This window comes from Oncorhynchus mykiss, chromosome 26 (assembly GCF_057628025.1).
Source record: "Oncorhynchus mykiss isolate SJ-2025 chromosome 26, ASM5762802v1, whole genome shotgun sequence".
NCBI lineage: Eukaryota > Metazoa > Chordata > Actinopteri > Salmoniformes > Salmonidae > Oncorhynchus > Oncorhynchus mykiss.
Window position 1 is genome coordinate 17,118,818 of NC_143047.1, and position 65,077 is coordinate 17,183,894.

Below are 65,077 nucleotides of genomic sequence, written 5' to 3' on the forward strand. Positions count from 1 at the left end.
AAAAGTCAAGGTGTGTGAATACTTTCTGAACACACTGCATAATAGCTTGCTGCAAGATAAATTCACCTGATGCTGTGAATACCAAGAGTAAACGCAAGTGGATGCTATGCTCTTTCACCCTCACATTGCTACCTTTACAGGAAGTGTGTAGAGAGTGACGGAACTCTCTTCACTGGTCCAAAGTCTAAGTCAAGTCTGAAGTCAGAGTACAATTTAGACGTCACAGCCTGGGCACATCTCTCTAAACACATTTCGCTTTTTAATGTGTTGAAATACCAACGACTGTCTCCAAAGAAATGTTCTCCTCGCCAAAGTTACCAAGAAACAGTCTGTGGATGGGTTCCATTGAGCATTTGCTTTTGTGGTGGTCCAACAGCACCTTTTCACTTCAAGGCCTCATATACCCTTTACATGCTTGAAATAAATAAACAGCCTTGTTTCTATATTTAGATGACAGCCAGAGACAGTAACTCTGGGTAATCTGAGGATAGCAAAGCTCTGTTACGTACAGCAAAAAAAATAAAGACATCAATATCAAAAACTTTCATGACATCCCAAGTTTCTGCAGTTTGGTAGATGAATAGATAGAGGTTTAATTGAAGTAGTCCCTCTTGTTCAGTGTCATGGACAACCATGGAATAGGTTCAAAAGCAGTGTGACCAGTAGGGCTCTTGGCAGAGGTGCTGAAAGCTGAATTAGTGGTGAGTGTTGGTGGAGGTGTCGTCATGCAGATGCCTGCACTGAACGGGTGACATCAACATCAATAATGAAAGTGGCTCATCAATGACCAGGGGAGGGCTACTGTATAAAAAGGAGGGAGAGTTACTCTAAGCACTTATAAAAGACTGATCAACCAGCTAGACTGGCCCCTCCAAAGCATTATAGAAAAACATATCTAAACTTTGTGGAATTAACTCAGGCAGAAACTGGTAAGTAAAAGTTTGCAATTTGACAATCTAAAATACATTTAATAACTGTCTTAACGTTATGTTAAATGTGAAGCATTGTTTTACCACAGAGTTAAAGAGATAGACATGTTACTGACCTTTATTGAAAACAGATTACTTATAATAATGAGTTAAATAAGTTCATAGAAGATTGCTGAGACGTGTTCTTAATTTTTCAGGCAATCAATATGCTTTCCATCCGATCTTTGGACAAAATTGTTTTGATAATTGTCCTCTGCAGTTTACACACAGAGGCGAGACCAATGAGGTAAGTTGACCAACTTAACTGTCGAAATGCAATTTTGTGTGTTGCATTTCATACCATGGTTTATTCCTCAATGGCATTTCATTTCTTTGTTGTGTCCTGTATTCTAAGTCACCTCAATTAAAACGGGTTGCAATGGTTATTCTCTGACCAACAGAAAGAGGTCCATCAGTGAGGTCCAGCTCATGCACAACGTGGGAGTACACAAGCAGGTGGGGGAGAGACAAGACTGGCTTCAGCTGAAGTTAAAGGATATAATTGCAGCCTCACACGCCAAAGCACAACAACATGGACAATCAGGGAAGATCCGGAGTCTGCTTCCTGATGATCTCACAGGACTGAGCCTGTATACAAGTTAAGCCTGAGTACTCAGGGTTTGTCTTCTTTTCAGTCTTACACAAGTAATACCTCGTAAAAAAACAGTTGAAATTTCACAAGTTTCATTGTGAAACTCATTTTAGTTTTAGATATTTTCTAAATTATTATTCTAATTATGTTTTTATTAATGTATTTACTATTTATTTATTTATATTTTTTATTTATTTCCTGTTTTTTCTGCATTTGAATTAACAAGACATTTTGTTAATGACCACTACCTGGACTAAAGCACACAGAACAGTATATATTTTTTTATACCACTTTACCACCTTCACCTCTTACTACACCGGCCCTGACACTCGTTGGATGTGGCAGGGCTTGAAAACTATTACGGTCAACAAAGGGAAACCTAGACTCGAGCTGCCCAGTGACGCAGGCCTACCAGATGAGCTAAATGCCTATTATGCTTGCTTCGAGGCAAGCAACACTGAAGCACGCACGAGAGCACCAGCTGTTCTGGATGACTGTGTGATAATGTTCTCGGTAGCCGATGTGAGCAAGACTTTTAAACAGGTAAACATTTACAAAGCCGCGGGGCCAGATGGATTACCAGGACATGAACTCAAAGCATGCATGGACCAACTGGCAAGTGTCTTCCATGACATTTTCAACCTCTCCCTAACTGAGTCTGTAATACCTACATGTTTCAAGCAGAGCACCATAGTCCCTTAGCCCAAGGAGGAGAAGGTAACCTGCCTAAATGATTACTGCCCCGTAGCGCTCACGTGGGTAGCCATGAAGTGCTTTGAAAGGCTGGTCATGACTCACATCAACAGCATCCTCCCGGATACACTAGACCCACTACAATTCGCATACCACCCCAACAGATCCACAGATGAGGTAATCTCAATCGCACTCCACACTGCCCTTTCCCACCTGGACAAAAGGAACACCTATGCGATAATGCTGTTCATTGAAGACAGCTCAGCGTTCAACACCCTAGTGCCCACAAAGCTCATCACTAAGCTAAGGATCCTAGGACTAAACACCTCCCTCTGCAATTGGATCCTGGACTTCCTGACGGGCCGCCCCAGGTGGTAAGGGTAGGCAACAACACGTCTGCCATGCTGATCCTCAACACTGGGGCGTCTCAGGGGTGTGTACTTAGTCCCCTCCTGTACTCCCTGTTCACACACGAGTCGTGTTTGCGTAGCCAAACACGACTCCAACACCATCATTAAGTTTGCTGATTACACAACAGTGGTAGGCCTGATCACCGACAACGATGAAACAGCCTATAGGGAGGAGGTCAGAGAACTTCCAGTGTGGTGCTAGGACAACAACCTCTTCCTCAATGTGAGCAAGACAAAGGAGCTGATTGTGGACTACAGGAAAAGGCGGGCCGAACAAGCCCCCATTAACATCAACGGGGCTGTAGTGGAGCGGGTTGAGAGTTTCAAGTTCCTTGGTGTCCACATCACCAACGAACTATCATGGTCCAAACACACCAAGACAGTCGTGAATAGGGCACAACAAAATATTTTCCCCCTCAGGAGACTGAAAAGATTTGGCATTGGTCCCCAGATCCTCAAAAAGTTCTACAGCTGCACCATCGAGAGCATCCTGGTTGCATCCCCACCTGATATGGCAACTGCTCGGCATCTGACTGTAAGGTAGTACATACGGCCCAGTGCATCACTGGGGCCAAGCTTCCTGCCATACAAATATTAGGTGGTGTTAGAGGAAAGCCCATAAAATTGTCACAGACTCCAGTCACCCACTCATATACTATTTTCTTTGCTACCGCATGGCAAGTGGTATCGCAGCACCAATTCTAGGACCAAAAGGCTCCTTAACAGCTTCTACCCCCAAGCCAAAAGACTGCTGAACAACTAATAAAATGGCCATCGGACTATTACATTGCCCCCCCCCCCCCCCCCCCCTCCATTTGTTTTGTACACTGCTGCTACTCGCTGTTTATTATCTATGCATAGTCACTTCACCCCTACCTACATGTACAAATTACCTCTAACTTGTACCCCCGCACACTGACTCGGTACCGGTACCCCCTGTATATAGCCTCGTTATTGTTATGTCATTGTGTTACTTTTTATTATTTTTTACTTTAGTTTATTTGGTACATATTTTCTTCACTCTTCTTGCACTGTTGGTTAAGGGCCTGTAAGTAAGCATTTCACGGTAAAGTCTATACTTGTTGTGTTCGGCGCATGTGACAACGTTTGATTTGATTTGTATGTGTCAAATTACCGTTAGCAGTATCAAAAAAGGTTTGTTATTGTCTTTGATATGTCCATCTCCTTGACATTGCTTTATTTCAGTGTAAAGCACTGTTTGCTTTAAATAATGTTCACAATGAGGACCAACTTAGTTACTGTTTATACCGTTATAATCATGATGACATCACTGTTTACTACTCTCACAGAGGCTTTGTAATTTCAAAATAAGAATTCATGAAAAGCACAAAATGTAAAAAAAGATTGATTTCAATGTGAATATCATGTGAGATTATTTTTATTTGCATTAATAAATTGAATATTTGCAAAAAAAAATGGCAGGTCTACATTTGTGGGGTGGAGTTACGGGGGACTCAGTGACCCCCTGAATGAGACATGAGTCCCCCTAAATGCAACAAAGTCAAACTTTGGGGGGGCTCCAAATAATGCTAATTTAATCATTTTACTAGTTTTATATGCAATTTGTACTGCTATAGTGATACTGTAACTATTAAAATAAAAGCTTATTCCAAATGAAATGTACATCCCCAGCTCTGTGTCATGGTTGAAACAAATGTCTTCCATGTATCTACTTGTCATCCTGGGACAGTCCCGTGTCTCAGACCCTTTTCAGGTATCCCAACTTGTCTTTCTACAAAAAATGACACATCAATTAATTACGGCTACAATGGCATTCACCGAATGTGTTCATTTCAAATTAAAAAGTTATAAAAAAACGTATGTCTTTACTATTAAGCCCGTGCACATGAAGCGCCTGTACACAAAGGAGGACCGAATGTTAAGGTATAATTCACACTCTGAGTGGAAGTAAGACAAGGAGTTGAGACACTGAAGGAAGAAGAAGAATCTCTCCCTTCTCATGTAACTTAGGCTTTGTGAGATACCCTGTAAGAACCTATGTACACAAACCCCTTCAGTGTCATGAATGCAAAAGATTTGGTCATGTATCCAGTGTATGCCGAAGGGAAGAATGCAGTATGCCAGCTGAGGTTATATGCTCAAATCCAATCAAATGTGTATAGAATAACAGTGAAATGCTTACTTATGGACCCTTCCCAACATTGCATAAAGCAAAATAGAAAAATAATAGAAAGATAATAACATCTGGAATAAATACAGCTCTTCAAGGTGCAACGGGTTCTACTGGAGGTGATGGGGCGAGGCCTGTCTCTGGGGAAGGAGCTGTGCGACTGCAATACCTGCACCCCTAAGAGAACCTGTGCATGTGACTGTGGCCATGACTGGGAAGCCTGCCTTGGTGGTAAGGCCTGGTGTTATCACTGCGACAAGCACGGGCACATACTGGAAACCTGCGTGTTCCACCAGCCATGGAGGTCCGAGGCGTCGGCTGATTCGCCACCTGTTGTAGAGGCCCCACAGTCAAGCACTGTTACCGATGAGGAACTGTCCACTCTGTTCTGCGGTGTGCTCTTGGAGGAGAGGATGAGCTTTCTCTGTCTGCTGGTGAGGTCCCTGATCTACCTGTCCCTGATCTTCTGCTTCCTGCTGGAGGTGAGTCCGAGCTGCAGGCTGGGGTGCCTGAGACTCCAGTGGAGCTGCAGGTTTCTGATGCTGTTGATGAGCTGGTGGCTAGCCAGCTGCCCATGGCCAATACTGCTGAGCTGATGGATGGCGGTGGGGCGGAGTCTCTGCCGGTTGCTGATAAGAGTGAAGAGCCCCTCACACGCTATCTCCTGAGACTGATAATACTGAGTTGTACCCTAGGCCTGAAGCTGGGGAGGGGTCTGACCCTGCCCTTGGTTCTGCTGGGTTAGTGGCAGTCAAAACTGAACATTGCTTTCCTGATTCACCTGACTCCCCTTCTCTGCAAAAGGTGACTGTGTCAAGAAGGGTGGACACGCCCTCAACAACCAAGCAGGTCAGTGAAGACCCGGGAGTGAAGCTGTTGTTCAAGATGAACAATCATACAGAGTGCATGTTCTCATTGTTTCAGGTGATGTTGCTCATTCATGTTTACCTGTGTAGGCCTACTGCAATGCAATGTCAGGACCCTGGTGAAATGTCAGCCAGCTCCTATTATGGTTCCTGTTCCTGTACATTCAGCTTGGTTATGTAAACCCCTTGTTTTTGTGTTTAAATGCTTTTGACAGCCTTCATTTCAAGGGAAGTGGTAAACCTATAACTGTTTAGAGCTTTTTCTCCACACTTCGTGCGTCAAGGAGAATAGGGAGTAAACGTGACGATTGTCATTATGTTATACGTCACATAATCTAAAGTCTTGCCTGATTATGTATGTCCAGACATGGATTAATCCCCGTTTATTAGGAGAATCACATTTATTGACTGTTAGTGATGTGGGGATATTTATCATGTGAATGTATTACCTGAATGTGTTTATATATCATTGGCATACCTTTTATTGAAGTTGATGATCAATTATGTAATTGGTAGGATTTGTGATGCGTTCTGGGTCATGGGTGTTGCTACAAGAAACATGTCTTTGCTTTGTTTGGGAGACTAGACAGACAGGTAACAGGTCGGCATGGATTGAAGCCTGGATTTTCATTTGATAGGGCTCTCCTTGATTCCGATAAGTTTATTACGTCTACTGGCTATATCCACTTGCAAATAAAAATCCTCACATAGGCAATAAAAAGCACATCTTCCTCGTATGCCTCCTCAATGTTAAAATCCTACCGCATGGTACGCTTTAGTAGAGCCTGCACCAGTGAATGAGTTTGTTTGGCATTCCATCCGACAGTGCAACCTTGGATCATAAATAACTACTCTTTATTATTTGTTGATCAGTCGGTCACAATTTAACCATGGCACATGGCCTTTTTCTTTCTCTCAAACACGGCCAATGTTTCTCGGCAACTGAAGGATCATAATAAATTGAATATGAAAAAGGTGGACTTTGTATCATTTATTGAAATGTTCATAAACTGCACACCACAAATGGAAGGAATCTGAGAAAAATGTCATCATTGTGAGTGCAGCTGAACACTTTTTGGGACTCAGTGATTTTACAGCAGAGGCCTGCAGGGAATCCTGTCGAAGAATGTTCCACCATCACAGGCCCCCGAGCCTGTAGGGATGTGACTTGAATTAGATTGTGACTGGAGAAGTGGGATGGGGTTTTAATGTGTCTATTTGTTGTATTATGTCCGGGGTTTATTCTTCAATGTTTTTTCATTCTATTGTTCACTACCCTGTACAGTAGGGGGCGGCAATACACTTTATAGGATGTAGTCCGTCTCAAACCTCAGATAAACAGTGTGTTGGAGGGAGATTCCTAGATTTGAGAAGTGTGCAGGAGGACATGAGACAAAGGAATGTGTAGTATCAGTGGAAAAAGTTGGGTGTGTAAACCTTAGGGGTACCCGTGGTACTGGAGATCAGAACTGTGTCTGGTGAGAGAAGGGCAGGTTGAGGTTGCCATGATCAGAGTAGTGCAGAAGGTGACCTTATGATAAGGCAGTGAAGAGAGTAGGAAAGGAAGATGGGTCCAGGGTGAGGGATCCTAAGAGAATCCCTGTGAGTAGGCCGAGGCCAATGGAGTGATAGGAATAACATACTTCAGTAAGGTTGGGTTTTTTTGGCATTCAAGTCCATGGTTGTCAATTGTACTGCAGGGATGGAACGTAAATCACAGAGGATAGATAGGTGGCAGCTGCAGAGAAGTACTTGGGTGTACGAGATTTTACTGCCGAAGCGTTAGATGTTTTTGAATTATAGTGTCCCATCCTCACAGACTGCTGGCCTGGAGTAGGATCAGATGGGCCAAAGTAGTGGAATAGTGGTGAGGTTTTAATGGGTGTAGGGTTAGTTGGAAGGGCAACAACAAAAAAATCTCAAAGTGTAATGAATTCATTCTCCAGAATAGTAGGTTGATGCACAGCAAATACAGTAGGTGGCGGCATGCACCTATGATATTTGTTTGCGGACTGCCAAGAAGAAGAAGAAGAAACTGGGCTATATATTTATTTTTAAAATTACAGCCAAATCTCGCGAGAGCGTCTGAGCAGCAGGGACAACCCAAACCAAAATCAATTATTTTAACGGATTGGATTGAGCCTTTGAATTCCATGTATATGTTTTGTACAGGGTATATGATATTAATGCGAGAATATTTATCATTTAAAAGGTAAGACTTGTTTTGGTGAATGTAAGTGTTCACATGTTTGAGCTAGCTAGTGATGCAAACGGAAACAAATAGTGGTAATACAATTATTTGTTCATTTGATAACAAAAAAAAAGTTGAAATAGCACTGTGGATGTGTTACAGTTCAGAATAGCATTGGGGGCATACTAACATGCACGGTACAGCCTTACCCCATTTCATGGAACCAAGATCCATAGGTAAGGATGTACATTGCTATATGAATGTTCAATACATAATAGATTGACTGGTGAGCTTAATGTGGCTCATTTCACAGTGGTTTCAGAGTCCTGCAATAAGAGAAAACAGAGTTTTCTGTGTAAACTCTTCAGAATTGTAATCTGTGGATGTCACTGAGTAGGCTGATACCCCATTTCATGGACCCAAAATCCATTGGTATCAGCCTACTCTGTGACACCCACAGATTACAATTCTGAAGAGTTTATACAAATATTAGTGTAGTAGCTCATATTAGAGAACTTTAACTGTGGGAAGTCACCTCACTAGCTTATTGTGCGTATTGACATTCATATTGCAATGTATCAGCCTAATCAACTCATTTTTATTTATCACATGCTTTTTAAACAGGTGTAGACTAACAGTGAAATGCTTACTTACAGCATAGAACAATTATAGAAACATTGTAACATGAGGAATAAACACACGAGTAACGATAACTTGGCTATATACACAGGGTACTAGTACAGAGTCGTTGTTTAGGTGTACTAGGTAATTGAAGTAGATATGTACATATAGGTAGGGATAAAAGGGTCAATGCAGATAGCTAATCTGGGTAGCTATGTGGTTAACTATTTAGCAGTTTTATGGCTTTGGGGGTAGAAGCCGTTCAGGGACCTGTTGGTTCCAGACTTGATGCATCGATACCGTTTGCCGTGTGGTAACAGAGAGAACAGTCTAACTTGGGTGGCAGTCGTTGACAGTTAAAAGAAATTAGGGCCTTCCTCTGACACCGCCTGGTATAGAGGTCCTGGATGGCAGGGAGCTTGGCCCCAGTGATGTACTGGGTAGTATGTACTACACTCTGTAGCGGTGATGTAGCCGGTTAAGATGCTCTTAATGATGCAGCTATATACGTTTTGTAGTATCTGAAGGCCCATGCCGAATCTTTGCAGCCTCCAGAGGGGGAAGAGTCGTTGTTGTGCCTTTTCGGACTTTTGGTGTGTGCGGACCATGATAATTCCTTAGTGAGCTGAGCTGTAGTCAATAAACATCTTTCTTACACGGGTGTTCCTCTTGTCCAGATGGGAGAGGGCAGTGTGGAATGCAATAGAGGTTGCGTCATCAGTGGATCTGTTGGGGCGGTATGCGAATTGGAGTGAGACCAGGGTGTCTGGCATGATGTTGACGTGAACCATCACCTGCCTTTCAAAGCATTTCACAGCCATAGACATTTAGACAGGTTACCATGGCGTTCTTGGGTACAGGGATTACGGTGGTGTGTTGAAACATTACATATTACAGACTGTGTCAGGGAGAGGTTGAAGATGTCAGTGAAGACACTTGCTAGCTGGTCAGCGTGTGCTCTGAGTACGCGTCCTGGTAATCTGTCGGGCCTCACAATTCTGAAGAGTTTACACAAGTATTAGCGTTGTAGCTCATATTCTGGAACTTTAACTGTGGGAAATCACCTCACTATTCAGCCTGTTGCTGAATCTTTGCAGCCTTCTTTGCAATATGAATGTTCAATAATGCAATGTATTTTATTTAACTAGACAAGTCCGTTAAGAACAAATTCTTATTTACAATGATGGCCTATGAGGGCCAGAACGACAGATTTGTACCTTGTCAGCTTGGGAATTCCATCTAGCAACCTTTCAGTTACTTGCCCAACGCTCTAACCACGGGGCTACCTGCCGCCCCTATGGATGTCCGGTACTTATTGATACAGCAGGAAATTGAAATGCTAACAGTTGCTGTAGTTATTTTTTTGTTTATTTGGCAAAAGACTCAAAACAAAAGTCCAGCTTCTGTGACAGCATCCACAATGTTCCTGCATTGTCTGTTGTGACAGAGATTTATTTTGGGCCTCTCAAGTAGTCTACACTTTGGACCCGTTCCAAAATGGACCTGGGGCATTCCCACTCTATGCATAAATACAATTTTCAATATAGACTGAACAAACCCGAAGGCAACTAGACCAGGGAACGTATGGACCTGGTTGGATCTAGACCCGATCCGACTGAGGGAAGCGGCAGAAAAGTCCATTTGTAAACTACTTTGTTAATCAGAGTTGATAAAGCGTGAGGGAGAAAGAGGTGCCGCTGTAGCAGATGGAGGAGTCTTGTGTGTGTACTGTGAGCGAGTGACTGGCGGAGGGAGAGACTTAAACCAAGCCGTAAATGTAATTAACTATGAAGTTGTGGCACCAAGGAAAGATATTCAGATTACTAAGTTATCATTTCCTAAAATAACTTTTCAGATATTTTCATATCTGATCCATAGTCTTCTGATTAATGAATTATTTACTTTACCTCACATTAATCTCATTCCAAACGTCGTAAATTGTTGGTTATTGTTGGTTATCTGCACGAACCCAGTCTTCACTATGAGTCATCCATACGGGGCGGTAGTGGTTAGAGCGTTGGACTAGTAACCGGAAGGTTGCAAGTTCAAACCCCCGAGCTGACAAGGTACAAATCTGTCGTTCTGCTCCTGAACAGGCAGTTAACCCACTGTTCCTAGGCTGTCATTGAAAATAAGAATTTGTTCTTAACTGACTTGCCTAGTTAAATAAAGGTTAAAAAAAAAAGTGTCTTAAATCATGTGTTTATTACTAAGTAATTCACAGAAATGCATATACAAACAAACAAGGTAAATGTGGTTACAAGAAATGATAGGAGAATGTGCCCTAGTGGGCTAAACCGGCATGGCGGCTTGTTAGACAAAGGGGAAGTGGGGGTCGACTAAGAAGTCACTATAAGTGATAATTATAACAATTGAAATGCTAATCCTTTGCACATGAACGCTCACTCATTCGGGAACAATTGCAATCAATCAGTGTGTCTTCTTGATCGCCGGTTGCGGTTAGAGTGGATTGTTCAGAGTGACCTTCATTCGTTTCGTTATAGAATGGATGTTTCGGCGGTTATCGTTCTTTGTGTTCAATGATACCGAATTCCTAGCTGCAGACTGGTAATTAATATCAAAGACTTGTTCTTATTCTGTCGGTATCGATAGTCAACCACGTGGTATGGTTAAATGATTCAGCAATGGTCTACAACCTTTGTCCCCTCGTAATGGAGAAAAACATGGTCTCGTGATAATTTCTCAAAGTTGGGTTTTATTCGGAATTGCAGAAAAAAGGGGCTGTCCCAGGATGTCTGACCCTAACTGGGCTCAGGGGCGGTCCTCTGATTTAGTTAACTCCAATTCCCTTTTTGAGTTTTCCTTCAATAAACAGTCCAAAATCACATTGTAAAATTGTGTAAACAGTATCATACTCACTCATTCATTTTTACACAACAATTAGATTTAAACCTCATATCTGAGGCTATTATATAAACAGCGTTATGGTAATGTGGCCACACCATCTCCCATGAGCTTCCCCAAGTTGAAAACAAACGGACCAGTTCGTAGCTGGATTCTTCACCGATCTTTTATACTTTCTCCCGAACATGAAATTTGTTCGTACCTCAAGTTCTGTGAGGTGGGATAAATTCCTTTGTTCTCTATGAAAATGTACTCTCTATACTGTGTCCATGAGGAATTTACGACGTCTCTCTGACCACAGCAGCCTAGTTAAAGGGGGAGGCAGGGGGATGGGCCTCGCCACACCCAAAGAGGCAACATCATGACGCCAGTTAAGATTTTGATTACAATGTGCGCATATGGTCTAGTTGTCAGTGGAATAGCCTACAATGTTTTCAGATCAGTTTTACTTGAGGCAGGGGCATACAACGCAGCATAGACATAGCTTTTAGTAGTTTAACATTTTATTTTGTATGTATTTATTCAGGTTCACAGTGTGGACCAAACCAAGGGCCCCGTACCGAACAGTTCAGTACGAATAGGAGAGCCATAGGTATCAGCCTACTCTGACACACACAGATTACAATTCTGAAGTGTTTACACAACTCATATGCGCTATGACGCTAATATTTATCTTTAACTGTCGGAAATCACCTCACTATACAGTTTTTAGTCTCGCAGTAAGAGCTACGACGCTCATATTTGTGTGAACTCTTCAGAATTGTAATCTGTGGATGTCAGTCAGTTGCTACCCCATTTCAATGACCCAAGATTCATAGGTAAGGCTATACAGGGCATTCAAAAAGTATTCAGATCCCTTGACTTTCTCCACATTTTGTTACGTTACAGCCTTATTCAAATATATATCTCATTAATCTACACACAACACACCATAATGACAAATCAAAAACCGGTTTAGACATTTATGCAAATGTCAAGAAAAAAGGTCACATTTACATAAGTATTAAGACCCTTTACTTTGTTGAATAACTTTTGGTAGCGATTACACCCAAGAAGACTTGAGGCTATGACGCTACAAGCTTGGCACACCTGTATTTGGGGAGTTTCTCCCATTCTTCTCTGCAAATCCTCTCCGGTCCTGTCAGGTTGGATGGGGAGCGTTGCTGTACAGCTATTTTCAGGTCTCTCGAGACGTTCGATCGGGTTCAGGTCCAGGCACTGGCAGGGCCACTCAAGGATATTCAGAGACATGTCCTGAAGCCACCCCTGTGTTGTGTGCATTGTCCTGTTGGAGGTGAACCTTCTCTGAGGACCTGAGCACTGTGGAGCAGGTTTTCATCAAGGATCTCTCTGTACTTTGCTCTGTTAATCTTTCCCTCGATCCTAACTAGTCTCCCAATCCCTGCCACTGAAAAAAATCCCAACAGCAAGATGCTGCCACCATCAGGCCAAAGCACTCAATCTTGATTTCATCAGACCAGTGAATCTTGTTTCTCATGGTCTGAGTCCTTTAATAAGGGGCCGTTTGGCAAATTTTACTGAGGAGTGGCTTCCGTTTGGCCGCTCTAAATAAATAATAGAGGTTGACATTATTATTTTTTATGACTACCCCCTTCCTCTGTCCCACATACATACAGTACAAGTCAAAAGTTTGGACACCTACTCATTCCACGGTTTTTCTTTTTTGTACCATTTTCTACATTGTAGAATAATAGAGAAGACATCAAAACTATAAAATAGCACATATGGAATCATGTAGTAACAAAAAAAGTGTTTAACAAATCAAAATATATTTGAGATTCTTCAAATAGCCACCCTTTGCCTTGATGACAGCTTTGCACACTCTTGGCAAACTTTTGACTGGTACTGTGTATCTGTAAGGTCCCTCAGTCAAATATTGCATTTAAAGACCAGGGAGCTTTTTAAAAGCCTCATAAGGAAGGGCAGTGATTGGTAGATGGGTAATAATAACAGATCAGACATTGAATATATATTTAAGCATGGTTAAGTTAATAATTATGCTGTGGATGATATATTAAACCAGACTAAATCGTAATTCTGAACTGAGCTGCATGACAGGAAGGAAACTGTTTCAGGATGTGATTTTAAAACAGCTACAGAGTTCAATGGCTGTGATCTGAGGATGGATCAACAACATTGTAGTGACTCTACAATGACTTAAATGACCGAGTGAAAATAACAATTTAAATATACAGAATCAAAAAATATTCCTAAACATGTATATGCATTAAGGCACTAAAGTAATACTAAAAAAAAAACACAGCAAAGGAATAGATCACTGAGTTAACTGCCTCCTGATTTTCAAGCATGGTGCTGGCTCCAGCATGTTATGGGTATGAGTTTTTCAGGATGAAATCCTACAGGAAAATCTGTTTGTCTGCTTTACACCAGACACTGGGAGGGGAATTCACCTTTCAGCAGGACAATAAGCCAAATCTGCACTGGAGTTGCTTGCCAAGAAGAACTGTATGTTCCTGAGTGGTCAAGTTAGTTTTGACCTAAATCTGCTTAAATCTATGGCAAGACTTGAAAATGGCTGTCTAGCTATGATCCCCAGCACCTTGACAGAGCTTGAAGAATTTTGAAAAAAATAATGGGCAAATATTGTCCAATACAGGTGTGCACTTTGACATTGGAGTATTTTGTGTAGATCGTTGACCATAAAGGACATCCATTTCAATCCCACTTTGTCACACATGTGAAGAAATCCAAGGGGGGTGTAGACTTTATAAGTATGCCCCAATTACAAATGAAGTCTATTACAGCCACAATACGATTTCAACAGATTTTTGCTTTATTTTGTCAAATTAACTAATTGTCTTTTACGATTATATAACAACATTTGGAACTTGTTTAACATGATCTAGTCCAAATATGGCCTGAGTCCGCAATTTGTATCCGTTTGCATCGCTTTCAATGGGGGACTTTTATTTTGAAGGCTGCCCGCAAATTCCACTATTGTGGCTAATCCTTGTTGTGGCCAGCTTCACATAGGTAGCCACTGCCTGGCTAGCTATACAAATATGTTTCTATTTTTACAAACATTCTAAATCATCTCTGCTATTTACTAGCTGGGACTGGTAACTAACTTAGTGCTGGCTATGTTGTGATCACAATAGTTAGCTGAGGTGCTACTGTCATCATTGTTAGTTAGTTAGCTAGCTACTTAGTCACAATTAGCTAGCTAGTAAACCACAATTAGTTTAGCTCGTATTATTCGGGATCATCGTGACATTAGCTGGCGAGCAGCTGTGAAGAGTTAGAATGCGAAGGGGAACTGCTTTTTAGTTTCGTATTCACTGAATGTATAACTAGCATCTATGTGAATATTTACAGCTTGTTTGGCTCTCCTGAATTAACCCAGTGAATTAATATCTAACTCGACTCCCTTCGTCATGTCAGATTATGAATGGTGAGTAATCTGGGCTGGATGTCTCTGCATTGGTGATGGCAGCACGTCCAGTCATATGATAGCAACTCAAGTGACACTGAGAATTGGGAACGAAAAACAACCGACCTCGCAAACTCTGCAAGCACTCGAGGTGAGGCAATTACTTTATATTTGATAGTGTGTACGGTCAGATAAAACTGACACTAACCAAGATGGTTGTCATTTCTGTGGAGGCATTTCACATCCATTTTCATGTGTATAGTGCTATAGGCGTAGTCCATCCTATTATAGGCTAGACAGATGTTTTTCAGCATAGTCACACACTCATTGTGCACTTCTTTACTTTTCTATATATTGTTTTGCAAGTATTTTCTTATAAAAAGCTCTGCGCTGTTGGTTAAGGACTTGTTGGTAAAGTCTACACCTGTTGTATTCGGCACATGTAACAAATACATTTTGAATTCATAATGTTGACATTGACCATTGTGATTTCCAATGAAGGCCTGGTTACTCTTGAGCCCAACATCATAAAAGGCTACTGTTTTTATCATGGCTGTAAAGTCAGATGGGCTGTCATAACTCTCCCAGTAGTCATTATTTTAAAAGTCCACTGTCATGACAGCATGACAGCGCTATGTACACTTTATAACTACAAGTTTAAAGTGTTTGTTAATGGTCTATGCCCTTTACTGGCTGTTGTTTTGGCAGAAAGAAAGTCTTTGGCATTTCTTGGGTCATTGTAGTTCAGTTATTCTATACAGAATATATACAGAGTTCAGTCCCTAGAGAGACTAGTTACCTAACTTCCAAAGCAAACTCGTTAAAAAAACAGTCCTTATTTTTCATAACTTCTAAGAACTGGTGCAGAACATGACCATGCAAGTGTGTTTTTTGGCTTCTCTCTAAACAGGAACGTTGGCCTGCTTTTTATACTTCCATGGCTCACTGATGTGATGTGCCCTCATAATAAGGGAACAGACATTATCCTATACAACACTGTGCTTTTACTGAATCTCTGGGACAATATGTTCAATATTTCAATACTAAATGGGAAGCTATTACTCATGATTGTAGGCCTATATAGGGACGCAATCATTTTGATACTGCTTTAATGTCTTTTCCCTTTATACGATGTACCAATAGACAAGTGGTCTACCTACACTAAAAGGGATTCTGCTTTTGTGCGTGTACATTTGTGTCCTTCCATTCTCTCCAGTTAGTCTTCTTGGGTTAGATGGGCTGCTTCTATGCTGTCTGTCTTTAAAAAAATGGTTTTATTATTATTATTGAATATTTAAAACATACAATATACTTGCAGTGAAGCCGCTCAACAACTACATCACATTAGTAGTCATCTTACAGACTCCCATCCAGAGCGACATACAGAAGCAACCAGGGTCAACGCCCTGCTCAAGGGCACGTCGACAGATCTCCCACAAGGTCACAAAATCGTGACTGTGACAGTATGGCCCAGGCTGGTGTTATAATTACCTCTAGAGGTAAATACTGGTTCTAGTAAAGCCCTGGACCATACTGTCACTGCTGACAGAGGTCCTGAGTGTCTTTATGGTTACAGCAGACACAAGATTTGTGACCTTCAATCTGTAATAATACATTAGGGGAAGAAGTGTGTGAGAAGTTTAACTGCAATTAGTATTTATTGTGCTTTCTGCTCTGGACAACGCTCAGTCGCGTGCATCTCGACTAGAGGCAGACCTGGTGAAGATGAGCCTGCATGGTGCTAGTGGGGGCAGTGACCGCTCACGCGACCGCCGCCGCTCCAGCGACCGCTCCCGGGACTCGTCGCACGAGAGGGGAGAGGGCCAGCTCACCCCCTGCATCAGAAATGTCACCTCGCCCACCCGCCAGCACAACAGCGGTGAGTAGAATGTAGTGCGAACACTTTCACACAGTCTCCTAAAATAATATTTCTAAGAGAACATGGATGGATTCTAATGTTGGCATGTAATAGGAGTAGTCTGTGAGAAAGGTCAGTCGTCATGCCAGTGAGTTAGTGCCTCTCTCCCTCCACCTCCAGACCGTGAGCGAGACGGTGGCTCCAGGCCCAGCAGCCCCCGTCCTCAGAGGATTTCCCCCAGCAGCTCCAGTAGTAGCGGGGTGGTCAGCAGCCGTAATAGCAGCCTGTCCAGCACTGAGGGCTGCTTTAAGAGCCTGGGAGTGGGAGATATGGTGTTTGTCTATGAGAATAGCAAGGAGGGACTGGGCACGGGCCTGGGTACCCGCAGCATCCGGACCTCAGGCTCCGAGAGGGTCACTCTTATAGTAGATAACACACGGTTCGTGGTGGACCCTTCAATCTTCACAGCACAGCCCAACACCATGCTGGGCAGGTAGGGCTGACCTCATTGTTGTACTTTGTTATGGTGAAATCATCAATCCGTATCAAGTTTTGTTTTACCAGTATGGTTATGAGGAGGAAGTCACCTACATGGGTTTTTTCCTTTAGCTTTTTTATTGTACGAAAGCTGAACAACACTGAAGTGTGACCCCTGTGAAATGTGACCTGTTTTGTGGTTTCTTGCAGAATGTTTGGATCTGGAAGGGAACACAATTTCACACGGCCCAATGAAAAAGGAGAGTATGAAGTCGCCGAGGGCATCAGCTCTACGGTGTTCCGAGCCATCCTGGTCAGTCAATAGCACTTTATTACCAAGTACAACACTCCCTTTTACTAACTTGGTCAATTATTGACTGTTTTTACTTGAAAACAATTCCTTGATCTAGCGTAGCCATTGCTAACCTTTGCTCTTCTGAGCCACAATGGGAGGGGCAGCCTGCTACTCATAGTAATCCTGAATTGATTAACTTATTTGTTGATTGTCTGAAACTTTGTAGCTTAATTATATAGACAACATAAACATTTACTTAAGGCTATAGAGTCAACCTCAGACTGTTATTATAGAGTATATGCCATGAGTTGTCCACTGAGGCTATGAATGTCCTGAGAACAAGTACAACAATCAATACCACTGGCTGTAGGTTGCTGATGTGAAAATGGAGGATGGGATTGATACATGTGGGCTGTTGTTGACAAACATGGATCAATCTGGCCACAGAGGCACCGCACTTGTTTAGAAAGATGCACCATTTTATTTTTGCATTTGCAAAGCTATATCCATGCCCAGCTCAACTGGCAATAAACTGATATCTGTACGTAGGGGGAAGGGCATTGGCCATTTTGAACATTTTAGGAAGGGGGAGCTGATAGGGGGCAGTCTCTGTAATGCCTGTCTTTTGTGTTTTCTCTGTTCACTCTCTAACTGGCAGGATTACTACAAATCTGGGATAATACGTTGCCCTGATGGAATCTCCATCCCTGAGCTGAGAGAGGCATGTGACTATCTGTGCATCACCTTTGACTACAGCACCATCAAGTGCAGAGACCTCAGTGAGTACACCCCCTTTTTACCCTTCTTGACCTGGTTGGCTCAGTGAACATAAATAATAAGCCCTTGGTTTTAATATCCCTTATTAGTGATTTAATTAGGTTTCCATTAAACTGATGAAAATGTTATGGAAAGTTAGTGTGTTGGTTTGCGTCTCTGAACTGCTGTCTCCTGACTGACCATGTCCCACTGTCCCTAGGTGCCCTCATGCATGAGCTGTCTAACGACGGTGCCCGGCATCAGTTTGAGTTCTACCTGGAGGAAATGGTTGTGTCTCTGATGGTGGCCAGCGCCCAGAGCGGAGAGAGAGAATGCCACATCGTGGTGCTCACTGATGACGACGTAGTGGACTGGGACGAAGAGTACCCACCGCAGATGGGAGAAGAGTACTCACAGAGTGAGTTAATACACACACACTCTCCACCCACCCCTATTTGACCTAGATATTTTGTGTGCATATTGATATGTAGACTGTCATTTTTAAATGTAAGTAGTTTTGTCCTGGAGCTGTTCTGGTCTATTTATGTTCTGTATTATGTCATGTTTCATGTTCTGTGTGGACCCCAGGTAGAGTAGTTTCGGCTTTCGCAACAGCTAATAGGGATCCTAATAAGATACTAAATACCAAAAATGTGTTCTTCCTAATTAGTAATCCCTGCTGTGGATTAAACTGTTGTTCACTTACCTAAAGGGACCAACTTAATTGACACTGCTTAAAAAAGTTGTTGATAATGAGTTGCTGTGTGTTTCACAACATTTAATTTTCTCTCTGCAGTAATATACAGTACAAAACTATACCGGTTCTTCAAGTATATAGAAAATCGAGATGTTGCCAAATCAGTTTTAAAGGAGAGAGGACTGAAGAAAATAAGATTAGGCATTGAAGGTAAGATGCTGATTTTTATCATGTATTTGCTGGGGTTCAGAGCAAAAATGTAAGATTTCGCTTCAGCATTGTGAACTCACTGGCTCTGTTGTCTGCGCCATGTATTGGTAGGTTACCCCACATATAAAGAGAAGGTGAAGAAGCGTCCTGGTGGCCGTCCTGAGGTCATCTACAACTACGTCCAGAGGCCCTTCATCCGCATGTCCTGGGAGAAGGAGGAGGGCAAGAGCCGCCATGTTGACTTCCAGTGTGTCAAAAGCAAGTCCATCACTAACCTGGCTGCAGCTGCTGCAGATATCCCCCAGGACCAGCTGGTCAACATGCACCCTGGCCCTCAGGTGGACGAGCTGGACAACCTCCCCAACCAGCCCCCCAGCGGACCCCAGTACAGCAACAACTACAACAACGACCCCGGTGACCCAGACGCCCCCTCGCCCGCAGTCTGAGGACTGCCCCCTCCCTGACACCTCCCTCCCCAGCGTACCGCAGCATGGAGCTAGAGGGGCATCATAACCATATTGCCTTGGCACCTCCTCCGCAGCCTTAGAGCCTCAAGGATCTGGTCGACTGTAAAAACCCGATAAGGGACTAGACTGGCAAAAGGGCATATTTCTCTTATTTCTTCAAATAAAATACTTGACCAAAGGAATTTATTTTTCTGTTAATTGTTTGAAATAAATTTAGCAAACCCAATTATTTTGTTATTATTATATATTGTTATTGTACAATGGTTATTGGGCTGTGCACTGGTGTTACTGTGTTTTCTTCCTGAGTTTTATTTCACGTGCAGTTCTGGGCATACTTCCTGGATGGCAAGACTAGTGAATACTGTAACTGTTCGGGGAATAGGTGCAGAGCGGGATGCCTGGCCATGGAGAAAAGCCTCTGATTTCATCACCATTCAGTGGAAATTACTGTTGAATTCCCCTCAGATATACTTTGAATCATGTAAGGGTTGGTTGACATCATAGAATTGGTAATGTAATGTGATTCTGTGCTCCCTAAATATTCAGCATGATATATAAAGATGTTCAAATCACATTGTATTGTGTTTTATTCTTATCATTATGCTTATTATCCATTAATAGCACTTGAGTTGAAAGAGTTTACTTTCACCTTATCCCTTTATGTAGAGCTGATGGTTTTATTTGCCCCCCCCCCACATTTTCTGAGCAAAAATCATTTTGCAGGAAACACCAGTTATTTTAATTTTGGAAATCTGTTCCCAAGTATTCCCACACATGAGAGACACGTGATCGTATACAATTTTAAGCCAGGTTTGAAATGGTCATGTTCTTGTCAAGTAATTATATCTGTTTGGGATTCTTGCAGTCTACAAATTATTTGTAATTATGTTCTGGCCCCCCGACCATCCACTCACAAAAACATCTGCCCGAGGCTGAGTCTAGTTGATGATCCCTGACGTAGAGTGTGTAATAGGATATTTTTAAACCATTTGTTAATCATTTCTGTGACTTGACTTCCCAACCTAGGGCTCTATTCAATCTGTATTGTGAAAGTTCAGCTTTACAGCATGATTGAAATTTAGAGGCAATGTTGCTGCATTAGTGGAGACTGTATTCATGGTAAACGCTGCATCAATTAGAAATCTCCTTTACATTTCTATTGCACAATCTGTAACGCTTCAGCGATACAGATTTGAATAGAGCCCCTACACTTTCAAACTGAAAGTTCAAAAAGTAGCCTAATACATGTGCAATACCTAGCCTGCAATTGTGGTTTGAGTTGACCTGATTTCAGATCAGGAGGAAAGTTTTCCTTTTATGGGTCATTTGGATAGTCTGCCTGTTGCTAGGGAACAACAATATTTCCCAGGGGTCAGTAGTAAAGCACATCCTGTGTGTCTGTGATTTTGTCATTTCATCTATTGTTGGCAAGCAAACGGATTACTCACTGTGTTTCCACATTCAACATATTGTAGCAAAGTACCTTGGATTTCCACATTGTAGCAACAATGTAAAATCCCTACAGTTGATTTAGCAGTGTTATGCCACTGGATGGTAACTTAATACAGACCGCCCTGTTTCGTATTTTAGAAAATGGAAATAAGCAATAGAGGAAGTTTTATTTAAAAAATAATTCACTGCTGACAATACACTTTCATATATATATTTAGAGAATTAGAATAAACATACAATTTTCTTTAGAAATATTAAACATGTTTTTTGAAGTGTAAAAACACACAAAAACGAATGCCATTATAAAAGAGCTGGGTTCAATGCCTGTGAGGATGAATGGACATAGAAAAACCCGGATAACTGGTACAATAATACTACATGAGTAATGAGGCAGTTTCACTTTTCCCCAACCGCACTGAGGTGGACTGTACATCATGGCTGATCCCAGGCCTAGTATTCCTTCCTTTTCAGGGCCCGCCTGCATTCAGCCTTACTGTGAGGATACAGTCACATTAGCCCTGTTGATATGGCTCTCTGGTACTGGTCACAAACTGACACAATGTGAATACTTTAACACCCAGCCCTTACTCCACCATGTTCAGCTCATTTAGGAGGCCTTGCCTTAGCCTGACAGTCCTCACAGTGGCCAGGGCAGGTCACTGAAGTCCACTGGGCCTCCCAACCCTGCGTCTGCCTCCAGAAGGCTCATGATCACAGCCATGGCTGCCTCGTCATTACTCGGGCTACTGGAGCCTGGCTCATCCATGATGTCAATGCCAATGTGAGAGTTATCACCTAAATAGGGTAGGGACAAGGGTTAAATATCGAAGATTTTATGTGGATAGTTTCATTAACTGTAATCGAGATTAGATTTCAGAGCGGGGAAAAATACATACTTAGATTGGAGTTGTTGGAGTATGGATAGCCTACGGAGTCTGGTCCCGGTATCAGCCCTGCTGAGGGATGTTCTGGGGTTCCACTGTTCTGTATCTGTGAGAGAATCAAGACAGAATTGACATTCAGGAATCACCATTGCATCCTGAAGTATGAGCCACCAACAGACACTAAAAACATCCACCAGATGTGCTCATTACTGACTTTACATGGATGAGCAGTGGAGTGAATAGCAGACTTCCTCCCAGTTGGGAGGGGTTGAAGTGGATGAGAATGGGAAGGACAGGTGGGAGCTCTTACCTTCTTTCCCCCTGGGGACGACATGTCTGGGGGTGGAGTGCTGGTGAAGTTGTGAGGACTGGAGCCACAGCTGGAGGGCGAGGAGCCTCTTATCCTGGAAGAGTAAAGAAAACCCAGGGTAAAAACAGCAGGACACAGCCCCATACAGTCGCAGTCACACACAGACATTTCCATTATGCACTGGGGGTCAATGACCATGGTATAGTTATGACCATACAGACATGCCAATTTATGTTTGACAAGACAATCATAACACAATCCACATGGTTCCTCTCACCTCTGGATCTCCATCACCTCCTCTGCGATTATCCGGCCGATCTTTCCCGCCCCTGCCCTTGTGCCACCGGGGATGCCAGGCACAGTCTGAAGGGCCCGCTTCCCGTTTCCTGGAAGCAACAAACGCAAAAGCTCAGTCACATTTCGGAAAACAAAACCATTACTTAGTCACAGTCATGCCAGGCACACAAAAAGTGTATGTCAACTCATCAAAGTACAGTCACACTTCATCCAAGCAGGTGAACTGCTGTGTGAGAGCACAGCAGGAGGGCAGGCTTACCGTCTGTGAGTACACTATCCATGCTCTGGGGGGAGGCAGCGAGCTGAGGATAGATGCCATCAGATCCTTCAGGCACGCTGCCGCTGTGAGACAGAGAAGAGAGAGTGAGCATCATCACTGAGCATGCTCATCACTTCACACCTCATTTGGGCAGCTTATTAACGCTAGCCCAACAGCTCTAGAAAGACACAGTAATAAATATGCAAGAGTTCCAATAATACATGTTTTGTTTTCTGAGGCAAGCCAGACAGCTATATGAGTTGGGCATTGATTTCATGTTGAAACAATAGTGGTGGTGATAAAACAATTTTGACACAGTAGGCATTGTAATCAGCTGTTTAAAATTGTACATTTATTATCCGACTTTATTAGGATATGACCCTAATACAATGAATACAGTGTAATATTATGCATTGACTAGTTAAATGGGGGCTATGGAAGAAAGTCCTAGCAGAAACAGATGTGTGTAGCTACTTACCAGACAACAGTGTTGGTGGAGACAATGTACTCCACCTCTTTGGTCCAAGGGTTCATAAAACTGAACCAGTGACTCCTCAGCGTGATAAAGGAGCCGTCTTTTATTTTGAACTTGTAGCAGTTTGTATTGATCTTCTCCCTCATCTGGAGCACTGAGAACAGAGGTGGCAGCCAGGGGGTGAGCTCAATAAGGCATGATATCTGCACACTGCCAAATGGTAGCCTGCCACGTTCTAGATTAATTCATATCGCAGTCTACTCGCTATGTGACAGGCTTAGCACAATACATTTTTTATGACTAAATTACCAGACATTATCATCTTACTCATGTATGGCCTGAGATTCATGGATGTATCACAGAGTCTAAAATGTTGATCTTTGGTGTTATATTGGTGTCCTTGTTCAATCTGATACATACCTTGTCTATGACATTCCGCAAGGTGCCCTATGTCATCTTGATGAAAGTACTCATAAAACGATGTACCCAGCAACTCTTGGGGTAGATAAGCCAAAATGGCAGTGGCCCTACAAAAGAGAACAGTATTAAACACAAGTCCTGACTATCAAAGCAGGCCAGTGGTATTTAGGACATTTTTAAGATAAGTCTAGCCCACATCTTTTTTTATTGTATGCAAATAAAATAATATTCTCGCCCCTGCTTTGCTTGCTTGATCATAATCAATGCCATGACAATCTAGGGCTGGGCAGTGTACCAAATTTGACTATATACCGGTATTGATGCACGGACCGGTTTCAGTTTTTACTTTAACTTCTATAACGGTATTTCAATGTTTGTTTTGTTTTAAATGAAATACGCAACTCTGGCGGGTGTAATGCCTGTTTTTATGGTTTAGTCCGTTTGCTTCTTGAGTCATGCTGCATGCCACTAACCACACCAAGCCCTGCCCCGTCACTCAAGAAGAGAGCACTTTCTTTCCGTTCACTCCGCAAGGTCAGATGGATGCAACAATGTTGGTGACATGCTACTTTCCACAAGCGTCCTATAATTTCTCTATTCGTTTGTGCATCTTACTGTCTGCAAACTACTGTTTGCTAGTTGGTCTTTTCTTAGTAAGGTGTTGCTAAAATAACTTGTTAGCCGTTAATGCTTATCGCTAGTTACCTGGCTAGTGGCTAGCTAGCTAAATGTACTAAGAGTCAGAGCAAACTTATTTAGTTAGCTAACACTGCCTGGTACCAGTGCCGGTGTAAACCAAGAAAAGCATGTTGTGCAATGGAATCTTATCAGAGAGGAATAGGCAAAGTATGCATATGTTGGCTTCTTCTTCTATGATATAATGGCGGGTCCGCAAACAAACGTTAAAGGTGCATGCCGCCACCTACTATGCTGGAGTGTTTGGTCAATCACGGTTTACATTAGCTCTACATTTCTAAATCCTCCTACCTAACTCAGTACTTCTGAGAAAATCAAAAAGAGCCTTACTAACTTCTAAAAGACCCTCCTCCATCCCCAAAATCCCTTCCAAACCATCCAACCTCAATAACCTTACACTTCAATCTTTCCCTCCCTTCAACATATTTACAACAATATAAAAACACATACGCCATCATTTCATCGACCATACACTTGAGACACAAACCATTCACATGCTTGCCAACCAGATGTAATGCTGAGTTCAATGCACATTGTCCTAGGCACAATCAAGCCAACACCACCTCTTCCTTCCTAATTAGACCTTTGAATCTTGGTCCACCGACCTTTCTTTGGAGGGCATATAAATGCCGGGCCCTTGGGCTCAGAGTCCCATCTCTTCTGCCACACATCTATCAAAATGGCTCTGATCTTACATTTGGCCTCAACTCTACCCAATGGAACATTAATATCAATGATATCTAGTTTTGAAGCTCTTTTGGCCAACTGGTCTACAATTTCATTCCCTTCCACACCCGAATGGGCTGGGTCCCAGCAGAATCTAACTACTACAACCAGTCTCTCAATTCTCCATAATAGCAATAATACATCCAATAGTAGGTCACTACCATTATATTTGCCAGACGATAAACTATTCAATACAAACAGGGAATCTGAGCATACTATCATTCTGACAGGTTGTACGTCCTCCACCCACTAGAGGGAAACTACTATTGCCAACAGTTCAACTGAGTATGCTGACAGTTTAGTCTTCTACATACCTGCACATCAAATTCAGGAACGTAAACGCCTGCTCCTGTGCGCCCACTATCTGGGTCCTTGGATCTATCTGTGAAAAGTGGTAAGAATGCATAACAACTTCTACCAATGTAATTGTGAACCAGTTTCCCTATATCACTGACTTTTGACCAATCATTATTTTTTTCTACCAAGGTTAGATCAACAACAGGATCTGGGAGTAACCATAAAGGACCATCCCCTATCAACACAGAAGGGCCAACCTCGAACTCCCTCCAACTACTCTCATCAGCAAGCTTTCCAACTGTCCAACCAAAACCACTGCCTTGTCTACTAGTATATTCCCAACAGTCATCTAGAACAGTAGCAGTGGGATGGTAAAGAATATGTTGGCTAGCTAGGATATGTTGGCTAGCTAGATATATATTTTTTGCCAATATCATGCTGAGTGGCACCTTGTGGAAATGTTAATAAAAGTGCAGGATAAGCAGAAATAGATGGAAATGCTGAAAATCATTTTTGTTTGGATTGAATAGTATAAAGGGAGAAAGCCCCATTGAACTCGCTAATAATTTATGTGTTGCCACCCTAGGGTTATGAATTACTCCGAAAAAATAGTTTAAACTTTTATTATTCAAAAACATAAAATACCATCAAATACCATCCTTTTTTTTATATTGTGATATGATATTTTGTCCATATCGCCCAGCGCTATGACATTATCTAGAAATTCCCAGTGTACCCAACAGTATTAGTGACGCGGCGAGGTTATGGGATTGTTTTGTCAGGGGGCAGTGGAGTATTTTTTGTCAACATATCTACTCTGAATTCTGTCTGCCCTCTGGGCCTGCATTACACCTCCATCTGGAGGTTGCTGAAGCTATATTTGGACATTGACAAAAACCTCACTCACACATAAGCTGTCACTCCACAATAAATCCAGCTCTGGACTGCCCACGAGGTCCAGCCAGGTGTCAGAACATCACTGTCTAGGGGCCAACTGGCACGTCCTTTGATACATGTTTGTATGTCTGCCTGCGTGCCATAAAACATCTCTCACCTCTGATCAACAAAGACAAACTTCCCGTCGATGGCATGGCGCGAGACATACTCAGTGGGCTTGACACGGATCTCATTGTTCATTGGCTGATGGACAATGTGGGGATGCAGCCGTCCAATGGCCACCAGACAACTGAGGTTGCAGCCCTCGTTGTCTGGTTCATTGTCGTCATCCAGACCCATCTTGGTAGGCGGCCAGCTCTTCAGGTAGCCAGTACTGTGTATTGTGCAGAAGCTCTTACGGTCAGCTGTGGACACAGGGAATGTATCATCATCCTCATCTAGTTCTACTCTGGAGCTATCACTGACATCAATGAGTAAGTATTCTATTGGTACGAAACCAAATGAACTGTTAACTAAAATGAATCACAGGAGATGAAAAAACACCCTTGAGCAAGTTATGTAAGGAAAAGACAGGAGGCTAAAGTACCTTTCTTCTTGGAGCAGGTGGATGGGAAGTCCTTGTCCTCCATTTTGATGAGGGGCCGATTACACTTCATCCTGCAGAAGAAGGATCGCCTGGCTCCAGAGCAAAGTCTGGAAGGGCCGGGGGTGATGTCTGTCTTTACTGGAAGGCCAGCTGAGGACCAGACACAACATAGCATTTCATTTATGCTGCAACAACAGGAACAGTATCACCCATGATACTTTATAAATATATACTGTATCAAGTCTTACTCTGGCAAATAAAGCTACAATACATCATTTGCTATTACAATTTTTTTTGCTGAATTTACAGAAATTCTTTGACTGTTTATTTTTACCCTGAACCCAGCATGGCTTAATGTAAAAATAGCACTACCCTACATTTAGCTTCTGACATTTAAATAATGAGGAACACACGGTACAGGGGAATACATTGAGGGGTGTGTCACTTTGCTAGCTGTGTAGGGGACAGCAGGCTGATGACACTCTGATTACAGTCTGCTCTTCTACTCTATCAGATACACTGTGTCCCTGCTTTCCTTGTTCTCCACCCCCCGGGCACTATAAGAAAGGCTGGTAACTAGAGGCCAGGATGCATTACTTTTGGAATCAATGAGGCGCTCCCGCGGCGCCGTGTCCGATGAGGACAGCTGCTCCTTGACTTTGGCAATGTCTTTAGGATGCAGGTAATCAAATAGGCTCTGGCCAATCAGGTCATTCTGCACAGGGAGGGAGAGAGTTCCGTAAAATAAGACCACGTTACATAAATGAGGCCCATAAAAAAAATGAAAATAACTAACACACTTGCCTTTCGTGAACTAACACTTGTACTTGACTTTTTCCAACTAGCACCGACTTTGCTGATAGCTACTTTATTGTGGAAAAATGTACTGACTGAGATGTAGTTGTCTTAGCTACTTATCTTAAGATGAATGCACTAACTGGATTAGAGTGGATTAGAGTGTCTGCTAAACAACTGAAATGTAAATGTCTGTAAAGTAATACCAGGTTAATAATAATAAATAAATGTTATTTGCATGTCATCAGGATAGCTCATGAGGGTAAAAATGACTACAGTACCACCATTTAATGAAAAAAAACAGCAACATATTGGAGAGGACGTACTTGGCTGAAGTTTAGGATTTTGTAGACCGTCTCCGAAACAAACAGTATCTTCCCTCGATCGCAGCCAACAACAAACAGAAAGCCATCAGATGCCTGTGGAGAGGAGAGGGGGAGATAAGAGAGAAATACTGAGTCACATGCATACTCATAATGAAACGCACTCTGAGGACACCATACAGTCTACGGAGGTAAGGACACACACCCTCAGTATTAAGTGCTTCAGTTCGTCGTCTGACAGGAAGGCTGGTTTGTAGATAGCTTCAGTGTAGGGGTTAGCAGCACCTGTGATTCAGAAAAAAGCTTGTATGTAAGACAACTAAATCAATATGTAATTTGTATTATTCTGATGTACTTTATTGATCAGCTGCATGGTGGTGGTTGTCATCATTGTACTGTTCTGGCAGCAGTCCTATTAAAATCCTTCTCGCCTCACCTCTTAAGGTCTTCATGTGCTGGACAGCCATGCGCAGGACTGTTAGTTTGTCCAGTTTACGGGACATAGCATTGCATGTAGGCACTAGTGCGGCCAGCTCGTCTATGAAGCTGTTCATCTTGTCCCTGCGTCTCTTCTCAATCTGACTGTGGGCCTCCCTGCCATCCAAACAATACAAAGAGCATTTAATGCAGACAAACAAATCAACACATCCATAGTCAGCCTGTATTTACAGAAACATGACTAACCTCTAATATAAATACAAATATTTTTATTCCATAGATTTTTATGTCATCCTATGGAAGATAGAAACATTTGGTTACCTGGCATTTTTTATCCGGCCTTGATGATCACCAAGTCTATCATTGTCTGTGTCCATGCTATCCCTTTGAGGAGAAGCAATAACATTAGTACAAAGAAATATAGTAAAACAATAATTTTTACAGCAAATATTAAATAATGATGTTACAGTATGCAATGTAAGTATGAATAAAGCAAAACACTAAAGTGAGAAGTCGTTTGAAATGTTTATAGTAAAAAAAACATGGAGAGCCTTTGGTTCACATGGAACATCAACATTATTAATGCAAGCCATTCAAATATTTTCTTACCATCTTTGGTAGAAGCAAAATTAATAGTTATTAGAAATGTCCCTACAGAATTAGGAACCTGGTTCTTTGAGACCTTTCTTGTGCCTCTGATATTGTTCACAGCTGAACTCCTACTCTGTCATCCCACTCAGCCCTACTGTCCTTTCACAAACCACAAAAGAGAAATTAAGCCATGACCCATTACATATCCCGTGCCACTTCAAGACTCGCCGACTCCATACTATAATAGCATTCAACAGCCTCAAATGAAGATTATTTCAAATATGACTGGCTCTACAAAAGTGACCCAAAGTGACCCACACAGAGTTGTTGACTTAAGTCTCACTAAGGCAGGTAAAACCAAATCTGTGCCTTTAGTGAATGAGCTACAGACAATAATATAATGTATCATCCATCATCCATTATACATCACACATCAAATCAAATTAATATCTCGAATAAATGAAGGCCTGATCAAACTAAATACCAGCAAATACATTTTTAGAAGACAACTGTAATACAGTCTTGGTGCTTCAAGATTGTTACTGCAGCACCCCTTCGTGCTTTGATGTGTATCCTAATTCTAGCTATTCCAATCTACACTACAGCATGAATGGCTCTCCCATATTCACAGCGATCCATAGTGTACATAGTAACTGACCAGTCACTCTCAGGGTACTGATCACCATAGCGCATTCATTTTGATTGACCTAAATTAGGGATGAGGAATACATTAGTGTCTAACCTCTATTTCTAGGGGTAAATGCTAGAACAGTTTGTAGAGTTTGATCAAAGAAGAGGCCAATCCCGACCAAACAAGGATCACAGAGGGCCAACAAATCTGACACGGGATCGGCTCCTTTACTACAAATATACTTCAACATTCATAATTTGATTTGATACTTACTCAAAAGAAAAGTCATCAATTCTGTGAAAGCAAGGAAGTTCGTATATTACAATTCAAATGAAGTATACAGATTATTCTGATCTGATCTAAATCAAGGTTATGCTACCATTTGTTCCTAATTGGGTGTTCATATCTAGGTAGGTAGTTATCTTGTCAACTTTAAGTGGAAACCTTTGACACACAGTAAGAAAATATTTCCATATAGTTTATCAAAAAGCTGCCATGCAAACATACACATCTGTCAGAAAATGGCATGAATGACAAACAATGTGATCTCACTAAACCAGACCTAGCATGACATTAATATAATAAAGATGATTGGCACATGTACTATCTTCAGGTGGCAAGTAGGACAAAGTCTATAAGCAGTTTTGAAGTCAGGCTTACTGGTAGTCTGTGGTGCTGCTTTTTCTCTTGCGTGTGTAGTCCATGCCGGGTGTGCCGATCGAGCTGATTAGATCAGTGGAGCCGGGAGACAAGAACTCGTTCATCGTGGAGGAAATGTCCATTCTTTGGTCTGCCATTAGATCACCTTTAGAGTGAAAACACACTGATTTCAACACTTATTATGCTCCATAACACACAAAAAAAGGTCAGTTGACGTGAATGCGACTATGAAAGAACGCTATAGATATAAAAATCTAAATTCCTAGACAAAGACAATTGATCAAAAAGTGAAATAAATGGTGGTTGTTTTAAAGCGGGTGTGACACTCACCACAAATATTCATAAGGCCGGCTCTCCTCAAAACATATCACTCAGTTTCTTTCCAGCAGTGACCCAGATCTGAAAGGCAAGTCAGTGAAGAGTCAGACGTCCTCTTTATATACAAGGCATGAGGAAACCACAGCAGCATCATATAACAAAGCCCTCTGAACCTGAGCAGCTGCCGTATAACCTGGACTTTGTGCTGACGTATACCGTAGATGGCCCGTTCAGTAAAGGTGATGTAAGAGGACCGATTCATATCTCTACGGTTTGAGATAGAAATGATAAGGTCTTACATAAGGTGAAAGCCAAAGCAGAGGCTCAAGCCTCTCTCTCTCCCTTAGGCAACAATCAAGAGTATCTTTGAGAGGCATCATTCACTTTACCTCCAGCAACAATGAACCAGAAGATTGATGTGCGTAGAATTGATTTTGTCGTCAATGAAAACCTTGGATTACTAAAAACGAATGCTTGCGAATAGAGTCCATAACATAATGCAGCATATGCTACATAAACCTAGGTGTCTGTCAGAGACATCATTTAGTGAGATTAGTCTTTAATGTAAAGGCAAATTCAGATAAAACAATGCCAATGTTACAGAGGAAGGGGAGTCACATTTCATGAAGAAACCCATACCTACATTGATCACTGTTTATATAATCCAATCAGTAATATGGCCTTTTCCTAACCTCACTTAGATAGATTAAATGAGTCTCCTCTGCTAACCCATCACTTGGTGCTCCTTGTAGTTTCCTGCACAACGTCCTTGTAACATTGTAATCCTGGTCAATTTGCTTCGATAGATGACCTTAACCTCACATAGGGCTGGGCGATATATCATATTTTAAGGTATACCGGTATGGATTTTTACATTTGGATACAGTGCTACATAAACTACACTGTCAGTTTTGTCCTAGTTTGTTTGAGTATAAAACAGTCAGAAGAGAGAAAGACCATTTAAACCACTTAAAATGACTTTTTTTGCCATCCTAGGGTCATCCACTACTTATAAAATCTATTTTCAACCTTTATTATTCAGAAAAATAAAATATTATCAAATACCGCCATACTGTAAAAAAATTGGAAAATACTGTGATATGATATTTTGGTCACATTACCAAGCCCTACCCTCACAAATTGCATGTTTCCTAGGCTTTGTAAATAACCTATTAACAATGCTGCTAGCACTTTCAGATTTACAGTAAATGTAAATCTGGGACACTCAAATTAGTATGATATGTTACGTTTGGTATGGATACATAAGACAGATGGTTACTTAAGGCAAAAACGAAAATATAAAGTGAACATCTAGCAACCCACATCTAACAACTTTAACATTTTAGCTAATTAGCTAATTTTCAACTACTTACTACTTTTTAGCTACTTTGCAACTACTTAGTATGTTAGCTAACCCTTCCCCTAACCCTAGCCCAACTCCTAACCTTAACCCTAACCCCTAGCCTAGCTAAAGTTAGCCACCTTGCTAGAATTTGTAACATATCATGCATTTTGCAATTTCATAACATATTGTTTGTTTTGAAAAATCGTAACATATTGCACGTTTCACAAATTTGTAACATAAAATCCAAATTGTAATTTGTAACATATCATACGAATGGGTGATGGACATCCACAAATGAATACATACCACACGAAACTTAACATATCATACTAAATGGAGTGTCTCGGATTTACATACAGAATAATACGAAATGCTCTGAGACCAGGTTGCACAAAAATACCTTAAAAAGCCCAGCCACCTCAGGTCACTGTGGCTTGTCCTGCTCCTGTAATCAGACCAGAACTAATGCTCTGCTCCACTGTGCCTGAAAGTCTTTTCATTGTAATTAGATTCTCCACTGACCTACTTTTCCCCAGCTCTTTTTCCCTATCCGTATGATGTGACAGTTTCAGAGTGTGATTACATCGAACCAAACCATAATTACACCCCATTATTTCTTGCCTGCAGCCAGGAACTTTGTTATTGTCACCGTCACCATAGACAACTACACTACAACCTGACCCTTCACTCTGGTACAGTATATGTCACAGACATATAACAGACATCCGAGCTGACCATGTAATCCACGGGACAAAGAGAACTTTCTTTACCAATCATCATCTATGTTTTTTTACATGTTTTTTTTGTAAGCTGCATAAAACAGTACTCCTGAGAATAAGCCTTTTTGTAAACGTTAATTTTGTCACATAAGCCTAAGGAAGGCTAAAACACCTACGCTACACCTACACCTACAAACACCTGCTCTTTCCATGATATTAACTTACCAGGTGAATCCAGGTGAAAGCTATGATTGATTGTCACTTGTTAATTCCACTTTAAATCAGTGTAGATGGGGAGTAGACAGGTTAAAGAAGGATTTTTAAGCCTAGAGACAATTGAGACATGGATTGTGTATGTGTGCCATTCAGAGGGTGAATGGGCAAGACAAAAAATGTAAGTGCCTTTGAATGGGATATGGTAGTAGGTGCCAGGCGCACCGGTTTGTGCCAAGAACTGCAACACTGCTGGGTTTTCATGTTCAATAGTTTCCTGTGGGTATCAAGAACGATCCACCACCAACTGTGGAAAGCATTGGAGTCAACACAGGCCAGCATCCCAGTGGAACGCTTTCGAAACCTTGTCGAGTACAAACGGAGGCTGTTCTGGGGGCATGGGGGTGCAACTCAATATTAGGAAGGTGTTCATAATGTTTGGTATGCTGAGTGTATACTCAAACACAAAAGCTCTCGCTCTTACTGACAAAAAAAAGGAGAAAAAGGAAACCCTATTTTAAGGTCAGCTTAGCTAGTTGTGACAAATCTCTGGTTGCCCGGATACAGTGGTGCAGGAACTTCTTGAATGCTTGCCAATTAGGGAACCTTTTCTGCTACACATAACCCACTGATAGCATGCAGGTCTCAACTCTCCTCACACCACCACTCCACTGCTCATCAGTCTAATGAAAATACTTTAGTATCATTTTAACATCTCCATGGCATTCACATATTCAGTAACACTCAACCCCATCAATTTTACAACGCTAGAAGATCACTAAAGTTGGATTCTGACCATTTCTAATGTTTTAATGCACATGACCTCTGTGGTATCTAAGTGACAAAAACATTTATATTTAAGCTGTGCGGAAACAAAAACCATGATCAGATAAGGTGAAGTATGGAAGAGGCAGAACTACGTGTAACAGGGTCAGGGTGAATCTACAATGTGTCAGCTCAGCTGGATACGCATGGTTAGCTTACACAGCACTATGATACTGTCTGCCGTGCAAGAACTTCTATCTTTCATAATGTTCTTAATGCTATGTCACTGTTGTGTTCCTATTTAAGCCACTCCCCTGACGTGATCCCATCGTTCTGTCACGTTCAGATGAAACAGAGTGTCCTGTGCACTCAGCAGCATTATCCTAGCGCTGTAAGGCTGTCTGTAATTCCCTTCTGTTGTGTGCCGTCCTGGAATGCTCAGGCTTGGCTCCTGTAATGACATGGCCTGTGTGTGCTATGTAAGTCAAGCTGTCCGTTTCTCAGTAGGCTCCTTTACTCAGAACAGAGCGTTCTAAGAGCCAGTCTAGAAAGATAGACAGGAGACGTTAAAGCTTTGGTGGAATAGATGGTTAGAAGACATGTTGTTTTTGTAAAGCAGAAATAAGACTCCAGTTCAAGTTAATAAAATGCAAGAAAACAATATTGATGAAACACAGATAGCTGTGAGAAAACCACCCTCACACATGACTGTGCTTATGTATGACTGACTGACTGCGCTCATAACTTACTTCATCCCTAACTGTTCTCCCCGCCAACTGCTCATGTGGCCAGTTTGAAGTGAAACAGCATGAAGCCGTGCGTCACAAATGTCATTGGTGATTCACTTCAAATGAAGGTCGCAAACTCATTTCAGGGCAGCTGTCAATTCTTATGAAATCACACAGAACCATGTGCGTCCACATACCTGAATGAGTGGTGCAGGAAGTGGACTGGCCTCCTTATGTCAGAGCTGGGCTTTTTCTCACAGATCCATCGACAGGCACAGTACCTGGAGAGGAAAGAGAGGGATCAGGTAGGACAATAGGTCAGGTCACAGTGTAAAACACACTGGCCAGCCGGGAGTGGCGACTCACCTAGGCCTATGATGTAAGAGCGAGTGGTGCTCTGATTAAGTGGCTTGTTTAGAAAGCTCCGATGGGCGACAGATGGGAGGTGATCTGGAGATAGTGTGAGTAGAGGAGATGGCTACAGAAAGTACTACATTTTGAATGCCACACAGTATACTATGGACAACAGACAGCCCAGTCCCTGATGTGATTCCTGTAATTAGGAACAGAACAGCTAGGCCTATATATGTTTATGTTTCCCAGACTATCATGGCTCTATGGGGAGATGTATACAAAAGAGACCACTTCTCCATCCTTTTAGCATGTGCTCTTATGGCTCCACCCTTATTTATAGGTCAGTGAGACACATGCACACTTGTCCGCACCATAAACAGAACAACGTTCTGTTTCGACTTTTAACCTTCCTGCTCATATCATCATTGGAGTACAAGGATAACAGCAATGCCTTCTTTTGATTTGGGATGTTTACACCTATAGTTGCACTCAGCTACTCTCATAAACAACTCCAGAGGAAAATATCAAGCATGTCAGCAGAATGGACAAAACACATGCACAACTCAAGGGGAATGAGACCATTTTGGGTCTAAAAAATCAGCAACCGAGATTAACGAGCATTGTGTGTGCCTCAGGGAAAGGGCAAAGCAGACAGCTGGACAACCATTCACAATAGTCTAACAAAAAACTACATTTCTGACCGGGCAGCTCTAGGCTTAGGTGGCAGCTATAGCTCTACCTAGCCTACTGCGCTTGTTATCCTTTGACTTTGTCAATTATTATTACTGTATTGTTACTCTATTATTGGTTGAGAAAACCTATTGCTTCAAATGATTGGCTTAGGTGGGTTAAGTGACATGAATCTTCCTCTAACACCTAAAGCAGGGATCATCAGCAGGGATCATGTTCCAGTCTGCTATCACAGACTGGAACATGTTCCGGGATTCTTCCGATGGCATTGAGGAGTACACCACATCAGTCACTGGCTTCATCAATAAGTGCATCGAGGACGTTGTCCCCACATTGACTGTATGTACATTCCCCAACCAGAAGATAAGATTGAATTGGACTACACCGGCTCTGACGCTCGTCTTACACCAAGACAGTTGTGAAGAGGGCACGACAAAGCCTGTTCCCCCTCGGGAAACTAAAAAGATTTGGCATGGGTCCTCAGATCCTCAAAAGGTTCTACAGCTGCAACATCAAGAGCATCCTGACTGGTTGCATCACTGCTTGGTACGACAACTGCTCGGCCTCCGACTGCAAGGCACTACAGGGGGTAGTGCGTACTGTCCAGTATATCACTGGGGCAAAGCTACCTGGCATCCAGGACCTCTACTCCAGGGTGAGTCAGAGGAAGGCCCTAAAAATTGTCAAAGACCCCAGCCACCCCAGTCATAGACTGTTCTCTCTACTACCACATGGCAAGTGGTACCGGAGTGCCAAGTCTAGAACAAAAAGGCTTCTCAACAGTTTTTACCCCCAAACCATAAGACTCCTGAACAGGTAATCAAATGGCTACCCGGACTATTTGCATTGTGAATCCCCCCCAACCCCTCTTTCACGCTGCTGCTACAATCTCTTTTTAATATATACAGGTATGTATAGTCACTTTAATTACACATTCATGTACATACAATCTCAACTAGCCCGACCAACCGGTTCCCCGCACATTGGCTACCCGGACTATCGGCAACCCCTCTTTTACGCTACTGCCACTCTCTGTTTATCATATATGCATAGTCACTTTAACCATACCTACAGTTGAAGTTGGAAGTTTACATACACTTAGGTTGGAGTCATTAAAACTAGTTTTTCACCACTCCACAAATTTCTTGTTAACAAACTACAGTTTTGGCAAGTCGGTTAGGACATCTACTTTGTGCATGACACAAGTAATTTTTCCAACAATTGTTTACAGACAGATTATTTCACTTAAAATTCACTGTATCGCAATTCCAGTGTGTCAGAAGTTTACATACACTAAGTTGACTGTGCCTTTAAACAGCTTGGAAAATTCCAGAAAATGATGTCATGGCTTTAGAAGCTTCTGATAGGCTAATTGACATCATTTGAGTCAATTGGAGGTGTACCTGTGGATGTATTTCAAGGCCTACCTTCAAACTCAGTGCCTCTTTGCTTGACATCATGGGAAAATCAAAAGAAATCAGCCACGACCTCAGAAAAAAATTCCAGACCTCCTCTGGTTCATCCTTGGGAGCAATTTCCAAACACCTGAAGGTACCACGTTCATCTGTACAAACAATAGTATGCAAGTATAGAAGTAAGTCCTATATCGACATAACCTGAAAGGCCGCTCAGCAAGGAAGAAGCCACTGCTCCAAAACAGCCACAAAAAAGCCAGACTCCGGTTTGCAACTGCACATTGGGACAAAGATTGTACTTTTTGGAGAAATGTCCTCTGGTCTGATGAAACAAAAATAAAACTGTTTGGCCATAATAACCATCGTTATGTTTGGAGGAAAAAGGGGAAGGCTTGCAAGCCGAAGAACACCAAAATCTTATAGAAAATTTGTGGGCAGAACTGAAAAAGCGTGTGCAAGCAAGGAGGCCTACAAACCTGACTCAATTACACGAGCTCTGTCAGGAGGAATGGGCCAAAATTCACCCAACTTATTGTGGGAAGCTTGTGGAAGGCTACCCAAAATGTTTGACCCAAGTTAAACAATTTAAAGGCAATGCTACCAAATACTAATTGAGCATATGTAAACGTCTGACCCACTGGGAATGTGATGAAAGACATAAAAGCTCAAATAAATCATTCTCTCTACTATTATTCTGACATTTCACATTCTTAAAATGAAGTGGTGGTCCTAACTGACCTAAGACAGGGAATTTTTACTAGGATTAAATGTCAGGAATTGTGAAAAACTGAATTTAAATGTATTTGGCTAAGGTGTATGTAAACTTCCGACTTCAACTGTACATGTACAGAATTTCAAGGTCAGATTTCTCCTTCGGCATATCCTGCTCTTTCTGCAAATTTGCTGTTGGCTTCAAGCATGTTTTACAATATTCCTGATTTGCAAAAAGCAGCTTGAATTTCTTGTTCTTGTTCATGTTGCATGTTCTTTGAGAGCTACTGTAGGCTTATCGAACGCTCAGTGGAGCATCGTCCTGGCAGGGCAGGTGAATATGGTCAGGTTATGGTCATATACAGTACACTGTAGGAGTGTGTTCAAATTCGATGCCTTGCTTACTGTTGAATCCCTCCGTTGAAACCTAAAGTTGGCTATTGGGATGAGAGCAACATGAAGAAAGACTGAGAGACTTCCGAATAGAAGTGGAAAATCAAGAAGTGTGTAATAATGGGTACCCAACATAAAAGCTACTGCGAGTTGCACAGCTCCAGTGGAAGCAACCGAGCGCCACACATACTGTAATGTGACATTACGCAACTCGCTAAAGTAAAGAATGATTACCAACATTTGATTAAGTAGCCAATAAAATCCACTTTCCCGTGTTAATGTGCAGTTCGGATAGGTAAATATTTCATAAAACAATAACAAGACCTGTCTTATAGCCTACTACTGTCCATCAATGAGTTAGTAAAGACAGCGCAATCACAATTGAATTTCCTCTGACCCTACTGACCTCTATTTACCTTCATGGCATATTATGTCAAATTAAAACCATCATCTATGTTATTCCTGTCACATTACTGATACACTTGTTGACTTTTTCAGGAATAGCTGTTTCAGATTTTAAGAATAGCAGAGTAATGTCCTTTTAAATGTGAGCTTTGCATTGTGCATTCCCTGGACATGGGGTGCTGTAGCCATTTGTTAGTCAGGAATAGACAGCATGTTGAGACTATTTTTATAAATAGCTTGTCCAACATATAACTTTCACATAAATAGATAGATTGTTTACTTTTTATTTCTTTTTTTCCCCAAAATTTTGCAATTGATGGTGTACTTTTATGAACAGATTTAAATTTAACAAAATTGTATTTGTTATGCTTGGTAGAAATAGATGGCTATTATTAGACTATTCTGCACTAGGATGTGTGGAGCATATAAGGCCTAATGACAACGGTCATTAAATAATGAAACATACAGTCCTAATGCACTGCAAATCGTTTACAAATGGAAAGAAATCTGTTAGTGACTGTCACATTGATTTGATATAATCTGAAACCGAACAGAATCCAGTGCAGTATGTTTTCATTACATTGTATCAATATCAGCCCAGCACCTGCCTTGCATTGCTCATATAGAAGAGAAACATTGTTGCTGTTAATTAAAGGATGACTATATAGGACTATAAAAGGTAAATGATTGTAACAGGTAATCAACTACCCGTCACTAGTCGATTTATGCAACAGAGCTATGACCTCGTTTAATCTGAGCCGTGGTAGGGAAGTTCAGACAAATCACGCAATGTACAAATAGAAGAAAATAGCCTCCAAATAAAATAAAATTACATACGGACATTCCAGATGTTTAAATTAGGTTAGACACCTACAAATCGCGTTTTTTTTCACGACATTAAATTACACTGTGTGCCTTTAAAAGTTACATTGTAAAACGATGACTGCACATCCTCGGGAATGGCATTAGATAGCCAATTGAAACCATAATACGAGTAAAGAAATGCACACAGTATACCAAATGTTGAATAAATGAAACATGTTATAGGTATTTTACATAAGATATAACATAGTATGTGACTTACGTGTGGAAAGGCAGCACATGTGCACTGATGCGGATAGGAACAGTGGTAGGCAGTAGGAATACACTGACCTACTTTCCTCCTCCTGTGATGAACGTTGCACCACTAACCCAGTTTATGAACCAATTGGGTGCTTTCGAGATCAAGGTATTGAGCTTCTAGCAAATGGAATAACTCGTTGCCATTTGTGGACCAATGAGCAATGGGAAGACAATATGGGCTATATCCAATGAAATGACATGAAGCGTCAAAGGAAGCTACAGAATAACGCAACGATACGGCCAATGGCAAAATAGAATACAGTCAACAGGAATATATATTGTATCACAACACATGTGGGCAGTAAACTCCAATATTTTTGCTGGACTTGTCTGTGGAACTATTCTAATGGACCAAGTCAAGAATGTGTGTTGCAATGCATAGAAGTGTAGCCTAATTATCTCAGGAAGATAAAACATCCAACCGGGCATGCCAGGTTAACCACATAGCAAATAATAAACACAAAGAAGTCTGTCTGTTAATGACCTTATAGACATATCTACTTTGACAGTTTCTTAGAAATAGTTAGTTACAGTAATTACCTAATAATTACTGTTCTATTTCTTTAGGAATAACGATATGCTACTCTGTAACAATGTGGTGAATATGCGATTCACATTATTCAGAAATAATATGTTTGTGTATTCTTGGAAAACAGAATTACAATGCACCAAAGCATTGTTGTTCAACATAGTTACAATGTATAGTTACAAAAATATGTAGTTACAAAGCAAATATCAACATAAAATAACGAACTATCTAATCCAATAAAGAACCATCACTGCCTGTGTCTAAGTAAAATCTGTTGCCATACCAACAGCCTAATTGAAATATGAGCCACAAACAGTGCATTCTTACCACATCACATTCTAAGACAAGGACATACAAGACAAATATCTATCAGATGAAACATGGTAAGGATATGTTACCAAAAACAGAGAAACAATGCATATTCAAAGATCTGGCATGGTTTTCTAACATGTTGATGAGTGGGGATTCTTAACTTTAGGGCTATTTCATGTTTCCACCACAGATGGGCAGCAGAGTATAACGTATACATGTGAAGAGGGTGGCCAGTTGTCATTTCACATTTACACACATATATGGCTGGCTACAGTATGTCTCCTTAAACAACTACGCTATTTGCAGATATAGGCTATTCAAACGCAATAGAGATGTTTCATGTTCCCTTAGGATGGTTTCAGATGCATTGCAATATGACTATTTCTGAGGCTTGCTGAGATTTCTGTTAAAGAAAAGCTTACATACTCTATTTTGTTTGACATAATAGGGGATTGTGTTAGGCAGATCTCAGGTAGTACAGTAGACTTATTGTATGGTAATCCCCAAATATATCTCAATTTCAGACGGACTGGGCCAGAATTAGCCTGACTATTGGAGATGGGCAGGTCAGTGGTACTTGTGAAATTGTTAATAAATAACAGATTTGGTTTGGCATTTCCACTGACATCCACAGATTCTCATTTTGATCTCTGCACTGTGGAATATGATGACATATTAAGCTGCACCTGGAGATCAGTTCAAAGTGTATCAGCAGCTTGGAAAAGGTGCTTGTGTCCCAGCTTGACTTGACGCCATGCTGCATCACTGAAGCATTTATTTTCATTCGCCTCATGTGAACCCTGTCCCTGCATACCCCTCAGCTCTCTCCCTGCCACACAAAGGGGGCAGGCATCTTGTCATCTCCTGCCCATAAGCAGAGCAGCTACAAAAGCTCTTCGCTGTTATCGCCCAACCTGCAGCTGCCACCCAGCCACATATTCAGCACAACATGGGCAAAAAAAAGAGATTGTGGAGAGATTTATTCAGGCTGCCATTGCAATGAGGGCATGAAAAGCTCCTGTTTCCCTGCCCTGCCCGCAAAACGGTAAAGGGGACTTGCTGATCCCTCAGTTGCTGTTCCTGTCATTTGTGCTACCTGACAGTCTCTCAGGGGATTTGTGTCCCGTCCGTGATGAATCAGCATATGCCTCTCATGTCGCGGCAGAATGAGTCCAGACGCTCTTCATCCCAAGAGGTTTAGGCAGACTGCAGTGGATGAACTAATGAACCTTTTCAAGAATTAAGCGCTGTGGTGGTATCATAATGCATCCTGTGTTTAAACCAGCTTTTCGGTGCTCTTTCCCATCTCTCTTCCCCTCTCTGCTCAGGGTAGCTGGAAGGGAGGTGGAGGAGTGTGAGCTACTGTATGTGTAGTGTGTCACACAGTTTAGCCTGGCGATGTGAAGCAGCAGAGCGGCAGGACGGGCATAGAGAGACAGCTGCGTCCAGCCAGGTCATGCAGACAGAGAAGGTTCAGGGGAGGTAGTCAGATTTCTACACCCCTTACCTGACTCACATCTCAGTCCGTTATTGTTCCTTGACAGACACAGCCCACGGTAATATCGTATCATGCACAAAGCTTTTTCTATATGAACAAACCCAGATGAAAACATAATGCTAGATATGAGTGGTCCACCACAATGACCACTCTGGCCATGTGAATGGTGAAGCTGTGTGGGGTTGTATGGTATAGGCCATGACCTGCACTGTAAAGACCTGCCCTTAATAACTGCCACCTAGATTGCACTTTTTTTTTCTTTTTTTTCTCCCAAGCAGCTTGTGTAGGAAGTGATTATGAAAGGAAACTGCTTGACAAAACAAAAGGTCTCATTGCCAGAGCTGTCAAGGGCCAGCGAGCGCAACCTTCTGATAGGCTGTTTCCATTTTCTATCAATCAGCCTTTCACCTTCTTGTGATAGAGAGGTCTGGTGAGGTGAATTCCCTCTCCAGTTGCATGTCTGCGCATTTCTCCTCCAGACCTCCATAAGGAAGAGAGTGGGAGGGTATTTAAGCAAATCTTGGGAATCTTAGACATTTTCTGTTTTACAAGATTTATGTAATGACTTCGGAGCGTGTCATGTTTATCCATCCACTAACTAAATGTTGGTGTTATATGGAACGTAACATTCAAATTGCAGATTGTGTTTGCTGTTTGTTATTAAGTCCGGGTTTCACAGCTCGTGCAGGTGATTTGTGCTCATCATGTATGACTGGTCTGCTGGAAAACCGGCTTGGGTTCAGTGCTGCTTTCTGTGCCACTGAACTCACACTCCTGAAGTATGTGTCATGTATTGTCATGTTGTGTCTTGTTTCTGTCCTTTCCCTTCACCCTGTCTCCCTCTGCTGGTCGTTATTAGGTTACCTTTTCTCCCCCTCTTTCCCCCAGCTGTTCCTTGTCTCCTCCTAACTACCTCGTCACCCCTTTTCCCACCTGTTCCCTTTTTCCCTCTGATTAGCCCTCTATATCTCTCTCTGTTTTTGTTTCTGTCTTTGTCGGATTCTTGTTTGTGTTATTCATGCCTGAACCAGACTATCGTCATGGTTGCTGCAACCTTGTCCTGTCCTGTCGGAATCTGCCGGTCCATCTGAGCCTACGTTTGTTTGTTATTAAAGAAGCTCTGTTTACGTTAATTCGCTTTTGGGTCCTCATTCACGCACCGTAACAGAAGAATCCGACCAAGAATGGACCCAGCGACTTCGGATCCTCTCCACTCAGCCGTCGAGATCCAGGGAGCGATGCTAGGCAGACACGAGCAGGAATTGTCTGCTGCTCGACATGCCGTTGAGACCCTGGCCACCCAAGTCTCCAACCTCACAGAACAGGTTCACCATCTCCGCCTCGATCCACCGGCCACTTCCAGGGCTTTCGAATCTCCGGAGCCCAGAATCAATAACCCGCCGTGTTACTCTGGGGAGCCCACTGAATGCCGCTCGTTCCTCACCCAGTGTGATATTGTGTTTTCTCTCCAGCCCAACACTTACTCCAGGAGCACTGCTCGTGTCGCCTACGTCATATCTCTCCTTACTGGACGGGCTCGTGAGTGGGGCACGGCAATCTGGGAGGCAAGGGCTGAGTGTACTAACCAGTATCAGGACTTTAAGGAGGAGATGATACGGGTTTTTGATCGATCTGTTTTTGGGGAGGAGGCTTCCAGGGTCCTGTCTTCCCTATGTCAAGGTAATCGATCCATAACAGACTACTCTATTGAGTTTCGCACTCTTGCTGCCTCCAGTGGCTGGAACGAGCCGGCTTTGCTCGCTCGTTTTCTGGAGGGTCTCCGCGCAGAGGTAAAGGATGAGATTCTCTCCCGGGAGGTTCCTTCCAGCGTGGATTCCTTGATTGAACTCGCTATTCGCATTGAGCGACGGGTTGATCTTCGTCACCGAGCTCGTGGAAAGGAGCTCGCGTTCTCTGTTGCCCCCCTCTCCGCATCACTACCATCTTCCTCTGCCGGCTCGGGTGCTGAGCCTATGCAGCTGGGAGGTATCCGCATCTCGACTAAGGAGAGGGAACGGAGAATCACCAACCGCCTCTGTCTCTATTGCGGTTCTGCTGGTCATTTTGTCACTTCATGTCCAGTAAAAGCCAGAGCTCATCAGTAAGCGGAGGGCTACTGGTGAGCGCTACTACTCCTGTCTCTCCTTCAAGATCCTGCACTACCTTGTCGGTCCATCTACGCTGGACCGGTTCGTCAGCTTCCTGCAGTGCCTTAATAGACTCTGGGGCGGAGGGCTGTTTTATGGACGAGACTTGGGCTCGGGAACATGACATTCCTCTCAGACAGTTAAGGGAGTCCACGGCCTTGTTCGCCCTGGATGGTAGTCCTCTCCCCAGGATTCAGCGTGAGACGCTACCTTTAACCCTCACTGTTTCTGGTAATCATAGCGAAACCATTTCTTTTTTAATTTTTCGTTCACCTTTTACACCTGTTGTTTTGGGCTATCCCTGGCTAGTTTGTCATAATCCTTCTATTAATTGGTCTAGTAATTCTATCCTCTCCTGGAACGTCTCTTGTCATGTGAAATGTTTAATGTCTGCTATCCCTCCTGTTTCCTCTGTCTCTTCTTCACAGGAGGAGCCTGGTGATTTGACAGGGGTGCCGGAGGAATATCACGATCTGCGCACGGTGTTCAGTCGGTCCAGGGCCACCTCTCTTCCTCCACACCGGTCGTATGATTGTAGTATTGATCTCCTTCCGGGAACCACTCCCCCCCGGGGTAGACTATACTCTCTGTCGGCTCCCGAACGTAAGGCTCTCGAAGATTATTTGTCTGTAGCTCTTGCCGCCGGTACCATAGTCCCCTCCTCCTCTCCCGCCGGAGCGGGGTTTTTTTTTGTTAAGAAGAAGGACGGGTCCCTGCGCCCCTGCATAGATTATCGAGGGCTGAATGACATAACAGTGAAGAATCGTTATCCGCTTCCTCTTATGTCTTCAGCCTTCGAGATCCTGCAGGGAGCCAGGTTTTTCACTAAGTTGGACCTTCGTAACGCTTACCATCTCGTGCGCATCAGGGAGGGGGACGAGTGGAAGACGGCGTTTAACACTCCGTTAGGGCACTTTGAATACCGGGTTCTTCCTTTCGGCCTCGCTAACGCTCCAGCTGTCTTTCAGGCATTAGTCAATGATGTCCTGAGAGACATGCTGAACATCTTTGTTTTCGTTTACCTTGACGATATCCTGATTTTTTCACCGTCACTCCAGATTCATGTTCAGCACGTTCGACGTGTCCTCCAGCGCCTTTTAGAGAATTGTCTTTTTGTGAAGGCTGAGAAGTGCACTTTTCATGCCTCCTCCGTCACATTTCTCGGTTCTGTTATTTCCGCTGAAGGCATTAAGATGGATCCCGCTAAGGTCCAGGCTGTCATTGATTGGCCCGTCCCTAAGTCACGCGTCGAGCTGCAGCGCTTTCTCGGCTTCGCGAACTTCTATCGTCGTTTCATCCGTAATTTCGGTCAGGTGGCAGCTCCTCTCACAGCCCTTACTTCTGTCAAGACGTGCTTTAAGTGGTCCGTTTCCGCCCAGGGAGCTTTTGATCTCCTCAAGAATCGTTTTACATCCGCTCCTATCCTTGTTACACCTGACGTCTCTAGACAGTTCGTGGTCGAGGTTGACGCGTCAGAGGTGGGCGTGGGAGCCATTCTTTCTCAGCGCTCCCTCTCTGACGACAAGGTCCACCCTTGCGCGTATTTTTCTCATCGCCTGTCGCCGTCGGAACGTAACTATGATGTGGGAAACCGCGAACTGCTCGCCATCCGCTTAGCCCTAGGCGAATGGCGACAGTGGTTGGAGGGGGCGACCGTTCCTTTTGTCGTTTGGACTGACCATAGGAACCTTGAGTACATCCGTTCTGCCAAACGACTTAATGCGCGTCAGGCGCGCTGGACGCTGTTTTTCGCTCGTTTCGAGTTTGTGATTTGTTATCGTCCGGGCTCTAAGAACACCAAGCCTGATGCTTTATCTCGTCTCTTCAGTTCTTCAGTAGCCTCCACTGACCCCGAGGGGATTCTCCCTGAGGGGCGTGTTGTCGGGTTGACTGTCTGGGGAATTGAGAGGCAGGTAAAGCAAGCACTCACTCAAACTCCGTCGCCGCGCGCTTGTCCCAGGAACCTTCTTTTCGTTCCCGTTCCTACTCGTCTGGCCGTTCTTCAGTGGGCTCACTCTGCCAAGTTAGCCGGCCACCCTGGCGTTCGGGGTACGCTTGCTTCCATTCGCCAGCGTTTTTGGTGGCCCACCCGGGAGCATGACACGCGTCGCTTCGTGGCTGCTTGTTCGGTCTGCGAGCAGACTAAGTCCGGTAACTCCCCTCCTGCCGGCCGTCTCAGGCCGCTTCCCATTCCCTCTCGACCGTGGTCTCACATCGCCTTAGATTTTGTCACCGGACTGCCTTCGTCAGCGGGGAAGACTGTTATTCTTACGGTTGTCGACAGGTTCTCTAAGGCGGCTCATTTTATTCCCCTTGCTAAGCTTCCTTCTGCTAAAGAGACGGCACAAATCATCATCGAGAATGTTTTCAGAATTCATGGCCTTCCGTCAGACGTCGTTTCGGACAGAGGTCCGCAATTCACGTCTCAATTTTGGAGGGAGTTTTGCCGTTTGATTGGGGCTTCCGTCAGTCTCTCTTCCGGCTTTCACCCCCAGTCTAACGGTCAAGCAGAACGGGCCAATCAGACTATTGGTCGCATCTTACGCAGTCTTTCTTTTCGCAACCCTGCGTCTTGGTCAGAACAGCTCCCCTGGGCAGAATACGCCCACAACTCGCTTCCTTCGTCTGCGACCGGGCTATCTCCTTTTCAGAGTAGCCTCGGGTACCAGCCTCCGCTGTTCTCATCTCAGTTTGCCGAGTCCAGCGTCCCCTCCGCTCAGGCTTTTGTCCAACGTTGCGAGCGCACCTGGAAGAGGGTCAGGTCTGCACTTTGCCGTTATAGGGCGCAGACTGTGAGGGCTGCTAATAAGCGTAGAACTAAGAGTCCTAGATATTGTCACGGTCAGAGAGTTTGGCTCTCCACTCAGAACCTTCCCCTTAAGACCGCTTCTCGCAAGTTGACCCCGCGGTTCATTGGTCCGTTCCGTATTTCTCAGATCATTAATCCTGTCGCAGTTCGACTTCTTCTTCCGCGATATCTTCGTCGCGTCCACCCGGTCTTCCATGTCTCCTGTGTCAAGCCCGTTCTTCGCGCCCCCGCTCGTCTTCCCCCCCCCCCCCCCATCCTTGTCGAGGGCGCACCCATCTACAGGGTCCGTAGGATTTTGGACATGCGTCCTCGGGGCCGTGGTCATCAGTACCTAGTAGATTGGGAGGGGTACGGTCCTGAGGAGAGGAGTTGGGTTCCCTCTCGGGACGTGCTGGACCGTGCGCTGATCGAGGATTTCCTCCGTTGCCGCCAGGTTTCCTCCTCGAGTGCGCCAGGAGGCGCTCGGTGAGTGGGGGGGTACTGTCATGTATTGTCATGTTGTGTCTTGTTTCTGTCCTTTCCCTTCACCCTGTCTCCCTCTGCTGGTCGTTATTAGGTTACCTTTTCTCCCCCTCTTTCCCCCAGCTGTTCCTTGTCTCCTCCTAACTACCTCGTCACCCCTTTTCCCACCTGTTCCCTTTTTCCCTCTGATTAGCCCTCTATATCTCTCTCTGTTTTTGTTTCTGTCTTTGTCGGATTCTTGTTTGTGTTATTCATGCCTGAACCAGACTATCGTCATGGTTGCTGCAACCTTGTCCTGTCCTGTCGGAATCTGCCGGTCCATCTGAGCCTACGTTTGTTTGTTATTAAAGAAGCTCTGTTTACGTTAATTCGCTTTTGGGTCCTCATTCACGCACCGTAACACTATGACTGTAATGTGAGAAACACTCATTTTATCAAATGTATACTGTGTGCTTGTTGTTCCACATAGGGTGAGTGAGGATTGGGTTGTATTTCACACAAAAAAAAATATTTTGAGTAAATGGGCCAGTCTGTTGTAGGGCCCAGATGTTGGATCAGCCATATTAAGGGTAGTGAGTACCAGGAGGCAGCAGGATCAGGTGCAAAATAGCATCCAGTTAATTCACAGTGAAAATGTTGTACAGCTGAAAGACGAAATCCAATGGATATTTACGTAGGTCTAGAAAGATATTTACAAAATAAACAGATTTCAAATACTGTCAAAATTCAGCCTATCCCAAGCCAACTATAGCAGATTGGAGCATACCAGCCTATTGCCCCTCTGCTTCCCCACAACTCACATACCTGAGCTAAAACAGAACTGAAGTACACCTGAAAACAGGTATCTTTATACAAATGGTCACTCTCATGTGGACCATACCATTAACCATGTATACTCTTAACCAAAAACATTCATTACATTATGCAACAGGTATCTTCAATGTATCCACATTTAAATAGAAAGTAAGTAAACTCAAAGCGAGTTTAGAAGTAAACTCAAAGCGGGAACACTTTTAATAAATTAATATATAGTATAGAGTACTGAAGTACAATAGGCAGCAAGGTAGGACTATTACTAGTAGCACCTATCAGTCCAAAACATGTACGCTTATGCACAGCGGTGTTCTATAATATTGGACTGTTGGCTTTTATACTTTTCGAATTCTCAGCGCGGCTCAAACAATTATTCCAACTGTGAACACATTCAAATGAAAAGAGGACATGTACAGTACGTGGAGCCGCATTGGTTGGAAATTTTGGCGAGGTGCGCGTCCCCGCGGATGTTGGTCGAGCTGCATCGCTTTTACCAGTATTATAATTGTCTTTGATTTGTCTAGAAACAATATCTGATAATGGATGAATTCGTTCTATTCAGGAATTTATATATTTTGGTTATTTTTCCCAGACAACCGTAGACAAATGTAATTTCCATCATGTCATTTAACATCCATTTTAGTTGGAAATAAAATATCATACAATTTATTTATAACACATTTCTTATACATTTGTACATAACTTGTATTGAATATTCTTTTAAGTGATTTTTAAGGTTTTCCTAATATTAATAATTCAACACGACGCCTGAATGTATAAACTTGCCCCGATGACAGCTGAAAAATGTACTTATCGTGACTTTTTGTACTTACTTCCACCCAAACTTTTTGTGAGATCATGATAACAACCATATGATTTCCCTATCTAAAATAAGGAATTAAATGTAAACTTATGAAAACAATATTTGATTGCAAACATGTTGAACAACATTGAATTAATATATAAGACAAAGTACGGTTCCAAAACACTGGAACGAGGACCTTTTCAACATGAGAACAATGTTTTGGCTACACACAGATGCAACAACTAGAAATTCTAGCACATATATTGAAGGAAGAGTTCATTGAGAGCTACACATGTTTTATTTCATGTATAATTGTATGTCCTGCTTTGTATGTACTGTATAGTGAGTTTCCAAGGGTATCTAGAAAGAGAGCTAAGTTGCTCCCAGACAAATGCATCCAGCTCCATGTGCCTTTTGGTCACTGAACAGGGCTCAGGGACAAGTCCAAGCGCATGCTGTGGTCTGTATGATGTCGTCTCTCATCTGCCAACAACAACAAAAAATGGTTGGGGCCAACGCGACAAGAGCACCACTCTCTGCGTGACATCTTGCACGATGCCAGGGTAAACGTCCTGATCATACTCCACCACACTCCGATCAATGCTTCACTTAGATCTTCAATGGGCTGGACGGCACTGTGAGATGTGTTGGATTTTCCATCTTGGTCTGCCTCTGTTTTTTCAACCAGAATCAGTCTGTGGACTGAAACAGTTGCAGTGATGTGGAAAGGAACAGGAGTATCCTCCAAGTTATCTCTCCTGGACTGTCGGTGACAATCTGGAAACACAGGAAATTCTAAAAGTTATGCACATTCGAATAGTCTAGTGATATAGAGAGTAGTGATAATATGTTTATATAACAAATGTGAGATTTGATATAAAATAACCCACAAATATTACCTGGTATATCTTCATTGTCCCACGCATTTTCTCCAGGTGATCTGGTAGAAGGGCCTCCATGCTCGCTATCTCCTCCTCTGAGATATATAACTGCTTGATAGCTGACTGATCTTTTGACAGGTCCTCAAATACAGTTCTTCCATTTAGGAGATCCTTGCCTTGTGCCACAATTCCATTTGCTCTTCATTTTACAGCTGTTCCTACCTCATCAGCTTGGCCTTTTCCATGTCCGGCTTCTAGGAAATTCCATGTGACACTTTCACTTTTTTTTTTTTTTTACATTGAAACTTTATTTAACTAGGCAAGTCATTTAAAAACAAATTCTTATTTACAATGACGGCCTACTCTCTAGAAGCCCATTTCAAAGGGAAGGGTGGAGAGATAGTACATTTTTGGACTGGGTTGAAGGCCCATCACTCACAAAGTGTTCAGCAGTAGCCAATGGGCAGAGCTCAAGGAAGTAGGTCAGTGTTTTTGAGAGATGGGCCCAGATAGCAGAGGGGTCATGCCGCATAGAAGAGCTCAGTGTGCAAAGTGAAACTGTATCATTTGTGGTGTATCCAACACAGGCGTGGATAATCTGCTTGTGAGAATTACAACTACCTGAATTTCACTGGTGCATTTACACAGGTAGTTCACTGCAAAGTATACAACTTTGATCTCCTCTTTCCCCAGATTCTCTTTTAACTTAAGGATCAGACCCTTTTTTTCAAATTTTGCCGACCCAAATCTAACTGCCTGTAGCTCAAGACCTGAAGCAAGGATATGCATATTCTTGATACCATTTGAAAAGAAACACTGAAGTTTGTGGTAATGTGAAATGAATGTAGGAGAATATAACACATTAGATCTGGTAAACTATCATTTTTTGGGGCGTGCTATCATCTTTGAAATACAAGAGAAAGGCCATACATTGAGATAGGATTCTAGGTATAATTTACACTTTGTCCACAAGATGGAAGCAGTGTGTGTGCAAAGTTTCAGACCGATGCAGTGAATAATTACATCACTACACAATACGTTGTATCAAGTCTGCCAGGAGTTTGCCCAAATGTGCCAAATTGGTAAATTTATACATTTTCAAGTACATAAATATAGAGAATATACAAAAAATACTATGGTAATATGTTTTTTTTAGTTTACACACTCCCAGGGATGTCATACATGATGGATCATTAGCTTCCCTACAGTAAAGACACTAACTTTCACACATCTAGATGGGCGGGCGGGGTGGGTGTGGAGCCAGAGACAGCAGTGGGATCAAACTGTAGAACCCAGTTCATACATTTGAATATAAAAAAAACAAATTTTCAAACAAAACTAGACTAGATTTTATCTCTGGGACCCTCAGGAGGAAACATGAGAGCCATGTTACTGAATTATTGACACATTATTTACCCTCAGAGGTGAATGTATTAAACTAGTTGCCGTGATAAAAGTGTTTTGTTGTTGTGCACTATCCTCAAACAATAGCATGGTATTTTTTTTGATGTAATAGCTAATGTAAATTGGACACTGCAGTTAGATTAACAAGAATTCCATTTTTCTGCCTGTATAAGACATGTCTAAGTTCCATAGAAAGTTGGCTGTTGTTTACAATGTCATTCTAGTCACATTATCCAAAATTTAGCAACAACTGTCCCTATTTAGGGACACTGATCCCATAGAGGTTCATTCTCTCAGTTTGGAATGTTGGTGTTGAATGTTGTACACGTGTTTTCCCCAACTTCTCTTTCAATCCTTTGTAGAAGTCCTCCACACATTTTGTTTTACTGTCAAATGTACAGTGAGCTTCTCCATGTTTCCCTCTTTGTTTTTCTTCTCTCTCTCTTCAGCTTTGTTTTCCACTCAAACCACCATGTCTGCTCATCAGCATCGAAGTCATATGTTTTAAGCTCTTTTGCTTGGCGAAGGGATCACTCTCTATACATACACTCCTTCTTCAGGTTCTCACAACACAAAGGCTCAATAAGGTTCTCAATCTTGGAGTGCTGGCTTGACAACCAAAAATGACATATTTTGCAGAATTCATAGTAAGAAATTTGAATCTCTGAATATTCCCTCTTAAACTTCTGATACAGGTTCTGAATTGCACCACTCAAGAAGCGCTTCTGCTTTTTTCCCTTGTTCCTCGTTAGTGTCATTTTTCCCCGTTGTTGCTCTACTGTTGTCATCATGTTTATAGAATCCAGTGATTTTCTTTTTGAAGACTTGCACCCTCTGTGCAAAGAGTTCTACATGGAACCCAAACAGTTCTATTTTTTAAATTTTATTTAACCTTTATTTAACCAGGAAGGGCTCATTGAGATTAAAATCTCTTTTTCAAGAGCGCCCTGGCCAAGATAGGCAGCACCAAGTCATTACAAAGAAATGACAGACAGACAAAATGAAAAACGACAAGTAATCTAGTAAAAACCATTGAATTCACAAGAGTGTAAAACAGCAAATTAAAAACATTGACAGGTCAGGGAATCAGCCTCAAAATCTTTCATCAGTGATTTAAAAACACCAATCGGGACAGGTTCTTCCAGTTTAAAAGTATTTTGTAAGGTGTTCCAAGATGATGGCGCAGAGTACATAAAAGCCATTTTACCAAATTTAGTTTGAACATTTGGAACAGTTAGCAGGATAAAGTCCAGCGAACGAAGAGAGTACCCACCACATTTCTGAACAATAAAAATGCACAAATAAAAGGTAGTAAACCCAAAATGGCTTTGTGAATAAAAGTATACCAGTGACTGAGCCTACGAGTGACTAGAGAAGGCCAGCCAACCCTGGTATACAAAGTGCAGTGGTGCGTAAGGGTTTTGCAGTTTAAAATAAATCTCAAAGTGCCATGGTAAAGAGTGTCAATTGATCTCAAACACTGAGCGGAAGCATTCATATGTAAAATATCCCCATAGTCTAGTAAAGGCATAAATGTAGCTGATACTAGCCTCCTTCTGGCTTCAAAAGAAAAACAGGCCTTATTCCTAAAATAAAATCCCAATTTCAGCTTCAATTTTTTAAAAGTTGTTGAATATGGAATTTAAAAGAGAGGCCGTCATCAATTAAAATTCCAAGATATTTATATGAGGTTACAACCTCAATCTCCTTGCCCTGACAGGTAGAAATAGGTGAAAGGTTCAGAGGTCTATTTCTTGCATTAGAAAACACCATTAGTTTAGTTTTGTCAGTATTGAGGATAAGCTTCAATTGACACAAGGTATGTTGAACAGTATAAAAAGCAGTTTGCATGTTCTGGAAAGCTTTTGTAAGAGATGACGCACAACAGTAAATAACAGTATCATCAGCATAAAAATGAAGTTGTGCATTTTGGACATTTTTGTCTAAATCATTTATATAAATAGTGAATAAGGGAGGACCAAGTACAGAGCCTTGGGGCACACCATTCAAGACAGACAATTTAACAGACATAAGCCCATCAAATTGAGTGCACTGAGTTCTATCAGACAGATAGTTAGCAAACCATGCAACTGCATGCTCCGAAAGACCTACACTCGACAATCTCTGCCTTAGTATAGCATGATCAACTGTATCAAAAGCCTTAGAGAGTTTAACAAAAAGTGAGGAACCAAAAGGGTTCTACCTTCAACCAAAAAGGGTTCTTCAAAGGGTTCTCCTATAGTATGATATGATAGCACCTTTTTCCCTAAGAGTGTAGCACTACCTAGCATGATTGTTACCTTGCTAGCACCCATATGAGGGTGAAGCTGACGTAACTAAACGAGTTACCACTGTATACCACCAGAGATTTCCACTATCAGCAATAAATCGGATAGCCACGCTAGCTTCACCCTCATTGAGGTGCTAGCAAGTAGCAAGAATGCTAGATAACGCTAGATATCAACAGCAATTCAGTAGTGGCTGGAAGCTATAATTAGCTTTGATTGGTCAATCGCGCCTCGATATCACAGAATATTTGCATGAAGTTCAGCTTTCCCCAACAAACAGTGCATTTCTACACAACACGTTGGGGGTAAGGAAACAACGAAGCCCCATTCATTTTCAATGGAGGGAAGGGAAGTCGGCGGGGGGACAATTGGGCGCTGGGAGCATGGTCGCGGGAGAGTGAACTGGGTGGAACCAAAGTTGGAGAAAGCTGAATTAATGCAAATACGCCGCGATATCACAATGCTATTGACCAATCAAAGCTCTCTATAGCTTCCAGACGATACTGGATTGGCTGTTGATACCTAGCACTAAACTCTTAGAAAAAAAGGTGCTATCTATAATCTAAAAGGTTTCTTCGGCTGTCCCCATAGGAGAACCCTTTAAAAAAATAATTTCTGCTTCCAGGTAGAACCCTATTAGATTCCATGTAGAGCCATTTCCCCAGAGGGTTCTACATGGAACCCAAAATTGTTTTACCTGGAACCAAAAAGGGTTCTCCTATGGGGACAGCCGAAGAACCCTTTTGGAACCGTTTTTTCTAAGAGTATACCTAGCCTGCTTGCTAGCTTGCTAGCAATAGCATAATGGTGAAGCTAAAGTGGCTATCCAAATTATTGTGTTATGTGGAAATCCCCTCCCCTTTTCATGCTCCATTGCCCATGCTCGCATCGCCCAATGGTCCCCTCGCCCACTTCACTTCCCTCTGTTGAAAATGAATGGCTTCATCTCCCTATGGTGTTCAACACAGATCAGTGGATCTCGGCAGTCACTCACTCCTAGTACGCACGTGACAAACACTGACAGATATGGAGCACCGAGATGCTCAAATTACAAACAAAGGAAACAAACAAGCTGTATTTTTAGTAAGCTCAGAGTGTGTACATGTGCACCTAAATATCACGTCCACTTCGAGGATGCAAACAGGTAAATTACTGCATTTAATAATGAAACTGAAATGTGCCAAAAACTTGACCAAACATTTCCTCAACACATGTAAATACTCATGATATTGGCATGAAGATGAAAAGAACAGCAATATTAATTTGGGAGAAACCATTTATAAGGGGATGTATTAAAAAGTGTGCGAGCGAGCATACCATCCCCACTTAATTTAAAGTCCATACCCATTTCATTTTGATCCTACAATGAAAAATCTCAAAACTTAATTCCCATTAAAAATGTTTATTTTGAGTTTCTGACTAAAACCGGGAATAAGCTTACGTCATCCATGGTGTGTGATCTCTCGCTCTATCTCTCGCTATATCTCATTCTCTCTCAACAGCTGGGCAATAACAGGCTCTTGTATCCTCTAATTCAATATTCCTTCAGACAGAATGATGAGAGCAAGCAGCATTATACAGTTATTTGATTATGAGCTACTCCACCCATCTGCTCTTTTCTGAGTGAAAGTGTCATATTACCCATCAGGGTAACAGTGAACTAAGTGGCTTATATTCAGTTATAGATATTTTGTAACAGACCAATCATACCCACCAGAAGCAATATTTAGAATTTCTTGATGCAACTTGTTGCAGTCCATTTTATTGCCATAGATACACAAGGCCTACCCATTGCATTACGAGACAGGTTTACAAAACAAGCCAGTCAATGAACACAAAACAGGGATTGTTAGCTGCAAGTACTGCCATTGGGGACCACAGGAGAAAATGAGATCCAGTGCACTTCTCCCATCTTCAGTTTCTTTTCTCTCCATTCTTACTTAGGCTCATCTCTTGTAAGAGTGCCCTGAAAGAAATGGCACATCTGAATGGCCTCATGTAGATAATGCTCTCTTTCTTCCACCAAAAGACCTATTAACCAAGAACATCTGAAGACATCAAGTTTGTCGTTGGTAACTCACCTTACCATATAGTTTGTACACTATAGGAAGTATTCTAGCTAATGAGCCTTATAGCAGTACCTCATAACATGTAACCAAATACAAGGCTGGTGGACAGAAGTGTTAAAGTCTGACGGATGCAACATGACGTGGTGTGCTGTCCACACTTTTGTCTTTGGTGACCCTGCCTTAGGTAGTGTTGACAAAGTCAAGCAATGTGTTCAGCAGGCTCTATCTTGTCTTTATGTGGCTCTTTTCTCCCTGCGAAATGTTGAAGCCTTTTTTACATGACCTCTAGGGAGGCAGGCACAAAGCTGTCTCTGTGTGCACATTTGTTTGGTAACACCCAGCAGCACAATGGCAAAAGGTTGCCTCAATAGACCATTAGATGAAAAACTGTTCTCGCCATAATGTTTTCTACAGAGCCAACAATATGTTATATGTGTTATATGTTATATGTGGAAATGTTAACTCATATAGTATGTTGGTGTTTTTTTATCCTTGCATTTGATATTTTCCAGTCATAGCTTTGTAGCACAGAGGACCTGTCTGGACAGGTACGTTTAAATACAATGAGGCCCTCAACCCTTTTAGACCCCCCTAATGTCCATCCTTCCTCAGACTCCTGCATTACTTAGGCCCTGCCTCCTTTCACCCCCTAACCCTGTAAATGAGGAAACATTTTGTTAGGAGAGATTTAGACAAGCTGTCAATAGAGATGGTCCCCAGGAGTTTTCAGGTGACTGCTCAGGTTTCTCTGAGTCTGCACATCAGCTGCTGAGGGGACGTAGAGGGACACAATTTTTATTTTCTTCTCTCCTCATGTAGCTTGACTGTATTTATACTGTATTGTATACTACTCGTTATCCTACTTGTAGGTTTAAAGGGCATTCAAAGCTACTATGACAACTCTTGAGATGGAGAAATGTCTGTGCAAGATCACAAAATACACATTTCAGACATGTAAATTGAACATGTAAAATTAATTTCTAATAAAAGCCCAGTTCCCTGCAGAGCAAAGCTGTGTATGACTTCCATCTCCTTCCATAGAAGCATCAAAGGCCATCAAAGATCTTTATAGAAAGCTAAGGTTAGTCATTTTTGTATAGGACAGTGTTACAATAGGCCTAAAGAATTGTCTAGGATAATTGTAACCTAACCATAGTAGCTTAGCTCATATTGAAATAACTGAACACAGTTCTGATTATATATGATCCATTTAATGGTATTTTATATTCTCTAGCTTTGGCAAACATACTGTAGCATCTCGGCGAAAAACAATTACATCTTTGGATTTGGGCTATTCTATGCAGGAGTGCTCATGTATCATCCCGCCCAGACAAAACATTATCTCAATGGATCCCCCTCATTACATTTATTAAACAGCCTGGTCTGAATTCCCCTTGATATCATTGTGGCTTAATCTTTAGCAGGGACAGCAGTTCCTACACTGTCTAGACAAAAAAGAAAAGTCCCGAAGGCTCCTCTTGGAATCCAAGGGCATGTTGGGATTGTGAAGCTGAAAGGGTTGTGGTGCTAGAGGAATCCTGTTCGCACAGAGCTTGAGAAATGCCAGCTCTGGTACCTGTGCCCAAACTGTGCCTGATGAGTAAGCTTTTCCATTGTCGAGCATTGTCTGGCTTTGGGAGAACTCATAGTGATAAATCAGAAATAATGAATTGTGTGGTAGACAATCTGATAACAAGTCAGTCAGTCAGTCAGACTCAGTCATAACACAAACCTCTCCTAAATGAAAGTGCATTTGCAGACACATGCCCCGCGGTTTGTCTTTCATTTCTTCCGTATCATATGGAATGGAAACATTTGATTTCTTCCATCTCACATGGGACAATTCTGATGCAAGTAGATTTTTTTTCCAGAGGATGATCAATTTGTGTTTTTCCTTCAACGATCGCAAACAAGAATTTCATCCAACTTGGCAACTCGCATCTTGGCTTCGGAGGATTTAGTAGATTTGATCATCACATGTTTGACTATCGGTGTGTTAAAACCTGAAGGAACAATGAGGAGTATGGTGATGAAGTTTTCAGCAGTTGCTTTATGAGGCAAGAGATGTAGAGTCGTTGATCTCAGTGCTCTGAGAGAGACGTCACATAACCCAGCTGCCAGAGAGACAGGACAGGACAGCCTTTCCTTCTCTGCTAATGGGAATTCCTGATGATATCACTCAAAAGAGCCTCTCCAACAAGCCAGCTTTTATCAGGCTGATTACAGCCAGGCCTCACCTGCTGTGCAACAGGTCCATAGTCTCTTTTGATGTCGGCTCACCTTGAGCCTGCATCCCTGAGCTCACTCGCTCTCTGGAAGTGGAGTGTTGACTCCAGCTAGAGATGTTGTCTTTGACAAGTTAATGAAAAGTTAACCCAGATTGTATATTTTACTATGATCTGAGGATTTAAATAACATTCGTTTTAAGGCAGACCCAGTATTTGCATATTTTTGTTTTCCTTTTTAGCACACAGCTACACACAGACACACATGGTACACACGCAACCAGTCCTTGCCACTGTTCATGACACATGTCCATTCTCTTCAGCATATGGGGGCTTGAACTATTGCTTCAGGTCAGAACAAGGGCTTAAAATCTGCATTCTGCAAACTGCAATCTGTGTGTATTTGTTTCACAACACTGATATGATAGAGAGTATTAGCAATGACTCTGCAAATGCTATTGTTTTTGTTGGGTTTAAGTTAAGGATTTAAGTGAAGGTTATTGCTCCCAAATGAGAATGATGGAGATGTGCTGATCCCTTGGACATAATCAGATGTTAAAACACTGAGAGAATGCAATCTACTGATACAATACTACTGTTAAAATGGTATTTCTCCCATAACAGTGCAGGGCTAGGATGTTCACTCTTCAAATGTACTGTATCCACTGGGTCATTACTTCAGATGAGTATTTTGTAGTTTTGTTCTCACACCAGTGTTTGTGAATTTGGTATAATTAATTAAGTGATAACTGGTCAGAGACATTGATATACAGATATTGTGAAAATATCCCAGCTATGTGGTGCTGTTTGACCTCATACCAAAGATGGTTTAGTATGAAGATATGTAGAAACTGATTCTCCAACACAAACCCCTGATCACGATGGTAGCGATAGGTTAATGCGTAGAAACACGTCATGAGGTCTAACGGTTGTTTTTCGCTGAACTGGGCATGTGCAGGCCGTTAAATCAAAGGTAGTCCTTCGATACAAAGGAGTTTTGACGAAAATGAAAACGTGTCAGTTTGTCACATTCACGAGGTTGGAGTTATAACATGTTCAGCTACTTGGCTCCAATCTAGCTTGTGCCTTCATTGACTTCTCAAACCTCAAACCCCATTCTGGCCTGCCGAGTCTGCTTCCCAAGCATTTTTGGAAGTATCACGATTTTGGGCCTCTTGGTTTAGAAACTCATTGCTACTGCTCATACCAAACCCCATTACATTTTTGTTTGTTCCCCCATGGTGTCAATAATCCTTCTCTGTGGGGTGCCTGTTGTCTACCAGTCCCAACATGTATAAATGCAGGTATAAAATGCTTTATAAATACTGGGCGAGGCCTGAAATACAGAAAGTGACAGTTGAAAAGCCAAGGCTCACTAAAGCATACCCTGGATATTTCTCCGGCCGCAATAGTGACGCTGATTTAAGTGGGTGGTGACCTTCTTCTCAGTGAGTGCAGGATTTTCCTTTTTTCAAATGTAGAACTTCTTCGGACACACGTTGAGTAACCATTTTATTCATCTCTTCTATAAGTTCTCACAGATGCCCAGACAACAGGTTGCCGGGACAACATGATTGACCTTTTTACCTCAAAGGAGGCCTCTGCTTTTAATGACAACAGGGAGCTATGCACTCAAGCACATTGATCTGACAAAAGGTCCCAGTTCCCACTCTATATTTGCAATTTCAGTAGAAATGCTACATATTTGAGTCAACGTTTCAAAGTATTTCTCAGCTATAGTATACTGGAGCCCGATCTTGAACTGCACTGTTGGTGAAGGGCTTGTAAGTAAGCATTTCACGGTAGGTCTACATTTGTTGTATTCGGCGCATGTGACAAAATACAGTTTGATTTGATTTGTTTTGAAATGTGGTACACTGTTTTTACAGATGTGTATTTCCTCAAGTATATTGGTGTCTGTGAGACAGATAAAGTCAGACTTTTGAAAAGTACTGAGATAAGTCAGATGAGTATTGAGAATTTTGTTGAACAGTAGAGCAGGAGCTGAAGTATCATCTAATTTCATGATTCATTCCATCATCAGAGAAACCAGCTCCGGATACCCCTAACCTTGGCCTTGCCTTCCACTGATTAACATGCACTCAGGAATGGAGATAAAATACTGTGTGGTACCAAGATTGTGAGAATTATAGGGAAACTCCCAGGTCTTCTTGACAGCTCTTATAATGGGAGGGGGACAAGGAGAAAGAGAAGGAGAGCGAGAGGGAGCACAGATTAGATCAATATCTTGGCACACGTTTCTGTTAGATGGAAGAATGTCTGAGGGCTTTAGATCAGGTTTAATAAAGGTACATATGTAGGATCTTAATTTGATCACCCTGTTGCAGGAGAACGTAAAACTTGTAGTGTATTTGAGGTTTAAAAAGGCTTCTGAAGTTTGTAATTTCCACTTAGAAATTTCTGACTTGATTTCACCTTATGAAAAATGTATCAACTTCTCCAAAATGTCCATTAATTATGATCTACATAATTATTCACATTTCCTGTTGCTGCATAATGTTTTATTTTTTTGCTGTAGCAAACTGGCTGAAATTAAGATTCTACATCTGTAGAATTGGCTTAGAATTTATTGTGTTTGACAGAGCGTGGCCTGTAGCCATTGGCCCAGAGAGTGTAAACGGGAACAGTCTGCACTGTGCACCTCACTTTCATTTTGTCCTCCAAGCGCTAGGCTACTGTCTGTGTACCCATGTGTGCAGGTAAGACTGCCAAGTCAAGGTCAGAAATCATATTGGTATTTTCATTTACACAATGCAAGATTGATTCAATCTGTGAAATGTCAAGCAGGCCCTCTAGCTGGGGGTGAATAATTCCACTGCCATGTGTTCTATGAACCTCTCTGTTGACTTGATCCCGGTCAGGTCAGTGTGTTTGTGAGCGTGTCATAGCTGGGGATTGGATTGCTTGTCTTGGAATGTGGGGTTCTCTAGAGTTTCAAAGAGAGCTGGAGATATGCCCTCCAGGCACTCAGGGACTCTTCAAGGAGGGGCTTGTGTTTATCTGTCAGAAGGCTTCTCTGAACTGGATGAGTTCAGGACCCCAATTAGTGTTCACCTATGGAGTGCACATCACTAAATCTGAACAAAACAATGCAATGCCATAACGTCGGAGAGTATTTTGCATTACATGTATTTGTTTAGGAGACACCCTTATCGAGACTGAGTTTTAGTGTCAGCAGTATGTTTTTGGAACATGAAGGGAGTATTGTTGAATAGTGTCCTGCATACAGTTTTCTTATGGGACCAGTGGTCCAGCAGCGTGAGGGATGTGGATGTGGGCTGCACTACCCACTCTTTGAGGGTCGTGTGAATGGAGGTACTACAAGGCTCCTGAAATCTGAAGTCCCTTTGAAGTGAATATGCAGGCTTTGAAATCTTATCCACAACAGGGTTTTGTTTTTTCTTTAGTCAAGCCCACATGTCTACTTTAGATCTTTAACCATATCATTTTCACTTTCCTGCACTATTGAGACCAAAGAAATTAGGGGAGAGGATGTGTTTTGCAAAATAAGTTCCAAGGATGCAAATGTGCTGTTGATGGTAGGACAACTTTTGTTAGTCTTCAAGGAGACAGATAAATGCATCATATCAGATCATCATTGGCCTTCTCTAAGCAATGCATCTATACCAGTGTAGGCTGCTGAGGGGAGGACGGCTCAAAATAATGACTGGAATGGAGTATAATGGCTGGAATGGATTGAATGAAATGGAACACATGAATGAATTTGATACCATTCCATTCACTCCATTCCGGCCATTATTATGAGCCGTCCTCCCCTCAGCAGCCTACACTGGTATAGATGCATTGCATAGAGAAGGCCAATGATGATCTGATATGATGAATTCTCCTTGAAGACTAACTTAACATGTGCAGAAGGGAGTTGTACATCTAGGTTGCATCCATCAACTGCTGTAAAGGTGGGGCTGCAGTATCAAGCTGACAAAATTAAACCCATCCCAACCTGGGACACTGAGTGCTTCTATGCACGTGTCTGCACGCCTAAACAAACACTCTTCTGCCCTGGGCTGAGGACTTTTCTGTGTGACTGGGATTAAGGCTGAGCAAGTGATAGATTTGTCTAACGTCAGACGAACCAACAGTCATTCCGTCCGTATGAGTGATGAACATGGATGTGGAGACTTATTCCTATACCTGTGCTGCTTTTGGTTGCTGTTTCTATTGCAACACCGGGAAAAAAAACTCTAATAAAACTGTTGTGCTGAAATGGTTGAGACTCTAGCTGCAATATTCTGTATTTCCACTGTGGGTGGAACCTGATAACAGGTGATAGATTGGTTTTTACATACTGTTGGTGGGAACCTCAATGTACGCAGTTGAAGTCGGAAGTTTACATACACTTAGGTTGGAGTCATTAAAACTCGTTTTTCAACCACTCCACAAATTCTTGTTAACAAACTATAGTTTTGGCAAGTCGGTTAGGACATCTACTTTATGCTTGACACAAGTCATTTTTCCAACAATTGTTTACAGACATAACTTCACTTATAATTCTACTGGGTCAGAAGATTATATACACTAAGTTGACTGTGCCTTTAAACAGCTTGGAAAATTCCAGAAAATGTTGTCATGGCTTTAGAAGCGTCTGATAGGCAAATTTACATAATTTGAGTCATTTAGAGGTGTACCTGTGGATGTATTTCAAGGCCTGCCTTCAAACTCAGTACCTCTTTGCTTGACATCATGGGAAAATCAAAAGAAATCAGCCAAGACCTCAGAAAATGAATTGCAGACCTCCACATGTCTGGTTCATCCTTGGGAGCAATTTACAAACGCCTGAAGGTCACACATTCATCTGTACAAACAATTGTACGCAAGTATGAACACCATGGGACCATGCAGCCGTCATACTGCTCAGGAAGGAGACGCGTTCTGTCTCCTAGAGATGAGCGTACTTTGGTGCAAAAAGTGCAAATCAATCCCAGAACAACAGCAAAGGACCTTGTGCAGATGCTGGAGGAAACCGGTACAAAAGTATCTACATCCACAGTAAAAAGAGTCCTATATCAACATAACCTGAAAGGCCGCTCAGCAAGGAAGAAGCCACTGCTCCAAAACCGCCATAAAAAAAGCCAGACTCCGGTTTGCAACTGCACATGGGGACAAAGATCGTACTTTTTGGAGAAATGTCCTCTGGTCTGATGAAACAAAAATATAACTATTTAGCCATAATGAACATTGTTGTGTTTCGAGGAAAAAGGGGAAGGCTTGCAAGCCGAAGAACACCATCCCAACCGTGAAGTACGGGGGTGGCAGCATCATGTTGTGGGGGTGCTTTGCTGCAGGAGGGACTGGTGCACTTCACAAAGTAGATTGCATCATGAGGTAGGAAAATTATGTGGATATATTGAAGCAACATATCAAGACATCAGTCAGGAAGTTAAAGTTTGGTCGCAAATGGGTCTTCTAAATGAACAATGACCCCAAGCATACTTCCAAAGTTGTTGCAAAATGGCTTAAGGACAACACAATCAAGGTATTGGAGTGGCTATCACAGAGCCCTGACCTCAATCCTATAGAAAATTTGTGGAAATATCTGAAAAAGCGTGTGCGAGCAAGGAGGCTTACGAACCTGATTCCTTTACATCAGCTCTGTCAGGAGGAATGGGCCAAAATTCACCTAACTTATTGTGGGAAGCTTGTGGAAGGCTCCCCAAGTTAAACAATTTAAAGGCAATGATACCAAATACTAATTGAGTGTATGTAAACTTCTGACCCACTGGGAATGTGATGAAAGAAATAAAAGCTGAAATAAATCATTCTCTCTACTATTAGTCTGACATTTCACATTCTTAAAATAAAGTGGTGATCCTAAGTGACCTAAAACAGGGAATATTTTACTTGGATTACATGTCAGGAATTATGAAAAAACTGAGTTTAAATTTAGTTGGCTAAGGTGTATGTAAACTTCCGACTTCAACTGTACAGTACAGCAGTCAGCTGATATATACAAAATGCCCTGTTTCTAAAGATTAATGCGTCACAAAATGTCACCCTTTCTACAGTTATTGAGCTTAACATTAAGGAAAATATAAAATAACTATATTTTGGTATTTGTTTCATTAGTCTATCGTTGATATAGTCCCAAAATGTTTTGCTTGTCAGCACTCAAGTTTTCAAGATATGGAACGCCACAGCATCATATGATGCTAAATGCATCCAATGGGGACGATTTCTGTATTTTGAAAGTGACATATCTTGAAACCTTAAGTGCTGAAAAGCTAAACATTTTGGGTTTACGTCAACAATAGACTAATGAAACAAATACACAAACACAATTTTTGGGGAAGAATGTCTTTCTGACATATACCAGATAGGTGCAGATGTGTTACAGGGTCAGCGATAATAGTACAGGGCACATCAACCATTTTTTTAGCTTGTCGGCTTGGGTATTTGAAACAGCGACCTTTCAGTTACTGGCCCAACACTCTCACCACTAGGCTACTTGCCACCTGAATGGCCTCATTTTTTCTCAACACAGAGACCTACATCAGATTGAGCCAGAGGTGGATTGTGTTAAACACATCAAAGAGCAGGTGTGAAATTACAGTCATATAGAGAAGTGCCAAAGGGCCTTACTTCGACTTCTCTTTTCTCTTCTCTCTCCTTACGTATTTATTTATCTCGCTCTTTCTCTCTCTCCCTCCCTCCACCTCAATCTTTTAAATTGCTTCTGTCTGCCTCTATCCCCCTCTCACTCCCTCTTCCTCTGAAAATGCAGGGCAGGCCAAACTGCCAGGCATTAATCCAGTTTTGTCGATGTGCCAGGTCCCTCCATCCCACCCCCAGCCCAGCTCCCAGATGACATTTAGGATGGTAAAAATGACCCATAGCATACACAGAACAGATCACAGTGTTCCCACACACAGACAGAACAGCCACAGCCCAACACATCCAGCCACTAAGAATTAGGACAGACAGAGCCCAACACATTAAGGTTAAATTATTTCAGAAGCACAGCTTTTGCTTTTTTAGCCCACTACTGTGCAGTGTTGTGGCTATGGCTGCTGCTGCCATCTCCCAGAGCCATGCTGTGTGGAGAGGCTGCTGGGGGTGGAAGATACCCAAGTTGGGGATCAGGGGTCATTCGTCATCAGTCTCCCTGGATCCTTCTCTAAGCACTGTGTCAGTGTCAGCCATCTCCTATCTGGAATATGTACAGTATAAACAATCCAGTGTCATCCCCGCCTTCTTCAGAACGGTATTAAATAGGAGTGATGGCTTTTTAACTTCACTAGCCTACTATAATCATTCTTATGATTGCATTACCAAGTTATGTTTTGTGTTGTATGTTTTTTCATTGTATGTTTTTCTATTGCTTTCATTAGAATGATAAGTATGTTATCAGAGT

At 42.2% G+C, this 65,077-nt stretch overlaps 3 protein-coding genes across 7 annotated transcripts; 2 read left to right on the plus strand and 1 right to left on the minus strand.

Moving 5' to 3' along the window:
- The first annotated feature begins 854 nt into the window (after nt 1–854).
- Nucleotides 855–1,606, plus strand: pth1b (parathyroid hormone 1b). Its single transcript, XM_021586143.3, has 3 exons — nt 855–929; nt 1,127–1,215; nt 1,370–1,606. Exons 2-3 carry the CDS (start codon nt 1,136–1,138, stop codon nt 1,569–1,571), a joined length of 282 nt encoding a protein of 93 aa, XP_021441818.1. The 5' UTR covers nt 855–929; nt 1,127–1,135; the 3' UTR covers nt 1,572–1,606.
- A 6,080-nt stretch (nt 1,607–7,686) lies between these two features.
- Nucleotides 7,687–20,104, plus strand: LOC110506487 (BTB/POZ domain-containing protein 10). Of its 3 annotated transcripts, none has more exons than XM_021586130.3 (9): nt 7,687–7,893; nt 14,782–14,921; nt 16,460–16,649; nt 16,809–17,121; nt 17,316–17,418; nt 18,059–18,179; nt 18,377–18,574; nt 18,953–19,063; nt 19,175–20,104. In XM_021586130.3, the coding sequence occupies exons 2-9, from the start codon at nt 14,847–14,849 to the stop codon at nt 19,507–19,509; spliced, it is 1,446 nt and encodes a 481-aa protein (XP_021441805.2). In that variant the 5' UTR covers nt 7,687–7,893; nt 14,782–14,846; the 3' UTR covers nt 19,510–20,104. The 3 variants fall into 3 exon arrangements, with proteins under 3 accessions (XP_021441805.2, XP_021441807.2, XP_021441806.2); XM_021586132.3 differs by lacking the exon at nt 7,687–7,893 and adding an exon at nt 14,319–14,373; XM_021586131.3 differs by lacking the exon at nt 7,687–7,893 and adding an exon at nt 14,334–14,459.
- A 1,026-nt stretch (nt 20,105–21,130) lies between these two features.
- Nucleotides 21,131–39,528, minus strand: LOC110506482 (basic helix-loop-helix ARNT-like protein 1). Of its 3 annotated transcripts, XM_090222268.1 has the most exons (20): nt 39,408–39,511; nt 36,827–36,963; nt 34,553–34,636; nt 30,598–30,666; nt 30,268–30,412; nt 29,881–29,901; nt 28,707–28,769; nt 28,384–28,541; nt 28,153–28,232; nt 27,951–28,043; nt 27,427–27,544; nt 26,830–26,979; nt 26,401–26,647; nt 23,628–23,734; nt 23,211–23,361; nt 22,733–22,815; nt 22,454–22,562; nt 22,177–22,270; nt 21,879–21,972; nt 21,131–21,777 (listed from the first exon to the last, which is right to left on the minus strand). In XM_090222268.1, exons 4-20 carry the CDS (start codon nt 30,608–30,610, stop codon nt 21,620–21,622), a joined length of 1,884 nt encoding a protein of 627 aa, XP_090078394.1. In that variant the 5' UTR covers nt 30,611–30,666; nt 34,553–34,636; nt 36,827–36,963; nt 39,408–39,511; the 3' UTR covers nt 21,131–21,619. The 3 variants fall into 3 exon arrangements, with proteins under 3 accessions (XP_090078394.1, XP_021441799.2, XP_090078395.1); XM_021586124.3 differs by lacking the exon at nt 36,827–36,963 and having other exon boundaries at nt 39,408–39,528; XM_090222269.1 differs by lacking the exons at nt 21,131–21,777; nt 21,879–21,972; nt 22,177–22,270; ... (3 more) ...; nt 23,628–23,734; nt 36,827–36,963 and adding an exon at nt 25,367–25,431.
- Nucleotides 39,529–65,077: the final 25,549 nt, after the last annotated feature.

What these genes read in the sequence shown, in the direction of transcription:
- pth1b (XM_021586143.3), top strand. Translation starts at nt 1,136, where the DNA reads ATGCTTTCCATCCGATCTTTGGACAAAATTGTTTTGATAATTGTCCTC. An exon ending in ACAGAGGCGAGACCAATGAG is followed by an intron (nt 1,216 to 1,369) that starts GTAAGTTGACCA and finishes TCTGACCAACAG; the next exon opens with AAAGAGGTCCATCAGTGAGG.
- LOC110506482 (XM_021586124.3), bottom strand. An exon ending in TGAAGCACTTAATACTGAGG is followed by an intron (nt 28,044 to 28,152) that starts GTGTGTGTCCTT and finishes TCCTCTCCACAG; the next exon opens with GCATCTGATGGCTTTCTGTT. An exon ending in CACCTGCTCCAAGAAGAAAG is followed by an intron (nt 26,648 to 26,829) that starts GTACTTTAGCCT and finishes CTGTGTCCACAG; the next exon opens with CTGACCGTAAGAGCTTCTGC.
- LOC110506487 (XM_021586130.3), top strand. Translation starts at nt 14,847, where the DNA reads ATGATAGCAACTCAAGTGACACTGAGAATTGGGAACGAAAAACAACCG. An exon ending in AAACTCTGCAAGCACTCGAG is followed by an intron (nt 14,922 to 16,459) that starts GTGAGGCAATTA and finishes GACAACGCTCAG; the next exon opens with TCGCGTGCATCTCGACTAGA. An exon ending in GGGAGAAGAGTACTCACAGA is followed by an intron (nt 18,575 to 18,952) that starts GTGAGTTAATAC and finishes TTCTCTCTGCAG; the next exon opens with TAATATACAGTACAAAACTA.